Below are 58245 nucleotides of genomic sequence, written 5' to 3' on the forward strand. Positions count from 1 at the left end.
AGTTAAATCATCATCTCTATGTAGATGACTCCCCAAACAGTGGTTCACACACATACACACACATATATATAAAATCCAGGGATCTCTCTCTCTCTTGATAATGTCCTTAAATAACAGGTTACCATCTCTATATAAATGTCTCCCAAAAGGTAAAAAATCTCACCTATTTGAGACTGGCATCTCAGAGACTTTAATCTAGGATTTGGAGAGAAGAGAATAAGATCGTGGTAGAAATGTAGACAGCTGGGAAATAGTGATGTTGGAATCCTGCTACTACTCTTTTCTAGTTATGTATCAGTCAAAAATGTTGCACAGCTAGATTAAAACAATTATTTTTAATTAAATATATAAGCATCTTATACCACATGTGACACATCAGGAATGATTCTCCAATTCTCCCCTGATGTTGATCTCTGCTGGGCCTCTATATTTTGATAACATTTTGTTCCATATAATTTGGATATGATGAATGTTTAATAATAGTACTCTCTATCAAAATAAAATAAATGTCTCCCAAACAGTTGATGACATTTTAAATATATTTATATCTTATATTTATATTTATATCATATATATTACTTGTATATTATATATTATTACATATATTATAAATATTTTATATAGAGAGATTTAAATATTATATATTTTAACTTTCTCTAAAAAAAAAAACCAAAAAACAAAAAACTTTCTCTATATATACGCATATATAGAGAGATTTAAAATCTCATATGAGCCTAGACTACTTTGTCTCTTGATAATCTCCTTAATTAACAAGTTATCATCTCTGTGCAAATGACTCCCAAACAGAGGTTGGCATTTTCACTCATATCCAACCCTTGGCTCTCTCCCAAGTTCCAGCCCTATATCACCAAGCTGAATTCTTCCCTGGATGTCCCATATGGAATCTTAAATTCACAAGGGACTCACTGTCGTTCTTCCCACCTTCCCCATATCTGAGGGTACCACCATCCTTCTAGTCTCCTAGACTTGAAACCTCTCCCTTGAGCCACACTCACCCAAACCAGTCAGTTGCCAGACTTGTCCATTTGACTCTTACAAGACCTCCCTTTTTTCATCCTCATAACACATCTCCCTAGTTCAGGTCTCATGACTCACTCCTGGGCCTGGGCCACTGCAGTAGCCGCCTGGTTGACCTCTCCTCCTCAAGCCTCCAGCTTGTTTCCCCACTAGGGTACCAAAACAATCTTCCTAGGACACGGGTCTGGTTTGAGTTTTGATGGTTCAGAATGAGTGTAAACCACAGTTGTTTTGGTTCTGACTCGAAACCCTGAGGGTCTTCCCTTCCCAGATTGATTCTTTGGGAAGGCCAGCTTTTGCCCCAGTTCTTACCTAGCCTGAATGGGTCCTGCCTAAATAAACTGAACCCCAAGAAAGACTTTATCTTAAAAAGATCTCCGACTGCTTCTAGGATTATCGCCAGTAATCTGACCTATGTCTACTGGATTCTGGTGGCTCTGGAAAGAGTGAGGCTGGTGACTGCACACTCCTGCCTCCAGTTAACTTGCAAGTTAAGACATCACCCTTCTGATGTCATTGATCCTTTTCTAAAATACAAAGAATGAATACAATCATGGCATTCCCTGCTTTATTACTATCAGGGCTCCTGCATAAAATTCAAATTCAATATTGAATCTTTTTCAAGCTTCACCCTAACTTTTGAGATTAATTCCATATTCTTCTCTCTTGGTGATGGGTGCTAGCCATACTTTGACCAAAATAGAAGGGTTCCCTACCACAAGGGCACCCAAAGCCCCAGCCCTGGACAGTGGCTAAAAAAGGGTGGAATGGAAAGGAAGTTCTCTGTTGAGACTTGTGGTTTGGGTCTCAGCCTTTTCTCTCTTCAGAGAAGAGGAAGAATCCTCTTTGAGAAGGTGTGGCTGCCCTAGAGGCCCTAGACATAGTTTTGGTCAATCTTTCCAGATCTAAGAGGAAAGGAGTTTCTTCTTGCTGAGGTACTGGGTGGGGACCTTAAGGCCTTTGACTCCCGATCCCAACCAAGTCATCAGGATTTGAGGAGGCAGCCAGGGAGTCCTGATTCCAGCTTTGGTCATGGCTTTATGGATCTAGTAGAATAGAGGCCTTCTGGCTGATCCATGAAGTTCCCCAGCAAACCCACTGAATCATGTTCACCAATGTATCCATATGGCTGCTCAGAAGAACAATCCCAGGTCTGGGCAATGGTTATGAGCTAAGGAGAGAGTATAGGTGAGCGTTCTCTATCCCTGAAGTACTAGGACTTGGCTCTCATAACCACCACCAGAACAGCCAGTCTCAGCTTTGGTCAGTGGCTCATGAACTAAAGTTCACAAACCTGTGATCCAGGCTTGATTTATCACCCGTCCAGCTGGTTTGGTTGGATTTGTTAGAAAGGGACAAGTCCAGGAATCCTTACAGGCAGCTTTCTTGGAAGTGTATTGACCTTATCAACACCAGCAGACAGTCAGTGAGTGGGCTGCAGTGTCCTAGAGGCTGAGGGGGCAGAGCCTGGGCAAGTGGCATAAAGGTGATCCCTATGTGGAATTAACTGAGTGAAGACACTCTCATGGAAATATAGCCTTAAACTACACCTTAATTGTGACTTGAGACTTTTTAATATAGCTTAAAAAAAAAAAAAAGTTGCAGGTGTCTATCCCCTTCTGTTTCCCACCACCTTTTAATTAGTCTTTAAGTATCTCTTTTAAAGGCAATTTATTCTTTTATTTCTGGGTTAAAATTCGCGTGATTAGAATGTAAGCCTGGACTCCCCTAAACAACAGGAATAAAGGCCAAGCAGGTGGGTGGGGGATTCTGTGTTTAAGCTACTTAATCTTGTGTTTTGCATTTTTACTTTGCATTTCTTTTACTGATAAACACCTTGTCAGATGGGAGATGCCCTTTCTCCTTTTTCTTTTTCTTACTCCGAGAGTCACTGGTTGTTTTTGTGGTGGATATTGTCCCACACATTTCTTTGACATGGGGGAATGGATCTCAAAGCATCAACAGAGATTGGGGTACAAATAGCTCAGAGACTTAATGATTGTCAGTTGACTTGGGGGATTGGAGTTGGGAGGGGCAGTTAATAGGGTTTTTTTTTTCTGGCATTGCTTCAGCTTCAAAGGGAGAAAGGGGCATTCTTCTTTTAATTCTAAAAGAGGATGGGAAGATCCCCCCAGAACATCTGAATGGTTTGGTCCACCAAAATGAAGAAGGCTTTATTGCAGGGATGGTAGGCTATTGGAGTGCAGTTGGGGAAGCCAAGGTATATGCATTTTATGGGGGTGTGGCAGAAAGCCAGATAATGAGTTTCCAAAGCAAATTAAAACTGCATCACAAGTCAGAATTACAAAATGGGCCCCAAGTGATAAAAATGGAATTTAAGAAACATGAAAGGATAACACCAGAAAACTCTTAATTGCATTGCATCCTTCCATTCAGGTACTCTTTTAGTCAAAGACTTTTGACTTCACTGGCCTCCTTGTAACCTAGCTCTGACCACTGTCCTGGATGCTCCTGGGCTTATTATTCTCCCTCTTCATTCTTTTTTTAGTTGCTTTTTATTTACAAGTTATATGCATGGGTAATTTTACAACACCGACAATTGCCAAACCTTTTTTCCAATTTTTCCCCTCCTTCTCCTCACCCCCTTCCCTAGATGGCAGCATGACCAGTAGATGTTAAATATATTAAAGTATAAATTAAATACAAAATAAGTATACATGATCAAACCGTTATTTTTCTGTACAAAAAGAATCGGACTCTGAAATATTGTACAATTAGCCTGTGTAGGAAATTCAAAATGCCGGCGGGCAAAAATATTCCCTCTTCATTCTTGATCTGACTTAGAATCCCAGCTTCCTTCAAAGCACCCCTCCAGGGCCACTTCCAATCCAGGCCTTGGGTCTTTTATCCATAATTCTGAGCAGAAAGCCAGATACATAGTAGGTGCTTAATAAATGCTGATTGGAATGAACTTATAAATGGCTCTGAGGAAAGGAGAGAAGAGGGAGGGAAGAGAATAGGGGAAGGAGAAAGGAGGAAGGAAAAGAGGAGACATGATACTGATTCTGAAGTACATGTAAAGATAGCTTTCAACATTCATTTTTGTAAGATTTTGTGTTCCAGTTTTTTCTTCCTCCTTCCCTTACCTCCCCCCCTCCCTAAGATAGCAAGCAATCTTAAACATGAGCAGTCCTTTTAAACATATGTCCATATCTGTCATGTTGTGCAAAAAAAAAAAAAAAAAAAAAAAAATCAGACCAAAAGGGGAAAAAACCCTGAGAAAGAAAATGCAACAAGCAAGTGAAAATACTATGCTTCGATCCACATTCTCCACAGTTCTTTTTCTGGATGCAGATGCATTTTTCATCCCAAGGAAGACTTTCATTACTCTCAGGAAAGGAAGAAGGTTGAGAATCAGAGACTTGGGTACTACTCTACTCTCCAAAGAGAGAAAGGGTACTGGGTTTGAATTATTTCTATTTTCTCCCTTAGATACTGTTAGTCTGGGGTTTGTGAATTTCAGTTCATTCTGTTTGCTATTTCTTAATAAGGAAAGGAGGACCCAAGCTTTATATCCAAGGCTTGATGCCTTTCCCACCAAATACTAGATCCACAATGAATAATAGGTAACAAAGAAACCCATTTATTCAAGTCAAAACAAAAATCAGAGCAATCATACATAGAAGAACATACCAGACAATACAGAGTGAGGGGGTTCTTCCACTGGAAGCAAGGAAGCTCAACCAAGAGTTGAGTTGAGTGACTGAGAGACCTAGATCTCATCCAAGGGGAAGTTCCTCAAAGTGTCTAGTGTACCAAGCTGCAGATGCCAAAAGCCTGAAGTGCCTGAAGTGACTACAAAGACCAAGAGACTAGGAGTATCTCAGTCAGTCTCCTCTTGGCAATCTCCCCCTTCTCCCCCATAGATACAGGACATTAATCTCCTCCAAAGAGGGGAAAGTCCCATCCCAGTGAGTTTTGGGACTCTGATGATACCTGTAATTCATTCTTGCACTTCAATGAGGCACGCTAAGTGAGCATCTGCAACTAGGTGGTGCTGTAATGGATAAAGGGCCTGGAATGGGGAAGATGAGTCTTCCTAAGAACAAATCTGTCTTCATTTACTAGCTGTGTGAACCTGCTTGCCTCAGTTTCCTCAACTGTAAAAAGGAGATATTAACAGCTCCTGACTCAAAGGGCTGTTGTGAGGATTAAATCAAATAACACTTGCAAATTGTTTAGCACAGTACCTGGCATGTAGGGGGTGCTATGTAAATTTTAGTTATTACCAATTTTATAGGTTTATAGGCCTGCCATCCAATCAGAGTGCTGAAGTCCATAGTGACTGCAGCCAAGTAGGAAATGAGATGTACATTCAAATACATTTAAATGTACAAAGAAATATATTCAAAGCAGTGAAAATAGTTTAAAAGCATTAGCAGCTGAAGGGCTCAAAAGTCTTTGCAGAAGGGAGGTGAAGGTGAGGGGTCAGTCTGCACAAAGGATTGGGTATGTGAATGGGCTTATGTGTAAGTGTGTAAAACAGGAAGAGAGAGTAAAGTCCTATTGGGAGTAGTATTCTTCATCCTCTCTTTAGAACAGTTTTTTTTTTTCTTTTTAAGAAAAAGAGGAAAAACTCTGGGCAAAAAACGGATCAATTCATCAAAAAAAAATCTGACAGGTGTAATGTTCCACCATTTGTGTACTCCTACTCCCCCCCCCCCCCCAAAGGAACAGGGAAGATGTCTTCTCATAATTTACTCTTTGTAGAACCAACATTCTGTCTCATGGTTTATTGTATTACAGAGTTTAACGGCAGGTCTCTGAAAAAATAAAAATCAGCATCACTCATAGGGCAATGGAAAGCCGTATGGTGGGCAGGAACAAGGAATGAGAGAACAGTAAATAAAAAGTGATAAGTGCTACATTAGAATTATCAACAAAACTAATCTCATTGATTTGGGTGGAGATTCGGATTATAGGTAAGAATTCTCCCTCTAGTAAGGAGGAACTTTTAACGATGAGTCTCTTTGGTTTCTCTCCAGAGACCCAAGCATCTGCCCACTGAGAGCCTAGGAGGCAGTGTGCCCTTTGGAACCTCAGGGAGATTACGATTCGGGCTTTCCCTAACTGGCAGCCCACTTACAGTTCCCCTAGAAGAAGAGTGATTTGGTCTTAAGGACTGGAGATAAAAGGATTGGCTATCTTGGGATCCACCCCTTTGCTTTGGGTCTCAGAAAGGGAGAAGAGGTTAGTGGTAATTGTTCCTTTGGGGAAGCCTTCTGAAGCAGTATCTCACCAGGAAAGGAACTTCGTGCCGACGCCCGCCCAAAGCGCGAGGAAAAAGCCAAACCAGCCCTTTCGGGACTTTGCCCTTTGCGGCCATTGTGAGTTAGCGCCAGCGTTTTCCTGAGGGGAAGGGGTCGCCTCTAGAAAACGAATGAGCTGAAACCTCGGTTGTAGAGCCCGAGGCCTGTGCAGATTCCTGGGCTGGAGAGGCTGAGGAGGCTGCAAAGGGAGATCGCCTGGTTTTTGTGGTTTTAGTGTTCGCCGCTAACTTGTCTTGTGTCTGATACATTGTTACCCCGAGTGCTTGCACAGGGCACTGGGGACTTTTCGCCTGCGTCTGCTGAGATAAGTTGTATTCTGAGGGGAACTGAGCGGCCGAGAGGGGACAAAGTAAAGCAGTTAGAATTTGGGGGAGCAGCCCCCCCCCCTCCCCCCGCCTGAACGAGCCTGGAACAGTTCCAGGCCTGTCTCAGGCGCTTTTTTCTGTCTCTTTCCCTGTCTGTGAAGCGCAGACGATGGCCGGACTTGGAGACTTCCCGCGTTTAAATCCGGACTTGGATCCTTGCGGGCTGTGCGGCCCAGGGCTAGTCACTCGTCTCCGCCTCAGTTTCCTCCTATGTAAAATGAGCTGGGGAAGGGAAAGGCAAAACACGCCAAGAAAACCTCAACTAGGGTCGCGAGGGGCCCGACACTGATGATGATTTACTTTGTGGGGGGAGATGGGTGATGTGCAAGGTCGGGGAACAGAGGCCAGACATGTCAGGGCGGGGTCCCTGCTGGGGTGCGCCCCCACCGAGGAGCACCAGATTTTCCCACGGCCCTAGTTCCAGGGCGGACGGCCCGGAAGTACACAGCAGGCGCCTAATCAATGCGGGTGGCTTCTGGGGAGGCACACTCCCAAGAGGCGGGGCTGGCCCGGCCACTCAGCGGAGCACGATGACGAAATCTGCCAGTACCAGTCATCTCGGGCCAGGCTGCGTGGGGCTCGAGAGCGGAGCAGCTTCCGATCCCTGCCTCGGGCTCCGGGACTTTGCGGGATCCGGCCCTGCGCGGGACCCACGCACGAGACCCACGTACGTGTGTGCGCGCATGAGCGCGCGGAGGGGGAGGGGAGAGGCGCGCGCCCAGGGCCGCACGCGACACGCGGCGTTCCTTCGGCGCCTGCGCAGGGCCGCCCCGGCGCCTGCGCAGTGAAGGCCCGGCCGCAGGCGCCGCCGCCGCTGCCGCTCCGGCTGCTGTCGCTGCTGCTCCGGGCGGCCATGGGGCAGCTACCGGCCGCGGCGCAGACCTGGAGGTAGCGACGGCGAGCGGCGGCGATCGGGGCCGGCGCGGGGCTACCGCCGAGCCCCGGGACGAGCCCAGGGAGCGGCCAGGAGGCCCCGGGAATGTAGAGGCGTCGGCGGCTGCGGCCGAGCGGTGAGGAGGGCGGACGGAGGGCGGGCCTGTGAGGGTCACGGGGCGGGCCCATGGGGTCACGGGGGTGGGGCCGAGCCAGCCATTCACTCCCCCCTCCCGAGAGGAGTGAGTGTGAGTGTCTGTCCGAGAGGTGTGTGTGAGGGACCCTCCCAGAGGAGAAGGGGAGTGTGAGGGAGTGTCTGTCCCAGAGAAGGAAGTGTGTGTGAGGGTCCCTCCCAGAGGAGAAGGGGAGTGTGAGGGAGTGTCTGTCCCAGAGAAGTGTGTGTGAGGGTCCCTCAGAGGAGAAGGGGAGTGTGAGGGAGTGTCTGTCCCAGAGAAGGAAGTGTGTGTGAGGGTCCCTCCCAGAGGAGAAGGGGAGTGTGAGGGAGTGTCTGTCCCAGAGAAGGAAGTGTGTGTGAGGGTCCCTCCCAGAGGAGAAGGGGAGTGTGAGGGAGTGTCTGTCCCAGAGAAGGAAGTGTGTGTGAGGGTCCCTCCCAGAGGAGAAGGGGAGTGTGAGGGAGTGTCTGTCCCAGAGAAGGAAGTGTGTGTGGGGTCCGTCCCGAGGAGGGGGAGGTGAGGGAGTCCCAGAGAAGTGTGTGAGGGTCCCCCAGAGGAGAAGGGGAGTGTGAGGGAGTGTCTGTCCCAGAGAAGGAAGTGTGTGTGAGGGTCCCTCCCAGAGGAGAAGGGGAGTGTGAGGGAGTGTCTGTCCCAGAGAAGGAAGTGTGTGGAGGACCCTCCAGAGGAGAAGGGGAGTGAGGGAGGTCTCCAGAGAAGGAAGTTGTGAGGGTCCCTCCCAGAGGAGAAGGGGAGTGTGAGGGAGTGTCTGTCCCAGAGAAGGAAGTGTGTGTGAGGGACCCTCCCAGAGGAGAAGGGGAGTGTGAGGGAGTGTCTGTCCCAGAGAAGGAAGTGTGTGTGAGGGTCCCTCCCAGAGGAGAAGGGGAGTGTGAGGGAGTGTCTGTCCCAGAGAAGGAAGTGTGTGTGAGGGACCGTCCCAGAGGAGAAGGGGAGTGTGAGGGAGTGTCTGTCCCAGAGAAGGAAGTGTGTGTGAGGGTCCCTCCCAGAGGAGAAGGGGAGTGTGAGGGAGTGTCTGTCCCAGAGAAGGAAGTGTGTGTGAGGGTCCCTCCCAGAGGAGAAGGGGAGTGTGAGGGAGTGTCTGTCCCAGAGAAGGAAGTGTGTGTAGGGACCGCCCCAGAGGAGAAGGGGTGGAGGGATCTGTCTCAGAGAGTGTGTGGAGGGTCCCTCCCAGAGGAGAAGGGGAGTGTGAGGGAGTGTCTGTCCCAGAGAAGGAAGTGTGTGTGAGGGTCCCTCCCAGAGGAGAAGGGGAGTGTGAGGGAGTGTCTGTCCCAGAGAAGGAAGTGTGTGTGAGGGTCCCTCCCAGAGGAGAAGGGGAGTGTGAGGGAGTGTCTGTCCCAGAGAAGGAAGTGTGTGTGAGGGTCCCTCCCAGAGGAGAAGGGGAGTGTGAGGGAGTGTCTGTCCCAGAGAAGGAAGTGTGTGTGAGGGTCCCTCCCAGAGGAGAAGGGGAGTGTGAGGGAGTGTCTGTCCCAGAGAAGGAAGTGTGTGTGAGGGTCCCTCCCAGAGGAGAAGGGGAGTGTGAGGGAGTGTCTGTCCCAGAGAAGGAAGTGTGTGTGAGGGTCCCTCCCAGAGGAGAAGGGGAGTGTGAGGGAGTGTCTGTCCCAGAGAAGGAAGTGTGTGTGAGGGTCCCTCCCAGAGGAGAAGGGGAGTGTGAGGGAGTGTCTGTCCCAGAGAAGGAAGTGTGTGTGAGGGTCCCTCCCAGAGGAGAAGGGGAGTGTGAGGGAGTGTCTGTCCCAGAGAAGGAAGTGTGTGTGAGGGTCCCTCCCAGAGGAGAAGGGGAGTGTGAGGGAGTGTCTGTCCCAGAGAAGGAAGTGTGTGTGAGGGTCCCTCCCAGAGGAGAAGGGGAGTGTGAGGGAGTGTCTGTCCCAGAGAAGGAAGTGTGTGTGAGGGTCCCTCCCAGAGGAGAAGGGGAGTGTGAGGGAGTGTCTGTCCCAGAGAAGGAAGTGTGTGTGAGGGTCCCTCCCAGAGGAGAAGGGGGTGGAGGAGTGTTCCCAGAGAAGGAAGTGTGTGTGAGGGACCGCCAGAGGAGAAGGAGTGAGGGAGTGTCTGTCCCAGAGAAGGAAGTGTGTGTGAGGGTCCGTCCCAGAGGAGAAGGGGAGTGTGAGGGAGTGTCTGTCCCAGAGAAGGAAGTGTGTGTGAGGGTCCCTCCCAGAGGAGAAGGGGAGTGTGAGGGAGTGTCTGTCCCAGAGAAGGAAGTGTGTGTGAGGGTCCCTCCCAGAGGAGAAGGGGAGTGTGAGGGAGTGTCTGTCCCAGAGAAGGAAGTGTGTGTGAGGGTCCCTCCCAGAGGAGAAGGGAGGTGAGGGATTGTCCCAGAGTGGTGGAGGGACCCTCCAGAGGAGAAGGGAGTGGAGGGGGTCTGTCCCAGAGAAGGAAGTGTGTGTGAGGGTCCCTCCCAGAGGAAGGGAGTGGAGGGAGTATCTGTCTCAGAGAAGTGTGTGTGAGGGTCCTCCCAGAGGAGAAGGGGAGTGTGAGGGAGTGTCTGTCCCAGAGAAGGAAGTGTGTGTGAGGGACCCTCCCAGAGGAGAAGGGGAGTGTGAGGGAGTGTCTGTCCCAGAGAAGGAAGTGTGTGTGAGGGTCCCTCCCAGAGGAGAAGGGGAGTGTGAGGGAGTGTCTGTCCCAGAGAAGGAAGTGTGTGTGAGGGTCCGTCCCAGAGGAGAAGGGGAGTGTGAGGGAGTGTCTGTCCCAGAGAAGGAAGTGTGTGTGAGGGTCCCTCCCAGAGGAGAAGGGGAGTGTGAGGGAGTGTCTGTCCCAGAGAAGGAAGTGTGTGTGAGGGACCCTCCCAGAGGAGAAGGGGAGTGTGAGGGAGTGTCTGTCCCAGAGAAGGAAGTGTGTGTGAGGGTCCGTCCCAGAGGAGAAGGGGAGTGTGAGGGAGTGTCTGTCCCAGAGAAGGAAGTGTGTGTGAGGGACCGTCCCAGAGGAGAAGGGGAGTGTGAGGGAGTGTCTGTCCCAGAGAAGGAAGTGTGTGTGAGGGTCCCTCCCAGAGGAGAAGGGGAGTGTGAGGGAGTGTCTGTCCCAGAGAAGGAAGTGTGTGTGAGGGTCCCTCCCAGAGGAGAAGGGGAGTGTGAGGGAGTGTCTGTCCCAGAGAAGGAAGTGTGTGTGAGGGTCCCTCCCAGAGGAGAAGGGGAGTGTGAGGGAGTGTCTGTCCCAGAGAAGGAAGTGTGTGTGAGGGACCGTCCCAGAGGAGAAGGGGAGTGTGAGGGAGTGTCTGTCCCAGAGAAGGAAGTGTGTGTGAGGGTCCCTCCCAGAGGAGAAGGGGAGTGTGAGGGAGTGTCTGTCCCAGAGAAGGAAGTGTGTGTGAGGGTGCCTCCCAGGGGAGAAGGGGAGTGTGAGGGAGTGTCTGTCCCAGAGAAGGAAGTGTGTGTGAGGGTCCCTCCCAGAGGAGAAGGGGAGTGTGAGGGAGTGTCTGTCCCAGAGAAGGAAGTGTGTGTGAGGGACCGTCCCAGAGGAGAAGGGGAGTGTGAGGGAGTGTCTGTCCCAGAGAAGGAAGTGTGTGTGAGGGTCCCTCCCAGAGGAGAAGGGGAGTGTGAGGGAGTGTCTGTCCCAGAGAAGGAAGTGTGTGTGAGGGACCCTCCCAGAGGAGAAGGGGAGTGTGAGGGAGTGTCTGTCCCAGAGAAGGAAGTGTGTGTGAGGGACCCTCCCAGAGGAGAAGGGGAGTGTGAGGGAGTGTCTGTCCCAGAGAAGGAAGTGTGTGTGAGGGTCCCTCCCAGAGGAGAAGGGGAGTGTGAGGGAGTGTCTGTCCCAGAGAAGGAAGTGTGTGTGAGGGTCCCTCCCAGAGGAGAAGGGGAGTGTGAGGGAGTGTCTGTCCCAGAGAAGGAAGTGTGTGTGAGGGTCCCTCCCAGAGGAGAAGGGGAGTGTGAGGGAGTGTCTGTCCCAGAGAAGGAAGTGTGTGTGAGGGTCCCTCCCAGAGGAGAAGGGGAGTGTGAGGGAGTGTCTGTCCCAGAGAAGGAAGTGTGTGTGAGGGTCCCTCCCAGAGGAGAAGGGGAGTGTGAGGGAGTGTCTGTCCCAGAGAAGGAAGTGTGTGTGAGGGTCCCTCCCAGAGGAGAAGGGGAGTGTGAGGGAGTGTCTGTCCCAGAGAAGGAAGTGTGTGTGAGGGTCCCTCCCAGAGGAGAAGGGGAGTGTGAGGGAGTGTCTGTCCCAGAGAAGGAAGTGTGTGTGAGGGTCCCTCCCAGAGGAGAAGGGGAGTGTGAGGGAGTGTCTGTCCCAGAGAAGGAAGTGTGTGTGAGGGTCCCTCCCAGAGGAGAAGGGGAGTGTGAGGGAGTGTCTGTCCCAGAGAAGGAAGTGTGTGTGAGGGTCCCTCCCAGAGGAGAAGGGGAGTGTGAGGGAGTGTCTGTCCCAGAGAAGGAAGTGTGTGTGAGGGTCCCTCCCAGAGGAGAAGGGGAGTGTGAGGGAGTGTCTGTCCCAGAGAAGGAAGTGTGTGTGAGGGTCCCTCCCAGAGGAGAAGGGGAGTGTGAGGGAGTGTCTGTCCCAGAGAAGGAAGTGTGTGTGAGGGTCCCTCCCAGAGGAGAAGGGGAGTGTGAGGGAGTGTCTGTCCCAGAGAAGGAAGTGTGTGTGAGGGACCCTCCCAGAGGAGAAGGGGAGTGTGAGGGAGTGTCTGTCCCAGAGAAGGAAGTGTGTGTGAGGGTCCCTCCCAGAGGAGAAGGGGAGTGTGAGGGAGTGTCTGTCCCAGAGAAGGAAGTGTGTGTGAGGGTCCCTCCCAGAGGAGAAGGGGAGTGTGAGGGAGTGTCTGTCCCAGAGAAGGAAGTGTGTGTGAGGGACCGTCCCAGAGGAGAAGGGGAGTGTGAGGGAGTGTCTGTCTCAGAGAAGTGTGTGTGAGGGACCCTCCCAGAGGAGAAGGGGAGTGTGAGGGAGTGTCTGTCCCAGAGAAGGAAGTGTGAGTGAGTGTGAGTGTGTGTCCCAGAGAAGTGTGTGTGAAGGTCCCTCCCAGAGGAGAAGGGGAGTGTGAGCATCTGTCCCAGACAAGGAAGTGTTGAGTGTGTGTGTCTGTCCCAGAGAGGTGTGTGAGGGTCGGTCCCAGAGGAGAAAGTGTGAGTTAGTGTGTGAGAGTGCCTGCCTGCCCCAGAGGAGGAAGTGTCTGCCTGTCTGGGTGAGGGAATGTGTTTGTTCCTCTGGGCGTCAGTGTGTAAGTATGAGGGCCTGCCCCTCTGCAGGTGAACGTACCTGCTACTTGTGCGAATGAATGTGATTGTTCAGAAGAGTGTGATTGCATGGGCTGGCCTTTCTGTGACTGAGTGTGAGCGTGAATGTGTGCCCCTCTGTGGGTGTGCCCACTTGTGGCCTTCTGTAGGGGTGCTTGCCTTTCTTGTGGATGAGCATGAGCATGCCTGGCCCGCTTCAGGAAGCTGTGTCCCCCGCCTTGAATCTCCCGTCGGCTCCCCCTCTCCCATGCCTGTCTAAGCTGGTGCTCCCTTGTTGATACCCCCTCTCAGGAGAGGGGACTGACTGGCTCTAATTCACAAGCAGGTGTGGCAGGCTTGGCCTTTACAGACTTTCACTGTATTTAGGCTCTGCCACCCTGGGAGGTCGGGGCCCTGTGCTTGGCCTTCTGGAGCAGCGCCAACGGTGTATTGTGAATGACCAGTAATTGAGCCATGAGTTGAGCTTTGCAGGAGGGTAAGAGCAGGGCAGGCCCTGGGGCCTGTGACAAGTTGGACCGAGGGATGGAAGAAGGTTCTTGGACACCAGCCCTGATGTAGCCCTGATGTTTTACAGCTTTGGGAGATTTTTTTTATAGGGTGTGAAATGTAGCTTTGAGGTAAACATTAGAAATCTGTGTGAGCGGCCCCTCACTGGCTCTGGGTTGGGCGCCGGGCAGGGTTTGTGCTTTAGTTCTTGAGTTCCTGGGCTACCTTGTTGGGGGAGTTTTCTGTCTGCTGGCGCACATGGCTGTTTCCCCAGGATTTCAGGTCAGCCTGTGACCCACCTGATGATTCTGGCTCTCCACTTAAGGAGGCTGCTCCACAGACAGAGTAAGACGCATAGATGTCACCTGGCTGGACACCAGCCTTTCATCTTGCTAGGGTCCCCCTGGGCTTCTCTCTGGGCAGGTCTGTACAGTTCTTCAGAACCCACATGGCACCAAGATACCCCCAAAGGAGCCCGATGCTATTAAAAACATGGCAATTAGCGAGTCACTTCATATTCCTCGTATAATGGTCCATCTCTTTTTGTTCAGTACGGTATGAATTAGTCAGCTGCCTCTTTTGCCCAGGGCCTACAAATCATGCCATTTAAATTAACTCTTATCTTTTTAACTGAGCAAGCATTTACTGAGCACTGACTGCGCCAGGCATTGTACCGAGTTCTGGGGGAGATGGAAGCAGAAGCTTCATGGAGTGTGTGCACGTTAATTAATTAATGAGAGAGCCCAGACCTACAGACGTGGGTGTCTATGGGCTGTAGGGATCCCATACAAGGCGGTCTTGGAGGCATGAGCCGGCTATGGGCCGTCTTGAAGAAAACCAGGGATTCTGGGAGGCAGAGGTGAGGGTGGAGGGCACAAGAGCCTGGCGCACTGCCAGCATGAAGGCCTAGAGTGGACTCAGAGGAAATGCCCAAGCCACCATGGAGGACCAGACTCAGGACAGGAAGTGCCAGAGTGGGGGATGGGGGAGAAGGGCCACTTTAGGAAATCCTTTAGGTAGCTGGGGCAGAAGCTTGAGACATTGAGGTTTAGACCCTGGGAGATGAAAAAGATGGGGGAGCCTCAGGGTTTGGAAGGGAAAGACAGGGAGCTCTGTGTCTGACTGTTGAGTTTCCAATATCTGAAAGAGTCAGAAAAACCTGGATTCAGATCCCTTTTCTGTGGTCCTGTGCCGAGCATTGATCCAGCCTCTGGGGCCTCATTTGGGCAAGTCAGGGAGTGGGGCCAGATGACTTCGAAGGGCCCTGTCAGCCACAGTGTGAGCTTCAGATTTAATTCAAGATGACCCGAATTGAGATTGAGGAGAGAGCAGGGGAGCTGCCAGTGGAGCCCTTTTTGGGGCTTCCCCAGCCTCTGTCTTTAAGGAGCCACGTACTTGTGGATTCATGCTCAGCAATGGTCCCAGGAGTAGGAGCCAGCTTTCAGATGCTGCCCCCAATGTTGGAGCTCCAGCATACAAATGCAGATTTGCGTTTGAGAAATTTCCTAGTCCTGCCTTCTTTCAGTCTGCCTGCTAAGTAGTCCAGTAAGAAGTGGACATTTACCGTTAGGAGGCTGTTATTGGAATCTTTTATTTTTCTGTTGCCTGGGTTTCCCCCAGGATCCCCTCCTTTCTCTTCTTAACAAAGAATTTTATTCATGGAGAAAAACAGGAAGAAGAGAAAAAAATCAGCCCCAAATCACCAGCATGTGGGGAAAGCGCCGGCCCTAGTAGACACGCTCGGCACCTGGGCACGGACGGGCGGCGGAGGCGCGCCTTCTTGGGCCCTTCCTGGGGCCCAGCCTCTCGGAGCCTGGCCAGGTGGGCTTTGCTTGTTTTCTGGTGCTGCTTTGCTTTGCCTTGTCATCATCTTTTTATCGGCTTTCTGGCCTTGCCTGCTCCCTTTTGCCGAATTGATGTCAGATTCATTTGTTCTTTCTGAAGGCACAGCAGTTTTCCATTCCATTCTTTCTCTACCGGGGTTTGTTTAGCCGGCATCCACTTTGTTGGCAATTCTTTGCGAACACAAAAAGTGCTGCTATAAATGTTTTGCTGGAGATGGGTGGAGCCCTTGTTTCTTTCTTTTCTGAGTGACCTCCTTGGTCCAGCTATGGAATCTGACTTAAAGGTTATGAACATCTGAGTCACTCTTTCTGCGTTAGTTCCAAATTGGTTTTGGAAATTTACAATTTAGCAACAATGTATTGATGTTCCTGTCTTACTACCATAGAGCCGTCCATCTTTTCTCATTTTTGTTGGGGCTGAGGGGAAATCTCATTGTTTTAATCTTTTTCCCATTCTTTCACGTGTTTGTTAATCATTTGAAAATCTTCTGGCCATTTCTGTTGGGAATAGTTTTTGTTCTACAGACATTTATTAAGTACTTGCTGTGTGCAAGACACCATGTTGAAAACTGAGGTAGTGAATCCTCACACATTGTTAGTAATACAGAATTATTCTGCATGTGGTGTTCTAGGTTTGAAGCTGTTTTGAAGTCCTGAGGACAGATTGGTAACAATATATTTTTACTAAGTCTTTATCAGTCTCTGAGCTCTCCGAAATGGCTCTCCTTGGCAAATTAACTTATTGTTCTTTAGGGTTGTGAAGTTCTATGTGACTACAGGCCCCTGGCTACCCATAGGCTCCATATCAGCAGGGAGACAGTTTCATCTGGTCTTTTGGCCTTTAATTGCAGGAAAAGGGTGTGCCCAGAATCTAATACAAAATACCAGGGGCAGTTTTCCTTTCCTGACAAATGAAGGTTCTAGGGACTCCAGGGTTTTTTTCCCCTACAAAAGCAATTAGATTTCCGTTTAGATTTGATTTTCTATAATGACTTAAAACTGTTTTCTGTTGACCTTTTCGTGAAACATTTGTTTAAATTTAAACAGATTCAAATTGTGTCTTGGAAAAATTTGTTAGGGTTATATTAATTACTGTAACATCATTATTTTTCATTGCCCTAATGATAACAACATTTAAAAAATCTCCATGATTATGTTTATTTTAATTTTTTTAAAAAAATTTTGATACATGACATTTTTGAGGATATCCCCACACACACACCTTTTTAAAGGTAGATTAGCCATTTTTATTTTTCTCTTGAAGTGTTCCAGAGTCTTCATGAGTTGATAGCTTTCAAAAACAATTATTTGTTTTAATAAGTCTGAGATGCGCTTTCTCCCTTCCCCCCATTGAGAAGACAAGAAAAAAATTTATAAACATATGTAGTCAATTACAATAAATTTCTGTATTGGCCATGTCCAAAAAAAAATTGCCTCATGCATTCTGAGCTCATCTTTCTTTTAGAAAGTGGGTGGCGTGTTTCATCGTTAGGCTTCTGGAATCCTGGTTGGTCGTTTCTCCAATATGAGTTCATCCCAAACGTATTTCATCACATTTATATACCATAACTTGTTCATCTCTCCAATTTATAGGCATTCTCTCAGATCCCATTCTTTGCCACCTCCTCAAAAAGAGCTGTGTTTTTGTGCATACTTAGAATTTGTTTTGTGTAAGTCTAATCCTTTCCTTAATTTTATCTTCCCTTTAATTCTCCCTTCCCATTTCACTTTTCCCTCCCTTATAACTGAAATGTATTTCTATATCCAACTTTGTCTTGTGTAGTATTGTATAAACTTTGTCAAATTTAGATGATAGTGACATTTAAAAATGAGCTCCTTATATATAGAGATAGGAATTTATGCATCCAGATTATGAGTTAATTTCTCTTAAACTTCTTCCTCTCCCTTCCCCCCTGTGTATTCCTCTTTCCTTCATATTCCATTCTTAAGATCATCAAAATATAACAGAATGATTCCCAGGTCTTAGCTTATTTCTTCCGATTCTGATGATGGTAGGTTTCTGGGGGCACATATAGATCATCTCCCCATATTTAAATGTTAGCATTTTATCCTTATTTAGTTTTTTATAATTGTTCATTCTTACTTTTCTTTTTATATTGCTTTGCTCTTCCGTGCTTGAACTTCAGAGTTTCTTCCCAGCTCTGATCTTTTTGTCAGGAATGCTGAATAAATTATTTTTGATTATAAGCCTATATTATTTTTGGAATATTGTATTTCAAATTCTCTGCTCCTTAATAGTAGTAGCTACTGAATAGTGTGTGATCCTGACTGTAGCCCCTCAGTACTTAATTTTTTTTTCTTTGTGACTGCTTGCAGTATATTTTCTTTGACTGGAAGAGCTGGATTTTTGGCTGTCATGCTACAGGGAGTTTTCATTTTGTGATTTGTTTTAGGAGATAACTAGTGAATTTTATATTTTCACTTTGCTCCCTTATTCGTGAAGATCTGGACAGTTGAATTAAAAAAAATTCTTGAAATATGTCTAGGCTTTTTTAGTCATGGTATTTATATAGTCCACTACATTTTCTTTTTTTTTCCTGAATTTTGTTTTAATTTTAATATTTCTTCTTGTTTTATGAAGTCATTGGCTTCTTTTTGGTCCATTTTGATTTTTAAAAGGTTTATGCTTGGACAAAGTTTCATTTCTTTTGTGCCGATCTGTTTTTCCTCCAATAGTATTTTATTTTTCCAAAAACATATAAAAATAGTTTTCAACAATCTTTTTTTCCTTTTTTTAAATTATAGCTTTTTATTTACAAGATATATGCATGAGTAATTTTTCAGTATTGACAAATGCAAAACCTCTTGTTCCAACTTTTCCTCTTCTTCCCCCCACCCCTTCCCTCAGATAGCAGTTTGATCAATATATGTCAAATATAGTATACATGTTCAAACAGTTATTTTGCTGTACAAAAAGGATCGGACTTTGAAATAGTGTACAATTAGCCTGTGAAGGAAATCAAAAATGCAGGTGACAAAAATAGAGGGATTGGGAATTCTATGTAATGGTTCATAGTCATCTCCCAGAGTTCTTTCCCTGGGTATAGCTGGTTCAGTTCATTCCTGCTCCATTGGAACTGATTTGGTTCATCTCATTGTTGAAGAGGGCCATGTCCATCAGAATTGATCATCATATGGTATTGTTTAACAATCATTTTTGTAAAACTTTGTGTTCTAAATCTTGTGTTGGGGTAACACCCCTCCTTGGGTGCTAAGAGTGTTCTCTGTCTATCCCCACTCTTGTTCTCATTGTCCCCAGACCTCCCCATCTGTCTCTCTGTGAAGAACTGGGATGGACAAATGATGCATTGTGGACTTTTTTGGATTTCTTTGGGATTTTTTATGGTACATTTTCCAATTTTTTTAAAAGGAATTATTTTCTTCATTGAGTTTTTAAATCTTTTACCATTTGGACTGTTTGGGGGTTTTAGTTGTGGTTTTCGTTAGTATTTTTGGTGCCTCATTTACCAAGTTGTCAGTTCTTTTTTCCTAATTTTCTTGCATCACTCATTTCTTTTCTAAGTTTTTTCCCCTTATCAATTTCTTTAGCTCTTCCAGGAATTGTTACTGGACTTGGTAATAATATTTTGCTTCCCTCCACCCCCCTTTGTGGCTCTGTTTGTGGTTGTTTTCACATCATTGTTTCCTTTTGGATTTGTTTTTGATCTTCCCTTTCACCATAGTAGCCTTTTAAGGACAGGGTTTTTTGGTTGTTATTTGTTCCTTTTTCAAGCCTATATCTTGTCTTTGAATTTTGAATTTTTTTTTTTTTTTAAACTAGATTGAAATTGGGCTTCAGGCCTCTTTGGAAGTTACTAAATTTTCTGTGCTTCCAAGATGTATGTAACCTGAGGAAAGGTGTCAAAACTGCCCTCCTGGACTGCATGCTGGTCCTTTCTCAGGAAAGACCTCTTCTACAGCCATGAGTACTAGTGCTCCTCTCTGTCCTGAAACCATAACCAGAGACTTTGTACCTTTGCACCTGTGAGCACTTCTGCTGCCTTGATTTGGAACTGAGAAACAGGTAATGGAATTGCCAGATGGCGTCCTGTCCTGCTTCCAGTGCTAGCACTCTTTCTGACCAATTTTCTGACCCTCTTGCTATCTCTGGGAAGATAGCTCCAGAGGTGGCTGCTGTCATTGCTTTTCACTGGTACTGCTGTTGTGTGCACTCTGGTTGGCTCGGATCCCAGTGTCCCAGACTATCTGACTTCCAGTGCTGTCTTGGACTGGGAAAAAAATTCACCCCAAACCCTTGTTGGCTCTGGAGTGACAGGGCAGTGCTGGGTTTGGCTGGAGTGCGCCTTTCACCATTTTCCATTCCAGTCTATTCACTTCCTAGATGCCTTGGGAGGAGAGCGTGGAGGGGAATCCCCCTCCTTGGGTCTGCCCGGGATCTGTAAGTGATCTTTGGGGCGAATGTGCAGGGGTGGCCCTTCACAAGACTGGATGAGGGCTGGGTGGGTAGCCCAGCTCACGCTGGACTGCAGTTTCATTGTAGCTTGGGTAGCATGTGGGAGTCGAAGATGCCGGCCTGATGGAGGTCCTTGGTGGCCACAGCTTCCATGATGTGGCGTGTGACGTACTTGTTGACGGCCGTGTTCTTATCTTTGGCCACCCACTTGGTGCACTGTTGAGTTGCATGTGGTCAGGGCCCTTCTGGGACACCAACCAATTCATCCTCATTGTCCTCTTGTGAGGGAGGTTCCCATAGCCGTGATCTTCCCTCTCTTCCAGGATGGTTTTTTCTGGTGCTCACCACAGTGAGTTTCTTCTTTGTACCGCTGGTTCCATGACCTTTGACATATTTTTGAAAGTTTGGGAATCCTGCCTTGTTCATTTACATTTTCTCTCTCCTGTGTCTCACACATGGTAGAGATTCAGCAAATATTGTTGAATGGCATTTTTCTGCCATCCTGGGCTCAGTTACAGCTTACAAACATGTTTCTTGAGAGTCTCGTTATAAATACTCTGTCATGGAAAAATGCATTTGTTCTAAGATCGAAAGTTCTAAATGATAGATCCCTAGGCTGGCTCTGAAAATGTAGCCAAAAGAACCCACTATTTTGTAATGAAGAAAAACACCTCCATTATTTATATATAGCATTTCAGAGTTTAGTCATTTTACAGAATAGAAAATATTGCTGAAATATTAATAATTATAACAAATTAATGTATTTGTCTTAATCCTCATCCTTGATCAAGAACAGGTGTAAAGTCGAGGAAGAGAAACAGGTGGCGCTCTACATGATTGGAAGAAGGCTTTTCTAGGACACTAGGTTGTTGGTGATACTTGGCTCAAATTTTGCTTTAAGACTACACTTATAAGCATAATTCAAGGGAATGTGTTATTTCCTTGAGGATAGAGACCCCTCCTCCCAAAAGATATTCTTCCCCCAGAAGAGTAGGCTTATATTAGTTGACTTTGCACATCTATAGTGAAAGGTTTGGAATAGTTGCTCCTTAATTACTTTATTTAATGTTGGAGGTAATCAGGGCTAAGTGACTTACATGCGGTCACTCAGTTAGTATGTCCTTTTAATTTCAGGGCTGGTGCGCTGACCATTGCACCACCTTCAGCTGGATCAAAAGATCAATATAATTCTGTCTTTTTCTCTTTGAGAAACAAGACTTTGGACCTTCTGAAGGAACGCTCTCTCAGTAGTGCCTCATACGCAGAAGGTCCTTAATGTTTGAATTGAGTTGCCTCAGGTGTAGCTGTGGTGGCCTTAAGCTGGAGTCCCCAAACCCCTCTGTCTTTGATAGTTGTGTCTCTGTTGTGTTCTCTCCGATCTCCTGCTGGGGCTCATTGTCTCCCACAGCCAATGGCTAATGAAATCACTTGGCCAATGGATCAGCTCAGCCTCCATATCCCCTTGTTGTTACTGCTCCCCACACCTGGGGAGCTCTCTGACTTCCCTGATGTGGGTGGTCTCTCTGTGACACAAGTGACCTGCTTCCCATCCCTGGCAACTCTTGTTCAGGCTCCTGTGACCCCGGAAGGGCTCTTTCCATGTGTGCATACTAGTGGGGTCAGAGGAGAGAAAGGGAAGATAGAGACTCCAGATTGCCCAACTGGCAGGCTTGGGTTCTCAGAGGGCTAGCTCCTACTCAGAGGTGTTATTGTTTGTCCTTTGGGAGGGAATGCCATGATGTGCAGATGAGTTGGATTGCAGTGAGGGAAGGCTGGCAAGGTCCCCTGCCTCACTTTCCCCTCCAGAACCTTCTGGGTCCAGAAGCAAGATAAGAGATCAGGTCCAGAAATGGCCCTGGAGTCAGTGGGAGACCTGGCCTTTTTGAGCTAAGGTTTTTAACAGGTTTTAGTTTGACATGGTATCACCTTCCTGAAGTCCGGTCTTCAAGAACAAAGGACAAACAATAACCTCTATTGAGTAGAGGTAGGAGCTGTCTCTCTAGGGACCCAACTGGAACCTGCCAGTTAGGCAACACAGCTCCTTCCCTTCCCCCTTTCTTCTGTCCACATAGAGTCTCATACCTGCTTAAAGGAATGTACATTTTGATTTCTCAAACCTCCCAAGATAGCTTGGGTTTTATGGGCTGGGATCATGCCTTAAACCTTGATTGACCAACGGTGGGTGCCATGTCTAGCTCTCTTTGGCCATTGTTTGGGCCCCTATTGATTCAGTGAATGTAAACAGCAGTTGTTTCCCTGAGTCTTCTTCACCCAGATTGGTTTCTCTGCCTCATTTCTTTCTTTCTTTTTTTTTTTAAACAGCTTTTTATTTACAAGTTATATATGCATGGGTAATTTTATAGCATTGACAATTGCCAAACCTTTTGTTCCAATTTTTCCCCTCCTTCCCCCCACCACCTCCCCTAGATGGCAGGTTGACTAATACATGTTAAATATATTAAAGTATAAATTAAATACAAAACAAGTATACATGTCCAAACCGTTATTTTGCTGTACAAAAAGACTCGCTCTCTGAAATAGTGTACAGTTAGCCTGTGAAGGAAATAAAAAATCTCTGCCTCATTTCTTACACAGCCTTCCTCAGATTGGGCATTGCCAAAGTCCAAATGAGACTTGGAAAGACTTTAGCTTAAAAAGGCCAACTTTGCTACTGGCCCCGATGACTTCGGAGGACAGAGTGAGGGGGACTTTGCACAGCTCTCCTTTTGGTCCAGGGCACTTGTAAGTCCCACATCACCTTCCAGACGTCATGATCGTTTCCAAACCCTACCTAGACTGCCTTTGGTCTGGATGCCAGGCTAGCCCGTCCTTTTTTACTAGTTATCCTCTGTTTTGGGGCACCCTTTACATGGTTCCTCACTGCGTGGATGCTCATTTCTAAGGTGTGTAGGCTGCTTAGGCTGATCTGGCCCCCCCAGTGTCTTTTGGGTGGTCCTCAGCATCAGTCTTTTGGAACCTGGTGTCCCATGAAACAGGGACTAGTGCTATTAAAATGGTGGGTCTTCATTTTGGGGAGTCCTTTAAATTGTGGGGTCTGGAGGTACAGAAGCACTGAACCAAAATACACTGGGATTTGGCTAGTGTCATGAGGTGTCTCAAAAGAATTTGTAGGTTTAGATCATCTCCAAATGAAGGGGAAAAGATTTTATTCTGCTGTGTCTATGGGCTGTGGTGTTTGTAGCCATTAACAAGGGGAGACACTCCATAGGGTATGGCAAGTTCCCAACAAATTAACTGTGACAAGGGGAAAGATGCCATAAGACAAACAAAGCCTCTAGAGAACCTGCTGCCATCAAGGAGGGTAAGGGGATGCTCCTAATGAACCCACAAAGAAGTTAGCATTGTGATACTTAGTAAACCTAAAAGGAGTTAGCCATTGGGATTACCCATTCAGTGGTGGGTAGTTCCTAATGGACCAGCAAAGAAGGGGAAAAGTAACCTCAAGGATTGGCCATCATAACTTGGTTTTCCAGTTGGATATATAGTAATTGTGGGGTCCTGATGATTTTGTGCCAGGAATTCAAACTGGGCTCATAACTATAAAAGCCTCCTTAAGGATTAAGCCTATTTAAGGATAACAAAAGTCCCACTTAAGAGATGATCCTGTCAGTGCTCCTTCCTGCCTGTCTTCTGAAGTAGTTTATCAACACCCCTCCCCATGGCCCTCCCAGCTACCCAGGACAAGGACCCATTAGCATCGCCAAAAGAGCCACAATTTCCCAGTATCATTCTGGCCCACTCTTATGTTCTTTTGGGAGCCCAGTTCATAATTCCTTTAGAGTGTCTTTTTTTTTTTTTTTTTTTTTTTTTTTTTTTAATTAATTTAATAGCCTTTTATTTACAGGATATATGCATGGGTAACTTTACAGCATTAACAATTGCCAAACCTCTTGTTCCAATTTTTCACCTCTTTACCCCCCCCACCCCCTCCCCTAAATGGCAGGATGACCAGTAGATGTTAAATATATTAAAATATTAACTTAGATACACAATAAGTATACATGACCAAAACATTATTTTGCTGTACAAAAAGAATCAGACTCTGAATTATTGTACAATTAGCTTGTGAAGGAAATCAAAAATGCAGGTGTGCATAAATATAGGGATTGGGAATTCAATGTAATGGTTTTTAGTCATCTCCCAGAGTTCTTTTTCTGGGCATAGCTAGTTCAGTTCATTACTGCTCCATTAGAAATGATTTGGTTGATCTCGTTTCTGAGGATGGCCTGATCCATCAGAACTGGTCATCATCTAGTATTGTTGTTGAAGTATATAATGATCTCCTGGTCCTGCTCATTTCTAGAGTGTCTTTCTATGTGGAGGAACTCTGGTGGTATACAGCTGAGCTTGTTGGTCTGTGTGACACATCTTTCTGTCTTTGTCTCTGTCTCTCGCCCTGGTCAGGCACTTTCATCCCAACTTTGTACCTCTTTCAGGGTCTCTAGCACAGAGCTGGAACTTAATAAATATTTTCTAAGTTTAATATAGTTTCTCACTATTTGTTGTATAGATAGCTTTTTCTACCATTAGCACAGTATATATTTAAAAAAATTAGATTTGAATTAATGTATGGGTATTAAGACAACATTAAGACAGCAAAAAATAAAAAGCCTCCTTTGATTTGAAAACAATAAAGAGGGGGAAGTATTCCTCATAAATTCTCTTCACTTCCAAAATCTATTCCAAGGCAATCTTGCCAATTAAGAATCTCACAACCAGATGTTACATAAGGTTGTTGTTGCTTTTGTTTTTTAATTAAATATGTGGGTCCTGGTTTTTATAATAAATTACAAAATCTGTGCTATCGGAAGTCTGAATGCACTTGAAGGAAGTCAGAAATTTGTTTTTTTTTTTTTTTAAATATCATTAAGCCAAACACACACCTTGATTAAATGCAATTGAATCCTAGTCGTATTAACCATTGCTAAAATGGAACATAGAAAACTCAGTTCAAGAAACTGCTTTTTGTGTTTAATGGCATTATTTTCTAAATTATGTTATTTTTAGTCATCATACCCATTATAGTCTAGCAAAGACTGATAGAGCTTCTGGAATAGTTCGGCAGTAAACATGAATGTTCTTTAAAAATGAAGCTATTTTGCCAGTAAAATTCAAAGCTGAAAAATGCTAAAGGTTTTCTTTGGTGATGGTGGTTTCAATTGTGTATGACTTCTTCATTCATTTGGGCCTCTTGTTCAAGCTAACATTGGCATGATGGGAAGAATCCTGCCCTTGCCCTTGGGATCAGGCAGCCTGATTTTGACATCTTGGCTCTGATCCTGGATCATCCTGCTTACTCTATTAGCCTTTTTTTTTTTTTCCTTAAAGGTGAAAAAACTGTATCTTCATTCAACACAATTACTTTGTCATATTAATATGTATGTAATTTCATGTATTTAAAATCATGATTCTAAAAATGCATAGGCAGACCCCACAAAGGTTCGTGACAGATAAAAAAGATCAAGAACCATTGTTCTAGTTAATAAAAATTTTCACATTTATTTTGTAGTTAGAAGCAGCCTTCAACTAACTTTTTTAAAAAATAGCATTTTTAATTTTCAACTTTTTTTTTTTTTTTTTTGCTCAAAATTTATTTTTGTAAAGACTTTTTGTTCTAAATTTTTCTTCCTCCCTTAACTCCCCCTTCCCCAAAACAGCAAGCAATTTGATATGGGTTAAATATGTGCAACCCTTTTAAACATAATTCCGTATTTGTCTGACTATTTTTGTCTTTTAAAAAATTTATAATAGCTTTTTATTTTTCAAAATATATTCAAAAATAGTTTTCAGTATTTGCCCTTGTAAAGCCTTGTGTTCCATATTTTTCTACCTCCCTCCCCACCTCCCCCCTTCCCTGTACAGCAAGGAATCCAATATAGGTTAAACACGTACAATTCTTCTAAACATATCTTCACATTTATCATCAGATTGTTATTCTTAAAGCTACCCAAGTATGTATTTTAGTGAAGGAAAAGAACATAGCATACAGATCAGGAATTGCTGACCATTTGAGGTGGGAAAATGAAGAGTTTTGTCAAAACATGGAAGTGTGATATAACATTGTCTTCCATTTATTGTCATCTACAACCTGTTAATATATTGGAAAATTGTATTTTTCTACTTCCAGTGACTGTTTGACTTACCAGAGGAATCCATGAAAAGGCCAGTATTTTAGAACTCGCATTTTGTTTCCATAAATAACCCACTGGTAATTCCAGGTTTTGGTGACAAAATTTGTTTTTTATTCTTATGTGATATAGAAGGTAGTGTTGGGCCTGGAGTCAGGAGGACCAGGGTTCAAATCTTGCCCATGATGCTTGCTAACTTTGAGACTTTGGACTAGTTAGTTACTTAAGTCCTTTGGGCCTCAGTCTTAGGATTGGACCCATTGATCTCTGAGGTCTTTGAGATCCATTCCAGCCCTAAATCCATAAACTCTTTGAGTTTGGGAATTTATTTATCTGTGAACTATAGTGCAAAAGAGGCAAGTATCTTGATGCTTTAAGCAGTATAAAAATCTTATCCCCAGATTTCAGTTCTGGAAGTTCCTACTTTATTCATCCTATTAATAGACAGTTAAAATAAATATAGAACCTGAGATAGCTATCAAGGACAGAAGTGAAAAAGAAATACTGTAGCTAGTAATCTCAGGGGCAAGGCAGTAATGGGGAATGAAATGATAATAAAGGCATTTCTTTATTGTTTGTGCCTTTTCCCTTCTGTCCTCATAACTATAGAAGAGTTTCAGCAAACACAGTGAACAGTAAAGTAAATGGAGATTGAAGATAGAGCTGTAATCACACGACAGGATTTATTAGTCACCTTTTATCAAATGAGGTATTTGCAAAATGCTGTTTCTACCATGGCTGACACATAGTAGACACTATAAAAATGCTTATTCCCTTCCCCTTCCAATCAGTGACAAAAGTGGAAACAGTCCCTGACCTCAAAGAGCTTACATTTTATGAGGAGAAACAATTATTACACTTAGGTATATGTAAACTCCATATTGACCTAGGTGCCTCTGGGAGAGGAAGTTCAGTGGAGGTCTGCACCTGCTCTAAGTCTTAGCAGCTGAGGAGGCTCAGGATTAGCCATGTTGCCCTGGAAGCCAGGTCTTCCTGATTGAGTCATTTGGTTTTCCCCTGTGCTCTGCTGTTCTCTCTATGTTTATATGGAGACCATATAAACAACAGAAATAAAGTAATTTCTCGGGAAAGGCATTAAAGGGATCCCAGGAGGCCTCCCTGTGGGAGTTACAGTCTGAGCCGATCTTTGAAAGGAGCCAGGGATTCCGAAAGTGGGACGGTGGCCGGAGAGGGACAGCAAGGCTCATGTGTATGAGATCAGAACTGGTAGGTGGGGGCGGGGAGGGGATGGGACAAAGTTAGTGGGTTAGTGGAAATGCTGGGCAGAGACTTTGGAGTTTGATCCTGGACCTTAATGAAGACTTCACTGTGGAGAGCTTGCTCTCAGCCAGTTTGAGTGTTCTGTATTGTCCTAGAAACAATAGGAAGCCACCAGTGTTCTTGAGGAGGGGCTGATGGGATGCGCAGATTTCAAGCTGGCTGAGATGTCCATCCAAGGCTGGCTAGTCCAGCTCCCTTCTCTTCTGGCTGGGAGAAATGGATTGAAGGGGCAAGATCCCAGCAGAGATGGGAGAGGGAATTGGAGGCTAGCCATGGCAAAAGGGCCTCTTTTTCCTCCAGGGACCTAGAGCAGAGAATGGTGTCAATGAAGGTGGGAAAAAAAACCAATAAAAAAAACAAAAAAACCTCCATGCCTCAAATATAGAGAAGATCTGGTTGAGTCAGAACAAAAATAGACATGCATGTCAGAGCCCCAATTTCAAAGGTACAATGGAGCCCCCCGGTCCAGGAGGGGCAGGGCAATTTAGGCTGGAAAACCACAAAGGGGAGGAGTTATGGTAAGAATGAATTGTACTCTTCAGGGACAGGTGGGACATAGAAGCACGATGTTTCACAACAATGGTGGGCCACAAGACTGGTTTAAGCCAGTTGTACGGCTCAGCAGGGTAAGCCAGTGAACACTAGCAAAGGCAACTGGGAGTGAGTGAGACTTTTGGCTCATTACAGGCTCCTGATTGGCTCCTTTCAACAAACAGGCTTATTTTCTGTCCCTTATCTGTAGAGTTTGATATAGAGATATAAATATTTTAGTCTCAGGAGTATTTTCACAATAGGTAGCAATATAGAGGGATTATGAAATATGCACCTGGGGAGAGGAGGAAGCTTACAAAATGGCCTTAATTTTCTTAGTGTAGTAGGAGCTTTGTTCATAAGCAATCCACATCACTTTGAGAATACTTCCACTTGTAGTTTAGTCCTTAGAGTCTCTTCATAACCCCCATTTGGGCTTTTCTTAGTAAAGAGACTGGTGTGGTTTGCCGTTTCCTTCTCCAGTTTGTCCCCATTTTGTAGATGAGGAAACTCAAGCAAAACGTTGTGATTGAGGATCACTCATCCAGTAAGCATCTGAGGCTGGATTTGAACTTCAAAAGATGAGTCCTTCAGGCCCAGTGCTCTCTCTGCACCAAGCAGCTGCCTGGTGTAGTTCTCCTTGATGGGATACGAACCCATGTGCTCTCACTTCTTTGTGTATCCGGTCTTTGATTCCATCAGGTGCTCCTCTCCTCCCTGTCCTGGAGTGTGACAGTAGTTGTAGCTGGAGCCAGCTTGGGCTGAGCCTGGCTGAGGAAGCCCCTCTGGTCCCTGGGTGGTAGACAGACAGGCCCCAAGGGGGCATGGGTGGTGGGTGCCAGGGTCCCCAAGAGCCCAGGAGGACTATAGGCTGGAGAATGATACTGCCCCTCTGACCCCCCAGCTAGCTGTGACATAGCTCTTTTACTATTACCTTTTTACAGATTAAGAAATAGACTGAGAGGTTATGAGACCTTCCTTGGTCACTAGAAACTGTCTGAGGAAAGACTTGAACCTGGATCCTCCTGACTCCAATTCAAGCTATCACATAATTAATCAAATCATAAGTAATTCATAATTACTGAAAACCTTATAACTTGCTTTCCTGTGACATAGGTAGAGAATGCAAGTAGCAAGAGAAACAGTCTGGCCTGATGGATGGAGTGCCCCACTTGGAAGTCAGGAAGATGGCGGGTCACGCCTCCTGCAATTAGCTGTGATTTGGCCAGTTTTCTAAGCTGGCTGAGCCTTCATCTCCTCATCTGGAGATCCTGCCTGGAGATCTTTCTCCAGCAAGGGGTCCCTCATGCATACGTTAGGATGGCATGGGGTGCCTTATACTCGGGGTTCACTGTGGCATAGGTCTCTAGACTAAAGGGAGTGAGGCACGGAGCAGATAAAAGAGGGAGGTGTTGACTGTTTTTGACATTTTGTGTTCAGATTTAAATGCAAAGCATAATGATTATGGAAGTATGTTGGGAAGAAATGCATGTATTTAATCTATATCAGATTGCTTGCTGTGTTGGGAAAGGGGGGAATGAAGAAAAATTTGGAACACAAGGTTTTGCTAAGGTAAATGTTGAAAACTATCTTTGCATGTATTTGGGAAAATAAAATGCTATTAAAAAGAAAAAAGATTTAAATGCAAAGCCATGGACATGGAGAAGAACAAAGAGATCAGTTTGACTGGACCAGAAAGTGGAGAAATGGAAGATTTGTAATGGGGCTGGAAAGATGTGTCACCTCAAGGTTTCACCAGACTTAGAAGCCAAATAGGAGTTTACATTTGATCCTAGAAGTGAAAGGGGTCCAAGTAGGAGAGTGGCCTGGCCAAAGCTGGGCCTGAAGAAAACCAGTTTGGCACCCAAGGGAAGGATGGGTTTAGACTGAGGAGGGACTTGAAGCTGGGAGAACAGTCGGGCCATTGCTGTAGTCCAGGCAAGAGTCAAAACTAAAGTGGTGACTCCTGGAATAGGGAGGAAGGGTCTGATGCAAAAGATGTAGTCAGAATAGAAATGGCAAGATTGATCAGTTGATTGGATACATAGGATGAAGGAGAAAGTAAAATGCAGGGTCAATCAACCAGAGACTAGAAGAAGAATGGGACTTTGAGTAAGAGAATTGGATAGATAATGTTTGGGGTATGTTGAATTTGAAATGTTTACTTAAGAGCCAGTTTAAATTAATTAGCAGAGAAACTAATTATAACAGTATCTGCAAGGAGCAGAATACAAAATAAACCCACAAAAAAACCTTTTTCTTTATAGTAGTAACAAATTCCAGGAGAAAATGATAGAAAAGGGCTCTAAAATTTATAAAGCTTTCTTTTCCTCTGTCCCTGTCTCTCTGTATTTCTCTTTCTCCCTGACTTTTGGTTGATTCTGATTACAGATAACACTGGGTAATAGGTATTTGCCCGTTTTACAGGTTATGAACAGTGACTTGCTTGTGTCAATGTAGTAAGAAGTGTTTGTAATTCAGGTCTTTTTTGATCTTTTCCAAATCACTGGTGGATTATGGGCATTGTGGTTTTATGAAGTAAAGGAATTATAAACTGCAACCCTTTTATGTGATTTATCTTTTGCTGAGGTTTGTTTATGGGATTCTCGGTCATTTAGCATTCATTAAGTACTATGGGTATACAAAGAAAGCTAAAAGCATGTCCACTGCCCTCACATTCAAGATGCAGAAAATTATGCACCCAAGATGGGGGGATGGAGGGGAGACCAGGAAAAGCCTCTGCTAGACAGTCTATCTTGAAACCAGGAGGCAGAGGTGAAGAGGAAGAGTATTCTAAAATCATGGTTGGTGGAGTAGGGTTAATGTAGAGCTCAAGGAGAACAGAATCTAAACCAGAAGACCTTGTAATCGTTTTCTCTTGATTTTAAAGAGCAGTAATAAAATAATCTTTGGATCTGATTAATATGGATAACACTGACATGGGAATGACCTTCATCATCCTTTGTTAGTCTTATTAGTCACTTGAATGACCTAAAATGACTTCGCTATTCTCCTCCGAGTTCATCAGCCAACATCCTAATAACCATAAGAGACATTGAAAAAAACCTCATGAAAAGACGAGCACAGTAATCCATCAGCATGATGAAGTTTCAAAACCTTTAAAGCTCAGATGACTCAAGTGCCTATAAAGATAACATCTGTGCAGAACGAAGCTGAAATCTAAACTGTCTGTCATAATACGGGAATGTCTCAGGGCTCCTTCGAGGATGCTGGAGGCCCTTTACAGACCCTTACTTACCCTTTTGTTTAAAGTTTAAGTTGCAGTTGGCAAACTTGGGGAAAGTTAATGATTTTGAAAAATATGGAAATATATTCAAATACATGTGGAATAATAGGCTTTAAATAATATGCCAGTTAACTGTTAAAATCTGTCGTGGGGGTTCTTGTGGAACATTATTGCTAAGCACTTAGCAACAACTTGTCTCTCTCGTACAATGACCATATGGTTTGAGTATATTATTAGCTGTGGTTCATAGGACTATGATAAATATGCATTTGGGATGAAAGTGCTTGGAGAAAGCAGCCAAGTGTAAAGACTCATAGGAAATCTGTATTAGAAAATAGGAGAAAATGAACAACATATGTGAGTCACACACTACAGCTTCATTTGTGAATCCTGAGTCTCCAAAATCACTTGCTGCATTTATTAGAAAGTATGGAAAAACATTACTGGGATGATTCTAGATCATTTTGATAAAATGAAAAGGTATATTAGCCCTCTGGAGCACATTTTCCCCTAAGGGCTAAGCCATCAACTCCTTTTCCAAGCTATGGAAGCCTAATATGTTCAAGAACATCTGTGAGTTAAATGGCATTATTCCCATTTTCCCATTTAGACACTAGATTTGTAAGTTTGAATAGCAATGTATTTTTATGATATTCATTCAGAATGCCACTTTGTTCAAGTACTGGTTAGTTATGCTTCAAAAAGAAATCCTTTATTCATGTAAAGTTGATAAAATAATCTTCTTTAACATCTGGAATATGTCTTTGAAAGTTTGGGATTTTGCCCTTAGCAGTAATCTGCCATTTATGAGCTATTTGGTTCTGTGGCAAGAGATACTTTGAATAAGTCTATGATTGGATTTTTGTCAAATTTAGCAAAATAGAAAATGTCTTCTGTGCTTTCTATTTTTGAATTTGAATATTCATTTGTAAGCAGAATTCATTTTCCTTCCTCATTTCTAAAAGTGCTTATTACCAAAATGAAAGATGGAAACTTTTTTCTTGTCAAGTAAAAATTAATCAAGAAAAAGTTTTAATACATTTTATGTCCTTTTTTTTGGGGGGGGGGGGAAGCGGGCCTTAATTCATTTAAAAAGATTTGTTGAAAATCTTAAGGACAAAGCAAAGCACTCAGGTTTTGGAGTGTTTCATCCTCAGGTCAGATTTGTTGTTGTTGTTGTTGTTGTTGTTTTTAATTATTATTTTTTTAAATTTAATAGCTTTTTATTTACAGGTTATATGCATGGGTAACTTTACAGCATTAACAATTGCCAAACCGTTTGTTCCAATTTTTCACCTCTTACCCCCCATCCCCTCCCCCAGATGGCAGGATGACCAGTAGATGTTAATGATACAAATTAGATACACAATAAGTATACATGACCAAACCGTTATTTTGCTGTACAAAAAGAATCAGACTCTGAAATATTGTACAATTAGCTTGTGAAGAAAATCAAAAATGCAGGTGGGCATAAATAGAGGGATTGGGAATTCAATGTAATGGCTTTTAGTCATCTCCCAGAGTTCTTTCTCTGGGCGTAGCTGGTTCAGTTCATTACTGCTCCATTGGAAATAATTTGGTTGATCTCGTTGCTGAGGATGGCCACGTCCATCAGAATTGATCATCATGTAGTGTTGTTGTTGAAGTATATAATGATCTCCGGGTCCTGCTCATTTCACTCAGCATCAGTTCGTGTAAGTCTCTCCAGGCCTTTCTGAAATCATCCTGTTGGTCATTTCTTACAGAACAGTAATATTCCATAATATTCATATACCACAATTTATTCAGCCATTCTCTGATGGGCATCCATTCAGTTTCCAGTTTCTAGCCACTACAAAAAGGGCTGCCACAAACATTCGTGCACATACAGGTCCCTTTCCCTTCTTTATAATCTCTTTGGGATATAAGCCCAGTAGTAACACTGCTGGATCAAAGGGTATCTCAGGCCAGATTTTGAATAGGGAATTTTCTTTGTTTAGTCCAAGCCATTAAAAAATGAAACAACACTGCAGTCTGCTTCAAATATATAGATAGTTTCACGATTATTACGGGCCACTGGGTGGTGCAGTCAAGAAGTCTCTTCTTCCTGAATTCAAATCTGGCCTCAGACACTTGGTGGTTATGTGATCCTGGGCATATTATTTAACCCTGTTGCCTCAGTTTCCTCATCTCTAAAATGAGCTGGAAAACTCAAAAATGGCAAAGTACTCCAGTGTCTTTACCAAGAAAGCCCCGCATGGGGTCATGAAGACAGGGGCATGAGAGAACAACAGGAGCAAGATTATCATTTTGGGAGGGCAGCTTTCCCAGCTACACTGACCATCCAGACTTCTCTGTTTCATTGCCAATCACTTTACCTCCTCGGCTCTTCCAGCTCCACTTTTCCATTAGAATGTAAGCTCTTTAGGGATAGAGACTGTCTTGTTTGATTATTTTTGTATCCTCAGTGCTTAGTGTAGTGGAATATAAATGCTTTATCTTATAGTGAGCTAAATAATTTTCTTTTTTTAACTAGGCTAATGAAAACTCTGAATATATCCCTTCTCCCCTTTTCCATTCTATAGCTACTGTTGACCAGAGTAAATGAGAGATGAAATATTTAAATGGAAGTACCAGGCTTTGTTGTAATGTAAAGTATTTCCGATTTGTCATACTTAAAATTTAAGTAATGTCAAAAATGGCATTTCAAAGTAAGAATGATTTGTGCTTTCCCTTTGAAATCATTCTAGATTTCAGTAGTCTTCAGTATATTTATTGTATTCTGTAAAAATAGGGATAGAAAGAAAAGGCCAAAAAATATTCTAGTGGGAGAAACAGCATGTATGTAAAAGAGGTGTGTTGTTCAGTTGTGACCAACTCTCTATGAGCCCATGGACTTGTCCATGATGTTTTCTTGGCAAAAAAAAAATACTGGAGTGGTTTACCATTCCCTTCTCCGGTGTTTCCATTTTATAGATGAGAAACTTGAAGCAAGTAAGGATTAAATGAGTTGCCCAAGGTCATAGGCCCTGGTAAGTATCTGAGGTCAGATTTGAATTCATATCTTCCTGACTCCAGACCAGTGGTCTCTCCCCACCTCGTTGGGCCTAATCAATAATATACCTTATACTTAAATAGTGGATTCTTTTTTGTTTTTTCAAAAACAGATTTGTCTCACACACACACACACACACACACACACACACACACACAGCAGGTTGTTTGTTAGTCCTTTAGGGAATGTTGCTGCCGACTACTTGTTCGTTATTGAGATGTTTATTTAGGAGGTTATAGAACTGTTAGAAATCTCACTCTTGTCATTGTGGAAATATGAAAAGAAGAACTGCACATATATTGGATTACTTGCCCTCTAGGGGAGGTGGTGGGGGAAAAAGGGAGGGAGAAAAAAAATTGGAGCACAAGGTTTTGCAAGAGTGGGTGTTGAGAACTATCTGTGCATGTGTTTTGAAAATACAAAGCTCACAAACAAAAACAGGTCTATTGGAATTGGCCTGAATCACCTCATTGTTGGTGGGAGCCGGGTCCCTGCAGTTGATCATCACATGGTCTTGTTTTTGCTGTGTACTCTCTCGGTTCTGCTCCCTTCCCTTGGCATCAGTTCATGTGTAAGACTTCATTTTTTTCTTTTATTGCTGAGGCAGTTGGAGTTAAGTGACATGTCCAGGGTCACACAGCCAGGAAGTGTTACATGTTTGAGGCTAGATTTGAACTCTGGTCCTCCTGACTTCAGGGCTGGTGCTCTAACCACTGGGCCACCTCGCTGCCCTGAGACTTCATTTCTTACAAGGTGCTGTACCTGCATATTGGGCAAGCAAGGGTCCCCATGTGATGGAGAAGGAAGGCAAGCATGGGAGGCCCCAAGGCAAAGTGGCCAAAAGCCGAGAGGGAGTTGAGCACCTGACCACAGAGGCTCCTGGTTTGAGGGAGAGGATCAGTATCCATGAGATTTACTAAGCAAAGATACAGACGGACGGATCCCACCGTCACCTGCCATATCTCTCTCATATTGAAGTATGATCCTCCGAGAACACTGCTTTCTAACCTGATATTTGTTCAGTCAAGAGAACCTAAGCCTGACAAACAACAACCACATCTCACCACCCATAGCCTCTGTTTATTAGTTATTAATTAATTATAATTCAGTGTGCACATTAAAGTAAACCAATCTCACTCTTGGATGAGCTTTAATACCATTGGGCAGAAGATCTTGCCCAACTCATAAGATGTTTATCAGTCATCTGCTGTCATTGTCTCTCTTGCCTCTTTGTAAAGAATGAGGTATTGATTTTTCCTTAACTTGGAACAGTCTTTTGTAATTTTCAGGAGTAATTTTTTTTTTTAAATTATAACTTTTTATTGACAGAGCCCATGCTGGGTAATTTTTTTTACATTATCCCTTGTACTCACTTCTGTTCTGACTTTTCCCCACCCTCCCTTCACCCCATCCCCCAGATGGCAAGCAGTCCTACACAAGCTAAATATGTCACAGTGTATCCTAGGTACAATCTATGTGTGCACAACCAAGCAGTTTTCTTGTTCACAGAGAGAATTGGATTCAGAAGGTAAAAATAACCCGGGAAGAAAAACAAAAATGCAAACAGTTTATATTCTTTCTTTGGGTGTAGCTGCTTCTGTCCATCCTTGATCAATTGAAACTGAGTTAGATCTTCTCTTTGTCTAAGAAATCCACTTCCATCAGAATACATTCTCATACAGTATTTTTGTTGAAGAGTATAATGATGTCCTGGTTCTGCTCATTTCACTCAGCATCAGTTCATGTAAGTCTCTCTAAGCCTCTCTGTATTCATCCTGCTGGTCATTTCTTACAGAACAATAATATCCCATAACATTCATATGCCACAATTTACTCAACTATTTTCCAATTGATGGGCATCCATTCATTTTCCAGCTTCTAGCCACTACAAACAGGGCTGCCATAAACATTTTGGCACATACAGGTCCCTTTCCCTTCTTTAGTATCTCCTTGGAATATAAGCCCAGTAGTAGCACTGCAGGGTCAAAGGGTATGCGCAGTTTGATAACTTTTTGAGGATAGTTCCAAATTGCTCTCCAGAATGGCTGGATGTGTTCACAATTCCACCACCAATGTATCCGTGTCCCAGTTTTCCCACATCCTCTCCAACATTGTGCATTATCTTTCCCTGTCATTCTAGCCAATCTGACAGATATGTAGTGGTATCTCAAAGTTGTCTTATTTGCATTTCTCTGATTAATAATGACTTGGAGCATATTTTCATATGGCTAGAAAGTTTCAATTTCTTCATCTGAGAATTGTCTGTTCACATCCTTTGACCATTTATCAATTGGAGAATGGCTTGATTTCTTATAAATTAGAGTAAATTCTCTACATATTTTGGAAATGAAATTCAGGAGTAATTTAAGAAAGGCTTAAAAGAAAACAGGTGTCTGGAAGAAAGCTGCTTTTCCCACATCTGTCAGTGTTCTCTCCCTTTTTCCTGTTGTTTGATCTCTTCTTTGTCCTTTTCACCTTCACCTTGGTATCCCACTTAATGGTGCTCCCTTTTCGTCCCCTTCCCCGCTCCCCACCCCGGGAAAATGTCTGCTCCCCGAGAACAGGCTCGCTCTTCATTTTTCTTTATGCCCTCTTTGAGCGAGGACAGCTTTTGTTTGTGTGTCCTCAGTGGTGATTCAGTGGTTTACACATAACTAATCTCTCCGTGACCTCATCACTCCGGGCTTTCTTTCCAACAATACAAATTATAATCCATCCATTCCTGTGCTTCTCTCACCCAAGGCTCCTCTCATGCCATCTGCCCTTCTCCCTCACTCTTGCCATCTTTTTAACACACGTTTTTTAAAACATCTTTTAGTCTTTTTCTTTCATAATTTTTTATTTTTATTGTTATAGTATGTTCATGCTCATCATGTGCCTCTCGATCCCCCATTTTCTATTCTTTTGAAGCATTGTTCCATGATTGAACCATACAGTCCTGGTTGAATGTTGCTATTGAAAAATGACCTTGGCTTGGGTCAATAAAAGAATCTTTCAGTTTTCAAAAAAATAATTCAGCCTCCTTTTCTCTCCCTGTTTAATTCTGAGCCCAATTTATTTTCCGTTTGTGGTGCCCGTTGGTAGTGTCTCTCCAAAACATGACTGCTGATAGATGAATTCTGTTAAGTTTTCCTGTCTGCATGTGCGTCTAGGTAAAAGGCATTATGATCTCTTTTGTTTTCCTGTGTAGTTGGTCAGACTAGATCCTTTCAAATAGTTAGAGAAGTCACCCTGGAGCCTCTCAGTTGTTCCGGAGGACATCACTGTTGGCTGTGCTGTATCTCCTCAATGAGTGACCAAAACAGAGTTTTTACACAAGCTCATCCCTGGGGTTAAAGCCTTCAGGAAATTATAGCTAAGCTTGGAACATAACTGGGAAACACCCTGTTGGTATTTTGTTCTGTAGAATGAAGTATTCCTTACTGGGACTAATTTTTATGGCAGCTAGGTGGTGCAGTGGATGGAGTTCAGGGCCTGGATCAGGAGGTCCCATCTTCCTGAGTTCAAATCTAGCCTCAGACACTTACTGGCTGTATGACCCTGGCAAATCACTTCACTCTCTTGGCCTCAGTTTCCTGATTTAACACATGTTAATGTTGTTGTTGTTTGTTTTTTGTTAAGAGCTAGAGAAGGAAATGGCAAACCATGTAGTATTTATGCCAGTAAAACCCCAAATGAGGTCACCAAGACTTGTAAACAACTCAACAGCTATAAAGAAGAATGAAAACATTTATACAATTTGATTCAAGGGGACCCTTAAGTAAAGTCAAGAAAACAGTAGACACAATGACAACAATGTAAATGGAAAAAAACAAGACAAAATAATGCTGCCAGTGACAAAGAACAAGCCTGGCCCTAAAGCATAGAGAGAAGGGGGTTGCTTCCTTACTTCTTTATCGAGCATTTTTTGGTTCTTTTCATGAAGAGTATTCATGACAAATAGATTTGAAGATTCTTTGTGGTCTATAAGTTTTGGACTTTTCTCATTCCTTTCTCTTGGACCATATTTTTCAGTTTTGTTTAAAACAAAACAAAACAGATTTTTAATTATCTTTTGGTTAAATGTTGCAATGAAGTCCTTGAAGATCAGAATTTATTATGATTCAACTTGGTGGTTCTTATTAAGTTCTTTATAGAATTTCCCTACCTCTTTATCCTCTACAAAAGGTATCAGTGTGTATATAGTAGGATTTTCTCCCTCACAAATAATTAGCATGATCATTGAACCTGAGGATGGCCAAATATTCACGAAATGATTTGTTGCTTTACTTTCTTTTCCAAAGACAGCCCACAAACACTCCTTCTTTTTAGACTACTCTCTTTTCATTTTGTTTCTAGACAGAATACCAGGATTGCTAGTTTTCAGCACTGTGTTTACTCCTTGGACAAGGATCTCATATTTAAACAGTAACCAACCATGATTCTAGAGATGTTGCTCATAGAAAGGTGATGGATTCTGTACAGATTGAGACTTTATTGTTGGGGGATGTGGGGGGCACATGAGCAAATGCTGGAATTTGTGTTGCTTGACATGTTTGTAATAGGAAGAACGTCCAATAAAATTTTTGGATGATCCAATAACTGATATTTAGCAGATTCTGCCACTGCCATTGCCACAATGGATGGCAACTCCATAGGACTGAGGGCCATTTTGTATTTTTTGTTTTGTGGGTTGCTGTGGGCAAAGAATTCCTTACCAAGTGGCCAGCCAGCTGGTGTTACATTGACTGTACTCATCTGGACTGATCAGTATATCAACAAGCATTTATTAAATAGCCTACTATGTGCTAAGCACTCCCTTCTTAGTAGCAGGACTGTCAGTCCAAAAGCAGAATAGTTCCTTTTCTTGTGAACCTTGTTCTACTATGGAAAGACATGTCTACAAATGAGTAAATGCAACATTTTTACAATACCAGTGCACAGTGCTTTGATTTGGGGTGGGGGTGGGGGAGCATTAATGACCCTTCAAGGGAAATCTGAAAAGGCTCTTAAAGGAGGTGATACTTGGGGAAGGAGCTTGGATTTTCAAGAGGCAGGAGTGAGGAAAGAATATTTCAGGGATGAGAGAGAACCTGTGTGAACACAAAGAGGCTGGGGGTTTGGAATATTGCACATAGGGAACAGCCAGCCATTAGGCCAGAAACTTTAGAAAATCTGATGTGTAAGGGGAAAAACTTGACAATCAACCTGGAAAAGTAAGCTCTTAACAAATCATGAAGGTCCTTTTCCAGTGGAAGGACTAGTTTTTATTCTCTCCTAGGGAGAAACTTCCAGGACAGGAAAGTGACATAGTTAGGCCTCGGTTTTAGGAACTTAATTTTGGCACCTGAGGGAAGGAGGTATTGAGGAGAGGAGTAATCACTTGATTAACTGTTGGGCTGGGCCCAGAACTAGAGTGCCAACTGCAGCCTGTTTTTATGGCTCTGGAAGCTGGGAATGGTTTAAAAAATTTTTTAATACTACTAATAAAACTGGGGTTATAGTTTATCAACCCTTGGATGAGAGTCCAAACTCTGGTGGTTGTGATAGAAGTAGAGAAAAGGGCATTAATCCAAAAGACTGGGGAGGTGGGATCAAGACCAGTAGCTGAGTGGAATTGTGGACCTGAAGGAGCAAGGGGTTGAAGCTGTGATTAGGAAGAAATGGTGTCTTTCCTGAGAATGGGGGAGCTAAGAGAGAATGTCCTACAGCCCGAGAATGCAGAAAGCCTGCAAAGAAGGGGGGATAATGTGAGGAAGTGGTGCAGGGAAGCTGAGGAAGCAGGAGGAAGGCTACAGGGGTTGGGGCTCTCAGTGGTATCAGAGAGAGAGTGACGACGGCCACACCGAGGGCCCCCCATCCAGATTGGTGAGCTTGGCCAGCCCGGCTTCTCAGGGAGCTGAGAACCCAGTGGGAGCCAAGGGGTTCCTCACACTATGGATGTAGCAGCACATAATTGGAAACTAAGTAGATGCCCATCATTTGGGTAATGGATAGATAAATTGTGGCACAGGAATATAATGGAGTGTTGTTTCACTGTGGAAAGCCAAGGGAAACGGGCAGGTGAAGTGAGCAGAAGCAGACTCAGGATAAAAAAGGACTGCAGAGATGGAAAGAACAGCGCCCCCAGACCCTAACCCTTTATCTACCTCTAAAGAGGACAGGAACAAAATGGGCCTTTGGGAGCTGGCAGGGCTGGTTGTGAGGCCAGTTGGGCACTGGCAGACTTAGATTTGTGCCACGATTGTTTTTCCTTTTTCTTTGTTACAAGGGATGGATTTCTAAGGAAGGAAGAAGGATATCTAGAAATAAAAGAAATGTAAATTTTAAGAATGTAGAAACCAGTAAACCTTTAAAAAATAAACGTGTGAACCAAATTCTGCCTTTAGTCTTGGGAGTGGAAGGAGGGTTGAGAACAGGAAATTGTAGGTGTGGATGAGTACGAAATTGTACCACCCTGAACATGGACAGCTTTTCTAGGACTTGGACTTTGAAAAAGATGAGAGAGGTACAGCATATGAGTCAGTGCCAAGTTGGAGGAAGGTCTCTGATGGAGACCCCCAACTCTCTGGTCCTTGCCCTGGATGATAGCTACTACTTTAGCATCAAGGAAAGATTTTTTTTTTTAAGGATGGGAAATGCTTGTAGGCTGCCGGAAAGGAACGAGGCCTAGGAAAATGGGTTGTTCCACCATGGTAAAGGCTGCCATGACTTGTGCCCCCTTGGCATGATTTTTAAAAACCCAGGGTCACTTCTGCATCACAATGAGGTTTGTGGTTTGCATATGGAGCAGCATTTGATAACAGTTGATTGAAGTTTAATTTGACCTGAGCTTATCTACTACGAGCTAAACCAGAATAATAGTCCCTTCCATAATCTCTATTATTAGTTCATTTGAATATATAGGTTCTTCTTATACATAATAAGGACTTCTTGATTTATGAAAATGAGCAGTAACTAGATTCATTTATGAAAATGAGCAATAATGGTTCCACTGCCTAACTCAATGAAAATGTTATATCACTGACATATCCAATGTATTTTCAATGAATGGAATTGCCTTTAATTTTGTTTTGAGATTTCCAAAGTAAGTTTGCATTGTGCTAATATTGGAGAGGCTAAAAATGGAGAGAAGAAAAGAAAATTAATTTTGTTGACTTTTTCTGGCCATTTTACTGAATTTTGGCTAAATTCAAAGCTGTCTTTGAAGGTGTTCAACCAGGTGTATAGATCAGAAAGAGCAAAGACAGGTGCATTGTAATGATCTAAATTAACTGAAAACCTGAATCATAAAATTTATCATCTAATTTTTCCTTAAGGCGTCAGTGTCTTCCTGACGGAAGTTCCCTTTTATCCACTATGGAGTTGGAACAAGAAAAAATCAGCCTGAGCAAAGAGTTGAATCCAGATTCAGCCTCTTTGCGCTGTTCAGCATGTCATGGAGATGAGGACTGGAGCTATGGGAATCCCATCCGGGGTCGAGCCAAGTCTCGGAGTTTGTCTGCCTCGCCTGCCCTGGGAAACACGAAAGAGTTCAGGTAAAGTATCTATCCAAGAGAGCCAGCTTCTTATTGGTGTGTCTGTCTAGGAGATTTACGTTGTTTAGCTGGTGGGACCGGGAAAAATTGCTGAGCTTGGGCAATTTTTGGCTCAATATACCTAATGTAGGCCTGGGAATCCCCCAGGGTTTAATTACCCCCTGGCTATAATGCAGATTAATTTTAATATTACCTTAAGAAAACTATTTAGGACAATTGCCATAAGAAATTGGTTTTCCTTTGGAAAATGTCACTTGGATTATTCCTTATTTGTGTCACTCACACCACTATCCTTCTATTAATGTGGATAGTTGGCATTTGACTATAGACATTAAATTTTAGTATTAGGCACAAAACCAAAATAACTGTCTTTAACATAAGCTAATGATTCCCTTCTGGGTACAATTCTTTTACCAGATAATTATGTGAAAGTGTCTTAGTTTACTCCACTGTTACATTTCTATAAGTTTTATCTTATCTTTTTGTAAAGAAAAAAATTACACTTTTAATCTGAAAAATATGACCAATTTGCCTCTCCTCCCCCCCCCCCCCCCCCATAGAGACCCAGTCACAGATCTGCTGGTTCTCTCCTTGCTGACTGAAGGACAGAGGTACATATTTATCTTAAGACATAGACAACTACTACCAAAGGTATCACCATCAGCTTCCATTTATTTGGCATCTTCCATATTAAGGATATGGATGAAATAAGTTAACATTTATTTTTTATCTAATGTTGGTGTCTTGAGTTAAATGCTTCTAAAATGTAATGGGAAAATTTGAAGATCATTCATTTTAAAACATGACATGCTAACTTTTCTTTACTGATCAAGACCCAGGAATTTTAAGACTTGATTCTGTCCCCCACTGTGAAGCTCTAGATCCAATTAGAATTACAATGGAAAGTTAGAACCCAAGTCCTCTGGAGATTAGGTGCAATGGCCAGTTGGGAGTGCGTGAGTTTGTCCAGAAGTCCTGGCCACCAAGCTCCAGACGCGGTTCTGTCACAGACTGACAGGGAATCCTTAGGAAGTCTCCAACGTGCCCTTTCATGAGCTCCACCGGCCAGCTGATATACCACTGGGTCACGAGTCTCATGGCCTGATACTTTCTCCAGGGACAAAGATTGCTGCCCATCTTCTGGAGTCTCCTCCCTGGGTTTCCATAAGTTTATCATGGACACTCTGCCCAACATGGCCCTCTTTGCATTCTCAAGGTGCCGTGGACTATAGGGGAGCACATCACTATCTGCAGGATGAATATTGGTGTTAAATTAACCTTTGTTTCAGGAAGAAGCCCAGCGCTTAACAGCACTCCACGCTTGTGAAAGGCTAGCTCTTCCTATTCAGCCTGTTTTTCATCTCAGATGTCCAAGATGTACATAAGAATTTACCCATAAGAGTGTTGACATAGCTGAGCCTTGTTTAGTGTGAATAATGAATCCACTTCGTTGAAGCACAATTAGTTCCAGCTCAGTAGTAATGTATACCGTGAATGTGCAATTTGTTCTTCTCACCAATTAGAACCTGGCTGCTTTAACATACTACTATAAGACTTACAGGTTTGCAGAGAAATTTCCTTGCACCAGCTCTGTAAGGGAGGTAATATTCTTCCCATTTTATAGTTAATGAAATGAGACTGAGGTGATTGAATGACTTGTCCAGGATTACACAGGTCATATTGGAGCTAGTATACACACTCAACTCCCCAAGGCTAGTGTGTTTCATACATGTCTATACATACACAGACATACAGATACATACTATTTTTGAAATATCTATATGTTAGAGGATCAAATGCTTCATAATTCATAGTGCTCTGTAATATTGAGCTATTATTATTCTGCTTATTTTCACATATAATGTTTATATATAAAAATGTTTGCCTTAATATGGAAGATGTCAAATAAATGGAAACTGATGGTAATAATACCTTTGCTAGTAGTTGTCTGTGTCTTAGGATAAATATGTTCCTTTGTCCCTCAGTCATTGAGGAAAGAACCAGCAGATCTGTGACTGGGTCTCTTTAGGGGGGCGAGTTGGTCACGTTTTTCAGATTAAAAGTGTAATTTTTTTCTTTAGAAAATGATAAAATAAAAATTGGAGAAATATATCAGTGGAGCAAACTAAGACACTTTCACATAATTACCTGGTAAAGAATTGTACCCAGAAAAAAATAATTGCTTTTTTCCTTTGGCCAAAATAATCGCTACATTGGCATCCTTTCATAATTATGCTTTATATTCTTCTGTTTATTTCGTGACAGGATTTTAGCATGTAAGGGAATCTAAAAAATCATTCAATTATTTCAGTAATTCATAAGTGCTCCCATTATTTTATTCCAAGAACTCTATTTCCTAGTGAGAATAATATGAAAATTGATGAAAAAGAAAGCCACCGTGCTCTTCTCCCAGCTGTGTTGAAGGGACGGAGTGAATCTTTAATTTGCTAGACAGCTGAATTCCTAGAACTTTTTAAATTAAATTTTTATTTTTCCAGTTAATCAAAATATGTATTCTCTCCCCGCTTTATCCTATATGCTTGAGTGTAGTACTTCTCTTTAAGAAGTGAGTAACATTTTTCATTAGGAAGGACTCCTAGACTTTCAGCAACATCTGTAGCTCATCTGGGGATCAGCCAAATGTTAGGCAAAGAGAAGAGAGGGCTTAGTGTCATGGATTCCCCAGCACCACCGTCAGCAAATCGGCTTATACACAGAGGTCACCACCACAGGTCTTTGCTTGTTTTGCACAAGCATAATGTGATTAGAGCTACTTCCATGAAATCCGAGTTGAACTTTTTGTACATATTCCTTTTTGAATTAGAAAATGCTAACAGTTTCTGCTGTAGGTCTGGGAGGTATTTTCTAGAACAGGGATGTTATAAACTTTTTCCACTGAGTGACCCCTTTTCAATCAAGAAATTTTCATGCGACTCTGGGTATATAGGTATAAAAATAGGTACACAAATCAAATGTTTATTGATAATAAGTCGTAATTTTGAAACTCTCAGACTCCATTACACAATCCCAAATGGCATAATGAGCCACAGTTTAAGAAGCTTTGCTTTAAAGTGTTGTGTAAAGACACAGTGTTGGATGTCTTGGGTTGTTCCAACATCACAAACTCTTGAAGTGACTTTTTCAGGAGGGCAGCACATTGGATCTTGGGAATATAACAGCATGTGGTTCTCAAACTTAGGCCTGCCCCTGCTAGGGACGTTGGACACTATGTGATGCCTGTCTCCATGGACAGTGTACTGTAGTTCAGATTTAATTTTGAATTTTCAAAAATATTTTTGATTGATGTTTTGTTTTGATATCTTCTACATTTTCAACTATATCCCCTCTCCTTTCCTTATAATGAAAAACAAAACTTCTGCAAAATCAGCACATCAAAAAAAAAGTCATTTATGCTGTATTCCATACTGCTGATTCCTCACTTCTGTAAAGAAATGGTGGAAAGTGCCTTCTTATAGCTCTTTCAGACTATATTTTTTTATCATTCTCCATTTATATCAATGGAGTCTTGTTGCATATTGTTTTTGCTGGCCCTACTTCATTCTGCATCAGCCATCATAGAAGTCTTTCCATGCATCCATTTTTCTAGCACAGTAATATCCCATTACTTTTCATGTACCACCATTTGCTGAGAAATTACCCATTGGATGTGTAGCAACATAGTTTCCAATTCTTTGCTACCACAAAAAAATGCTGCTATAAGTATTTTATTATGTATGGGTCGGTCTTTTTGTCATCGACTTTTTTGCATTATATGCTTAGAAATGGGATGACTCTTTTGCATCTTTTTAAAGTTAGTATAATTTCTTATTTTTCCCCAAACAGCTATTTCTTCAAATCTGTATTTGAATGTAATAATCAGAAATGTTGTCTTTTCTCCTGCTCTTCTCCCCAAAAGGAGGACCCGTTCTTTGCATGGGCCGTGCCCAGTGACCACTTTTGGACCAAAGGCTTGTATGCTGCAGAACCCGAAGACTATCATGTAAGTTGACTTTTTTTCCCTATTTGCTTGACCGGGTTAGCTTTATGATGTTGGAAATTGATATTTTCAGTAAACATTTAGTCACCACTGTGCAAAAGGCTGTGTGGTGGGTACATAAATAGGAAAAGTAACTCAATCTTTGTTCTTGAGGAAATTGTACTCTGTTCTAGTACCACTAGCTACAAGACAAATTAGAAGGTGAAATGTAAAAATTTCATCAGTTGGACATCTGAAAGAAATCTATTCCAGCTGAGGAGGGAGGGCAGGAATTCAGGGAGATTCCCCAGTCCTATAAGTGGAGTCAGAAGATTGAGGGGAGGTCACAGCCGACACGTGGAGGATAACTTATTTAGCCCAATGGGAGAAGAGTCAAGTTTGCTGAGAGTCAAAAAAGGAAGGTTGGAATCTGACCATTGAGAGGAAGCCCTTAAAGGCTGAACTTAGGAATTCCTATTTTATCTGGTAGATAATGAGGTTTTGAGAAAGGGAGTAGTGGGAGCTGTATTTTGGGAAGAGGGTCTGGAGGCAGGGCCTGTTAAGATACTCCAGGCTGTTAGGGCTGATGGAGGTGGGAACATTGAAAGTGGGAGGAAGCTGTGCCAGCAGCCAACCCCGACTGAGGCAAATTGGGGGTGCTTGCCCGGCTGGCACTGCCCACCAGGAAGGCAGCACTCAATGGGAGCTGCTGTCCGTTGTGTGGGCTCCAGCAGGCATTCTGGAAAGCAGCCTGTGGCGCTGGGTTTGGGAGGCCCTTGTGTCAGGGCAGTCATTGAAGGCACAGGCTGTAGAGAAGCTGGAGCTTGGTGGGCTGGCCCCCAGGAGGTGGGATGCGGATCTGGAAGAGAGCAGGGTCACAACGACCAGAGGAGGAAGGAAGAGTGAAGGGACACTGCTCCCCCATCAGCCCAGGAGAGAGAACAAAGGCAGATGTTTGGCTTGTGTGGGACTGATGATTGAGGGTCTCATGAGACAGGGATGGGCCCATCCTGCAGCCGTGAGTGACAGAACCACCAGAAGTCTGACTCTAGTGTCTGCCTTTGGGTCATCTGAGCAGGGTGGGGGGGGCAATCCCTCATCCTGTGCCTTAGGTGAGGCAGGGGAGGAAATGAACTGAGGGTGTCAGGCAAGTATTCCCATCTTCACATAAACATAATCTGAAAGGTTGTTCATGGTTCTTTTTTTTTAAGCGACTTCCCCCCTCTTCTTTAAAGATACCCTGCAGTGTTGTGGTTGGTTTTGTAACTGTCCGAGAAGACAGGGAATGCTTCTTCATTTAAAAGAGATTATCAGATAACTGAGGAACATATAACAGTGTGTAAGAAATTGTGTTTACTGACATGTCCAAATTAGAACATAACCGCTTTCTCAAACAGCGAGTGGCTCGTGGGATAGAGGGCCCAGTGTAGAGAGAGGACCTGACTCCAAATCCAGCCTCACTCAGATGACTGTATGACCTTGGGCGAGTCAGTGCACTCTCTTCACCTGTTTCTTCATCTGTAAAATGATCTAAGGAAAGAAATGCCAAGAAACTCCAAGTAAGGGGTCAAAGAGAGTGGGAAACAACAATGAAGGCTCTTTCCATTTCAGTTTTTCCCCCTAGTTCTTTTATCATTGTTATAATTAATTTTTAACAAACCCTTGTTCCCCTGTCTCCACTTCCTGTGAAGATGGCCTTTCACCTTCTTTGTGTTGAGCAATACTTGGAACGGAGGCTTTCACATGGCGAGCGCTCGACAAATATTGATTGAATTAACTTTCAGATTGGTCTCAGCTTGCTGATTGGGTCCGGGGGCTGATATAGTTATATCTAACAGATCTAAATATTATGAGAGATAGAAGTTAGCCTCTCTGTAAACACACAGAAAATGTGCTGAACACACAAGAACTTGGGAGTAAAAGATTGTTAGAAAAGACCTGCCTTTTTGGTCACAAAGACCAAATGGTACATTAGAAACAGTAATCTTGTGGGGCTGAAGAGGTTGAACTAAAATGACCTTTACGGTCCCTTGCAGTCTGAAGTGGTCATGTACAGTCCGGCTGGGGGCCTGACGCAACAGCAGCAGCAGCAGCAGCAGCAGCAGCAGCAGCCCCAGTTTTGTGCAATAAGGTGCCTTGGCAGGTTCCTCCTCCTCCTCTGGGCTTCTTTCCATGCAAACATCCCCTAGGGTGTGCTGAAGAAGGCCCGCCCCGCTGTCTCTCATCTCTGGCCTTCATGGTTCCTCTAGTCCCCCCTGCAGGCCCGGGGTCATTGCCTGGAGACTTTGCTCATAAATGTGTGAGACTCTACCTGCCCCACTCTCCGTGACCCCCCGTGGGAGGGGAGGGGGGGAGGTTCCAGCACAATGGAACAAATCTGGTTTTTGCTCTTCTTATTTGGATAAATTCCTTTTTTGTACCTTAATAGCTGCCTAAAGTATCCTGATAGTTTAAGCTTATAAATACAGTAGTTTAATGAGACATTCTGATTTGAGGGGTGCTCCCTTAAATCACCTTGGCCTTGCCTGCCCCGCTTTGAGCTTCTTGGCTCTTGTTAGAAACACACACTGAAAATGTAGCAGGCCCTCCCTTTGGAGACTGGACCGGGTTACAATGTTTCTGTTGTTCCCACCATGTTTCCCCCTTATTCATCAGACATCCCATGTTCAAAAATGGAGGAAAACTCCTGGGATAGGTTCTTTAATAATCCGTTAGTCCGTTAAGCAGGTGCAGTAGCGATTTGGTCAGGTCCGGTCACTGACCCCACGACTAATTTGGGCTGGATCGCCTGTTAGCTAAAGTTTGTGTTTTTCTCAGAACCATGAGACTTTCTGATTGGCCGAGTCCAGCTGTGCCTTCTCCCCAATTCCTTGTTTGCTCAAGGCTTCTATTGATCTCTTAATTGTTCTGTGGAGTTTTAACCTTCCTCAGCCTCTCCATTTGGAAAACCTCTTGGTCATGGTCCCCACCATCTCACCCTACCCAAGGCTTGCAACACTCTGGAAACCCAAGTTTCCAGGACTTCCCTCACTCCAGCAGGCTCCGCCCAACTCTGGCCAGAGCCCCTCCCACGGGGCTGAGCCAGACCAGTGAGAATCCTGGCTTTCACCCTGGGCCGAGTGTGGAGACAGTGGGCAGGGCTGGTCCTCGGGTGCTGCTGGGGCCCGAGGGAGCCGGAGCCGGCAGGCACCTTCCCTCTCACCCTCTTTAAGAGCAGTTTAGCAGTTTATTCAGAGGCCAAGTTAAGGTTTGCGAGCACTGACAGGTTTTGCTTTGGTTTTGGGGGATTTAAAAAGAAGCAGGAGCAGATTGATCTCAGATGGCTAACTTATTTAAGAGCTAAGAATCCCACGATTTTTCCCATGGTGCCGATTTTTAGAAACAATCTGGCAGACTTTATTTGGGGGGGTCCTTGAGAAAGGGTCGTATTATGAGAGACATAACATGAGGGACGGTGGTTTTAGAGCATTTGAATTTCAGCTGGCTCTTTGGCTTAGTAAGTAGTTTTAAAAATCTCCAGAAGATGACTTAGCATTGTGTTTTGGAATTACCACTTTAGTATTTGGAAATCAAGTTCACCTTGATTCAATGCATAACTGGGAGAAGTTGGGTGTGTTTTGAGCTTTGTTAGCTTGTCTTAAACCTTTCTTTGCCTGCCAAGAGAAACAAAATTCTTTTCACAATGGCAGCAGTCTTGCTTAAAATAAATGAGAAATATTTCAAGAATTATTTGTGATTTTGGAAGAAAGCCATGAAGATCATAAAGAATGTTATGAACGACGTCTCGTTTAACAAAAATACCTGGAAATGGTGAGTACTGCTAAAAGAATGGGTGCTTGGGCATTTTGGTAATCATTGATAGTAAGGCTAGAAATGCTTGTGCCCGCCGGATTCTTTGCCCGGTGAAGAAGCATGAAAGTTTGGAAGATAATGAAATTTCTGAGACATGTTAGGGTGTAATCCCAGTGCTCAAGTACTTGCTGGAGTCTTGATTCAGATAACATTAATTTATCAGACATTTTGTATTTTGTATTGTTTTTGAACACAGTTGAATGGAATTGAGAAGGGGAAATTTTGAAGTGGGACTCGCTATAAGCCCTGATTCCATCCCTTCACAACTTAAAGGGGCTGCTGTGTCAGGCTGCATGGCATTTGCAATAAGGGTGTAATTTGTAAGCTTGTAGATTTTGCCAGAACTAACAGGTATAAAAGCACGAATCATTTGTAGTTCTTGAAAGTTTTCTCATTTGAAAAGCTTCAGGGTAAATCCCCAAAAGACCCATTGTCTTTAGCGCCTGACAACAGATGGAAGTTGGATTTGGGAATGAGTGATTCGGCATTTGTCAGGAGTGACTTTCCCATCTCCCATAAGAGCAGATGTTAGAGGTACATTGTACCCACAGGCACTTGGCGATGATGGGCTTCCTGTGGCCTAATGGCACTAAGTATGGATAGGAGTGTTCCAAGGATGGTGAGTTTCCAGAATCTCTTTGGTCTTTTGACAAATGTACACATTTGCATCCTGGTAGTTACATGGTGAGATATATAATTTATATTTATTGAGTAATAATGTCAGGCAAATCTGTGGAAGCCATCAGCCTGATATAATCGGAGCCCCACATCAGTGCTGCCAAAATAGGCAAAATTACTGTTGTCAGGTTGATGTATCGTAAAGTTTTGTCTTTAATTAGAGACAGACTGAGGAGTTTGAGTTGGGTTTCCTCCAAGGTAGGAACAGGGTGTCCACTACTAGTGTTTACTGATGCTTTATGCTAACACTAAAACCAGTGTGATCTTTCTTGGTGTAGCTTAGGCACCTTTTTTTTTTCCCCTGTGTTCCTGGACTTCTGATCCTTAAGCTAGCTGGAGAAGTTAGTCATTAGAGGCCTTGCTTCCTTCATTATATCCCGTAAACGATCCACAGAAATTGGCTCTTTGGTGGTTGTTTGTGCCTCTTCCTCCTACTGTTTTTCTCCTCTGAGGAAAGAAAATAAATTTCAGTTTTTACTGCTTATTAGCAGCCCTGGAGAAATAGAAAGTGGAAGTCCATAACTTAAATCATCTTTGTTCTCCTTAGCCAATAGTAATCGGGACGCCAGGAGGTGCGTTGCTCGTGTAGCTCACGTAGCTCACGTAGCCTTGCCCTCAAAATGCTGACAAGGTAATGAGAACAGGAGATGGACATACCTGGACTGCAGATGGGGGGGATGGACTTTTTAGGGACAGCAGTCCAGTGATTGTTTCATTCATTCACGGGACAAGACTGGAACACCTACTGTGTGCTCTGGGTCCTCTGGTTATTTGGGGTTCTCGCATGTCATAGCCCCAAGGTACCTTGGGGAGCACCTCATCTGATCCCCTCATTGTGCACACGAGGTTCTGATCCCGGCCCTCCAGTCATCTCCTAGGGAAGGACAGATCCTTGCCTCCTAGCCACCTACTGAGAGAATCATCAGTGAGTTCCCTTGATCGACAGCAGACTCTGTGCAAAGATGGGAGCTCCCCCACGCCCAGGAAAAGTGGAAGTCGGTTTTCTCGGTTGAGACCATAGAGTGGCCACTCTTGTCTTGGTGAAATCAGGAAGGACTTCAGGGCTTGAGTGAGGATAGATTTTTGAGCCGAGTTGTAAAGAATGGTAGATGAAAGACAAGAGGTGAGGGCAAGAGCTAGCTGCTCACAGGGTGGGGGACATTTTCAGGAAGTTATCATCTTCATTTTACTGTTGACCCTCTAAGTAGGGACATAGAAAAAGCGGGCACAGAAGTCGTGAGCCCAGAAGTAGGGGTGTAAGGAGAGGGAGGGGCTCTTGGCTAAACTGCCATTGCAGCAGTGAGTCTATCTTCTTCCTCCTGCTCATTTAGGAAATTTGTCCTTTTGGAAGCTTTGTCTTCCCTCACATGAACGCTTTTATTTATTTTTCCCATGCAGGCACATTCAGGATCCAGCAAGCCAGCGGTTGACATGGAACAAATCTCCAAAGAGTGTCCTTGTAATAAAAAAGATACGAGACGCCAGTCTCCTGCAGCCTTTTAAAGCCCTCTGTGCGTATCTTATGGAGGTATGTCTGCCGGTCGGGGAACTCTTAACAGTCAAGGACAGTACTTTGTAACCCTCAGACTGGAGGAACTAACACCCCAAACTGCCAGGGAGGAGAACGCTCATTGGGCAAGAATCAAGCAGAAATCATGTTCATGGCTGTCTCAGAAGTTTAGAGTGTCTAGAGGTTCTGAATTTCCAAAGCAATTTACTACTCCATCAGCTAAAAGTAGAAATTTCATATTCATCTCTCTATGTAAATGTGAGGTGTGAGACTTCCTAAACCCCAGCCAAATATCCCATTCTAGCGCGGCTTCTCATGTGGTCACTGGCTGAGAGAGAAGTGAAGCAGGCAGAAATGCAGAAATTCTTATCGTTTATCTTATATCTTTAGTAATAAGATAGCGATGAATCCAGTTTTTTCCCATCCCCCAGAGAGGCTCTGGTTTAGTATCAGTGAGCCCTAGAAAATCAGGTTCTTCCGTAGTGAGCCCGACTGATGGGGCGTCCAAACCTCCCTGAAATGATCAGTGTGCTTGGCTATGTTGCTTTTAGGAAAACAACATGATTGTTTATGTGGAAAAAAAAGTTCTAGAAGACCCTGCCATAGTGAATGATGAAAATTTTGGAACCGTGAAGAAGAAATTTTGTACCTTCAGGGAAGGTAATCCTTGCCCAGAATTGTGAAGATTTCCTTGCTTTTCCCTAACGGTAGCTCAGGCTGGGTGGCATTGGATTGGGGTCCGAGACCTCTAGGCCCTTTCCCAGGCAGACGGCTTGGACGTTTCTGGGCGTTTGTGTCTCCTTTGAGAGCTTCAGGGAGGCGGTGATCTTGGGGGGCCCCGTTCCACCTGGGGCAGCTCCGGGCTTCCCCCGAGCCCACTCGTCACAGCGCACCTGGGGAGCACGTTGGGAAGCTGGTGGTTCTGAGCAGGGCTCTTGGTGCTTTCCAGATTACGACGACATCTCCAATCAGATAGACTTCATTATCTGCCTGGGAGGTGATGGGACCTTGCTTTATGCTTCTTCACTTTTCCAGGTAAACTTGGGATCCTTCAGGTCTCTGGGGGCTCCTTTTGTTTGTTCCCAGTGCATAAGTTAGGTACAGTGCAACTTCAAAATTTTGGTTGATAATGAATTTTGGGGGCAAAACATTAATTTTTGATCAAAAGTCATTCTACGGCAGTGTTTTGGGTCCATTGGAGTAGAGTGGGGAGGGGGCTGACAGCACATGGAGCGTTGAGAGCATCTCTATGGCACCAGTTAAGGGAGGCTTTGAAGGCCAGGCAAGGGAATGTAGGCCGGCAGCTGGCAGCGGGGGCCACTTCTTACAGACAGTTAATCTGACAGGAAGAAAAGCTGGAGGAGCAGAAGCCAGCTCAGAGAGGGGCCTGGCCTGAGGGAGAGACCGTAGGATGGGGAGGAGAGGAGGGGGGCCCCCACAGCAGGGATGGACAGCACCCAGGGCAGAGGACGGGGGAGGAGCCGGGGGAGGCCCTGGAATGAATCAGGGAGCTCGCATCTCTGCCTGGTAACCCCTCTTCCTCTTTGCCCACAGGGCAGCGTGCCTCCGGTTATGGCCTTCCACCTGGGATCCCTCGGCTTTCTCACCCCATTCAACTTTGAGAACTTCCAGTCCCAAGTGACTCAGGTGATCGAAGGTGAGCTGGCCCCTCGGGCTGGCCCTGGCCTGGGGCGGGGGGCTTCCCTGTGAAGGCAGAGAGCCAGGACCACACAGGCCCGGGCACAGAGCAGGCTCTCCTGGCCCCCCTCCTCTAAAGCAGGGCCCGGCTTGTGAGTGACGCCCCCTCTCTCCTTGGCCCAGGAAACGCTGCCATCGTTCTCCGGAGCAGGCTCAAGGTCAAGGTGGTCAAGGAGTTCCGGGAAAAGAAAGCCACGCTGCAGAATGGCATCGAGGAGAACGGGGTGCTGCCCGCCGGCCTGGAAAAGGACAGTAACAGGCTGATGATGCACTACCAGGTGCGCTCCTTGGCCCCTCCCAAGAGCAGCTGCTCCTTGGGTGTCTAAGGGATGAGCAGCGGGCAGCCTGGCGCAGGACGGGGCAGGAGGGCAGCGGGCAGCCTTGTGCAGAAGGTCGGGGCCTCCTCCCAAGGACTGCTCCCAGGGTCACGCTCCCTGTGGTCCCTTAGGTTCTGAACGAGGTGGTGATCGATCGGGGCCCCTCCTCATACCTCTCGAATGTGGACGTTTATCTGGACGGACACCTGATAACCACAGTCCAAGGGGATGGTGAGTCCTGCAGGCCCCAGGCCCCTGCCCACGGGGAGGGGAGGGGAGGAGCCCAGGCCGCCTCCCTCGGGCTTAGCCCTCTGCTCGTTGGGTCCTGTGCCCGGGGGTGCAGCCGAGCCTGGCAGATGTGGGCAGAGTTGAGACGACTGACTTTACAATGATGCAGTTTTTCTTGTGGGAAACATGACCCTCTCGAAGGGCTCATCCAGGCCCTAGTGCAGACACTGTAGGCTTGGTCCTGAAGGCCGGGACCACCCAAGCGCCGCCTCCTGGCTCCTGAGTGCCTGGGCCCTACAGAGCCTCCCCACCACGGGCGTCCAGCAGTGCTCACCTGTGCCATGTCTCGTTCCCTCCTCAGGAGTGATCGTGTCCACGCCCACGGGGAGCACAGCATATGCCGCTGCCGCCGGAGCCTCCATGATTCACCCCAACGTCCCTGCCATCATGATCACGCCCATCTGTCCCCACTCGCTGTCCTTCCGGCCCATTGTGGTGCCCGCCGGCGTGGAGCTCAAGGTCAGTGGGGGTGAGAGGCTGCTGATGGTCCTGCGGCCCCCACGGGATCCTGTTAGCTAACACTGAGAGCCACAAGGAAGGAGCCCCCTCCTCCTGTTTGCTGCTGCTTCTACCCTGTGCCATCATGGCATCTCCCCCTGCTGGGCCCAGACACCCATCCTGGGGTGGCCCCAGCCGCCTCTCATCATTCCCCCCCGCCCCCCAAAGGGCTCGGGGCCATTCCCATCCTTGCCCCACCCCCCCCGGCTCTCCCAGGACGGACAGATTTCCTCATTGGTTTTCCAGATCACACTGTCACCGGAAGCTCGGAACACAGCGTGGGTTTCATTTGATGGGCGGAGGAGACAAGAAATCTGCCATGGAGACAGGTGAGCATCTCCCTCCCGACCAGGAGGCGGGCATCGGGCTGGCAGCACCGACGAGCTCTTGGGGCTCTGGTGGGGAAGGCAGGGGCCCCCGGGAGCACCGAGTCTCCCCATTTACCAGAGACGAGCCCCAGGCTGCTGAGAGGGGCGGTCTGGGCTCAGCCTCCTACTGGGGGGTGGGGGGGAAGCAGCGTGAGCGGGTTGCTAGGTCCACGCCCCCAGCAGTCGGCTGTGGCGCGGCTTCCTCGGACCCCGAGGCCTAACCAGGACATGTTCTCTCTATGTTCAGCATCAGCATCACTACCTCTTGTTACCCTCTCCCCTCCATCTGTTTCCGGGACCCGGTGAGTGACTGGTTTGAGAGCTTGGCCGAGTGTCTGCACTGGAACGTCCGGAAAAAGCAGAACCACTTCACCGAGGAGGAAGAGGAGTTCTAGGGGGCCGGCGGCGCCCCGCCATGGCCACGATCCGGGGGGAACCGTGTGCAAATCCTTTCAATGTGTTCTTTTATCTTCAGCCCCAGCCCCTGGAACTTGACCAATCTGTGTGCGTCCGTGTCTGTAAATATATAGAGAGATATAATATATCTATTTTTGAATACGGTGATGTACCTCATATCAATTGTCTGATCTGCTGATGACCAGATATCATGTTATTTCCTATCCACTGGCCAAAGGAAAGAGTTAAAAATTTGTCTTTTTGTCAACCAAATTGACTTTGTTTAATGTTTTGGATTCAGTTTCCTTTTGTGTTTTCTAAAATAAGAAAAATTAGAAACGAGGCGGCATTTGAGAGCACGAATTCACCTGCTCATTTATAGTTTCCAATTCAGAGCGATTTTCTATGCCGAAATTAAAAATGTGACATTACGATAGTCTGCATCCTTCCTATTTGTGATTCCACATGTATGGAGTTTTCATAGATCGGCCTATTTCAAATTCAGAGGGGACACGGATGACTTCATCGGTCCTTTGGACTCTAAAACAAAAAAACCTGTTCTTTGATGTTTGAATAAATGGATCACAGCCAAATGTCTTCCTTCAGCAGATGATTCTAAAATACTTTCCCCCTCTGTGTACATATAATTTATCTTTATTTTTCCTAAGACTATCAGGGGAAACGCTTCTGCAGAGATAAAATTAAAAGGACATTTTAGGTAGTCATTTGGAAGGATTGTGATTTGTTTTTGTCTTTGAGGTTATGTGAACAGCCCTCCCTCTGAGTCAGTGGCGGCCTTGCCTTTCCCTGGGGCCCATGGCTCTGGCTGCTGGTGCTCCCCCTCCCCCCAGGCCCCCATGGACCCTTTGACCAGCATCGGAGAGAGTTCTTTTTTCTTCCCTACTTAACTCTAGTAAAGGAGAAAAAAAATCCAAGCAGAGCTCGGACCCGAAGGCGCCTGGAGTTCTGGCTCCCGGAGGCCTCTCCGGTCGGTCCCCAGCTTCCCCCGTGCCCCAGAAAGCAGCAGGACGGGACGGATGGCCTTGCCCCAGGAGGCCGATCAGACACTGCCCACATTCCTCACCTAGCAACCACGGTGCCTTCAGCACGCGCCAAGAGACTTTCCATCGAGACGGACTTTATAACAATTCTGCTCGACTTCCAGAAGGCCCCGAGGGTCTGAGTTGGTCCTGACGCAAAGTAGCCACGTGGGGGTCCTACGTGGTCACGCTGCTGGCCAGCCCAGAGAGGGGGCCACGGGCAAGGAGCAGGGAAAGGAAGGGGCGGCTCTGACACTCTATGGCCCATGAGATGGATTTGATGGTGGCGACTCACATTAGCGAAAGGAGAGCAGGGGACTGGGAAATCCCCCCGCAACCTGGACGGCTTTTCTCTCTCCTGCCCTCCTCCTCGGGTCCGCTTTGTCGATCAAGATGGGAGAGCTTTGCAAAAACCAAGCTCTCGAGGGAACCGTGTCAATTCGACTTGGAAATTATGTACGTGGATGTAAATTACCAGTCTGTACAGGTTTTGTGAAGTTTGGGGTGCGTTGTGGTTTGGGTAAGCGAGCCCCATCAGGCGAGGGTCTGAATGGGCTCAGGTGGGCTTTAGTGCTTCATTTTTCACGTGTAAGTATGATGTAGCTTCTCTCTCAATGCTTACTATTTCCTCGAGGAATTAATTGAGATAACTATTTCCTTTCTGATTTTTTTTCCATTGAAATAGTCTAAAAGGACAGGAATCAGCAAAAGCCATTTACTCTGATGTGTTTGGGATGATCGAGCCAGGAAGGCTGATCGAGATTTGAGTCAGACGCAGCCGGGTCCTCCGCGGACCTCCCAAAACGCAGCCTGTCATTTATGCCTAAATGTACCTAGGGATCTTGGATTTCTGACCCCCGAGAACTCGGGATGTCCCGTGCACGGGAAAACGTGCCCATTATGCAAAACTTCCCTCGGGCTTCTCCTCCCAGAGATGCCCTGTCTCTTCCCAGTTAGCGAGAAAATGGCGGAGAGAGTCTTCTTCCAAGTGGGAGAAGCTCCCTCTGCAGAAAGCCCAGCGTTTGGCCATGTCATCGGCCCCTGGCGGGGAGCACACGGGGTGGCCTCCCTGCGGCCCAGACCCCGCGCCGGCACGCTGGTCGGTTCCCGTGGGGCTGCAAAATGGCCCTTCCTGTGAAATGACTTGGTTACGTTTTGCCAAGTGCTGACCAGCCCTGAAAGCAGCAGGACGCGTGGTTTTAGTGTGCTTTGAACCTCTCAAGAAGATTCCTAACATTTCATACTGTTAATACTTTGGAAATTTATTATTGTTGAAAGCATATATTACTATTTTCACATCCTTTCAATAAACTCTTTTCTTAAGAAACAAAATGGGTTTTCCGACAGTTTTTGTTGTTCCTCTATGTGGCCACTAACTTTCTGGGTGCAAGGACGCCCACGGGCCCGTGACCTTGGGCACTGACTGCTCGGTTCTCGGACACTGGGGAGCGGGGCAGAAAGCCGAGACACGGGATGCTTCTGCGACGACAGGTAGACCTTTGAAAAGGAAGTTCTAGACTTGCAGGAAGTGTCGCAACTTTGAACTCTGGGAATAGGAGCCGGGGAGAGAAGCCCTTTGGGATTGGTAAGGGGTCCTGGGCAAGGATACCCCCGTGGAGCACTGACCCTGGGAAGGGAGTCCCGAGAGCACTTGGACGGCAGCCCTGCTCTTCCCGGGGCTCAGGGCAACACCATCCACGGGCAGGGAAGGCTAGGAGCGCGTTTGTGGCGTTCCCCCTCCAGAGCCCTTTGTGGGGGGCCCAGGGTTCTAAGCTCTGATTCCTTGTGGTTTGGGCTTGTTCCTCCCCTCCCCCCTTAACCAGCTCACTTCTTTGGGACAAAAATAACAGGGCCACCTTAAGGTTTACAAATCACTTGGGGATCAGCAGAGGGAACAAGAAGGCCAGGTGGGGCCGGTCTCCAACAGCTGCTGAGGAAGCCTCACAAACACTGGGGTGGGGGAGGGGGATGGACTCTGGATGAGAGCGCCCGGCTCCGGTCAAGTCCATGAGCATTTATTTAAGCCTGCTTTGTGCCAGCCCTGAGCTAGGCATGGGTGCAGAGGCCACCATCAGAAAGGCCGCGGCCTGTCCCAGTCCTACAGCCCCACTTACAAGGGGACGTCACTCTGGGTGACAGAACCAGTCCAGCTCGGCGGTTGGACTTGGCTCTCACTGTCACGGAGGCCAGAGCCGCGGTGGCCAGGCCAG

At 45.0% G+C, this 58245-nt stretch overlaps 1 protein-coding gene across 4 annotated transcripts; it reads left to right on the plus strand.

The window, feature by feature from the left end:
* Positions 1-6367: 6367 nt before the first annotated feature.
* On the plus strand, positions 6368-56721 carry NADK (NAD kinase). Of its 4 annotated transcripts, none has more exons than XM_031963015.1 (12): positions 6368-6386; positions 41196-41414; positions 45331-45414; positions 51319-51448; positions 51982-52090; positions 52380-52465; positions 52985-53087; positions 53252-53406; positions 53577-53676; positions 54035-54192; positions 54478-54560; positions 54847-56721. In XM_031963015.1, the coding sequence occupies exons 2-12, from the start codon at positions 41236-41238 to the stop codon at positions 54992-54994; spliced, it is 1335 nt and encodes a 444-aa protein (XP_031818875.1). In that variant the 5' UTR covers positions 6368-6386; positions 41196-41235; the 3' UTR covers positions 54995-56721. The 4 variants fall into 4 exon arrangements, with proteins under 4 accessions (XP_031818875.1, XP_031818877.1, XP_031818878.1 ...); XM_031963017.1 differs by lacking the exon at positions 6368-6386 and adding an exon at positions 7470-7704; XM_031963018.1 differs by lacking the exon at positions 6368-6386 and adding an exon at positions 15055-15197.
* Positions 56722-58245: the final 1524 nt, after the last annotated feature.

Source organism: Sarcophilus harrisii, chromosome 3, assembly GCF_902635505.1.
Source record: "Sarcophilus harrisii chromosome 3, mSarHar1.11, whole genome shotgun sequence".
Taxonomy (NCBI): domain Eukaryota; kingdom Metazoa; phylum Chordata; class Mammalia; order Dasyuromorphia; family Dasyuridae; genus Sarcophilus; species Sarcophilus harrisii.

Coding starts and splice junctions, on each gene's coding strand:
- NADK (XM_031963015.1), top strand. CDS start 41,236: ATGGAGTTGGAACAAGAAAAAATCAGCCTGAGCAAAGAGTTGAATCCA. Junction 52,466..52,984: donor ATGCTTCTTCACTTTTCCAG/GTAAACTTGGGA, acceptor CTTTGCCCACAG/GGCAGCGTGCCTCCGGTTAT. Junction 54,193..54,477: donor CCGCCGGCGTGGAGCTCAAG/GTCAGTGGGGGT, acceptor TTGGTTTTCCAG/ATCACACTGTCACCGGAAGC.